The sequence below is a fragment of the Coregonus lavaretus genome, assembly GCF_964263955.1.
Source record: "Coregonus lavaretus genome assembly, chromosome: 21".
In the NCBI taxonomy this organism is placed as follows: Eukaryota; Metazoa; Chordata; class Actinopteri; order Salmoniformes; family Salmonidae; genus Coregonus; species Coregonus lavaretus.
The window spans coordinates 36,227,138-36,299,226 of record NC_140008.1 but is presented as its reverse complement, the minus strand read 5'-3'; the positions used below and the strand labels follow the sequence as shown (position 1 = coordinate 36,299,226).

General features: G+C 43.8%; 2 protein-coding genes across 6 annotated transcripts; one reads left to right on the top strand and one right to left on the bottom strand.

Moving 5' to 3' along the window:
• Positions 1–37,403: 37,403 nt before the first annotated feature.
• On the top strand, positions 37,404–48,181 carry LOC311148451 (leukocyte elastase inhibitor-like). Of its 5 annotated transcripts, XM_084185426.1 has the most exons (8): positions 37,775–37,870; positions 37,993–38,060; positions 38,565–38,747; positions 42,795–42,932; positions 45,638–45,755; positions 46,413–46,555; positions 46,860–47,027; positions 47,600–48,181. In XM_084185426.1, the coding sequence occupies exons 3-8, from the start codon at positions 38,583–38,585 to the stop codon at positions 48,005–48,007; spliced, it is 1,140 nt and encodes a 379-aa protein (XP_084041552.1). In that variant the 5' UTR covers positions 37,775–37,870; positions 37,993–38,060; positions 38,565–38,582; the 3' UTR covers positions 48,008–48,181. The 5 variants fall into 5 exon arrangements, with proteins under 5 accessions (XP_084041548.1, XP_084041550.1, XP_084041551.1 ...); XM_084185422.1 differs by lacking the exon at positions 37,993–38,060 and having other exon boundaries at positions 37,404–37,870; XM_084185424.1 differs by lacking the exons at positions 37,775–37,870; positions 37,993–38,060 and adding an exon at positions 37,409–37,590.
• A 4,004-nt stretch (positions 48,182–52,185) lies between these two features.
• LOC311149094 (elongation factor 1-delta-like) lies at positions 52,186–61,791 on the bottom strand. The gene is made up of 8 exons (XM_084186207.1): positions 61,272–61,791; positions 56,617–56,737; positions 56,321–56,392; positions 54,628–54,712; positions 53,573–53,676; positions 52,988–53,194; positions 52,595–52,789; positions 52,186–52,432 (listed from the first exon to the last, which is right to left on the bottom strand). Exons 2-8 carry the CDS (start codon positions 56,731–56,733, stop codon positions 52,394–52,396), a joined length of 819 nt encoding a protein of 272 aa, XP_084042333.1. The 5' UTR covers positions 56,734–56,737; positions 61,272–61,791; the 3' UTR covers positions 52,186–52,393.
• Between the last annotated feature and the right edge of the window lie 10,298 nt (positions 61,792–72,089).

Genomic DNA, 72,089 nt, shown 5'->3' with positions numbered 1-72,089 from the left:
AAAGTTGATGTCCTAACCGACTTGCCAAAACTACAGTTTGTTAACAAGACATTTGTGGAGTGGTTGAAAAACGAGTTTTAATGACTCCAACCTAAGTGTATGTACACTTCCGACTTCAACTGTATCTTTCTTCAACATCAGATGTGCAACTTTTCTGTTTACACTAGCCTTGGATGTGGTGTGGCCAAAGCCACATTCCTGCTTCCTGTGTAAGTGCAGCTATGAGCATACCATCAATTCCATAGTATACAGACAAACAAAATAAGGATAGCAAACTATACAGGAGCTTCTGTAAACCATATTGCACATAGTGTTTCTCACTTGATTAATGCAATGATTCACAAATGTGTGAATATTTTAAAAGCCTTTAATTTTCATCTTGTCTAACAAAAATGCTATCAACTGATATTGAGGTAATTAAGGTAATTCTTGCAGGGACATGTGGTGTTGGAGAGCCTTTGTCTTTACACTGTACCACTCAGAGGGGGGTAAGTGGTGTAGATGTCTCCCACACTACCTCCGGAGGTAGTGTGGGATACATCTCTTAAAAAGAGAATTGATTCTAGAGCCGTCTCTTTACACTACACTACGCTATCTCTCCTGGACCTAGTTTGTGTCATCAAAATAGTGTAGTGTAAAGAGGCTCTAATACGACTAAATTCTTCACATGTTGACTGACACAGCCACGACCCAGACAACCCGCCTGTCTGTATTAGTTGGGCGTTTTTAACAGTATTTGGTATTTGGGTATTTTATTAGGATCCTCATTAGCTGTTGCAGAAGCAGCAGCTACTCTTCCTGTGGTCCACAAAAGCAGTATTTGCATGACTTATTTACAGCTGCTGTTGGACTGACTTGAACTCCAGGTCTGCGTTCCAAATGGCACAATATTCCCTATGTAGTGTACTACTTTTGACCAGAGCACGGGCATAGTGAATAGGGAACCACTTAGGACGCAGACCAGAACAGACCGCAGAGAACATCAGGGACCTCAGTGTTCCTCACGGGGGGCTTAGGGTCACCCCAGGGGGGGAGGTGACTGGGGGTCACCCACTTTAAAGTGGGTTATTTTGTTGCATCAGATGGGCAGATTGGTGGCAGGTCAAAGGTTGTGGACAGAGGGGTTAGGGATTAAAGGAAGGCAGGCTATCACCAGAAATGGCAAACTCCATTGGTAAAAGACAGTTTGTTGTGAAGTAGTCTGAGTGTGGGATAGCAACAAAGTGCTAAAGATAAGATTGACGTATAGAGAAGAAAAAAGTGAGACAATGCAGTATGCGTTTCATAATCTGTGTGTGTGTGTGTGCGTGCGCGTGTGTATGTGTGTGTACATGTTTGCGTGTGTGCGGCTGTACAGGTGTGTGTGTGTTTGTGCAGTGTGTGTGTTTCATCTATGGTATGCAGTAGTTTGTGTACATGTGTTTTCCTGTCCTGCCCTTTACTTATCCCTGTCCATAACACAGAGAGCAGGGGAGGTTCTCTCTGTCTTCCACTGTATAATCCCCTCTATGTAACTGATAGGAAGACCTGTGTGTGCCTCACACCTCGTAAAGACAGCATTAAGAGAAGAGAACACAGGGTGTGTGTTTCCGTGCATCCATGAGTATATGTGTTCAAACAGTGTGTGGATGTGTATGTGTGCATGCGTACGTGTGAGAGAGAGAGAGCGCGCTAGATAGGGAGAGAACAAGAGAAAGAGGCTATAGACTTTGAAGGGGTAGCTTAAAGAAGCAATCTGGGATCTTAAGCACAACAAATTAATATATTATTGGGGATCCCCATTAGCTGCTGCCTTGACACCACTACATATCTACGATACAAAATGTATAATACCACCATACAACAATATTACATTGTACGTGTGTGTAGAGTGCTCGTGCTAGAGTGTGTGTGCGTATGCGTGTGTCTGTACATGTGTGTGTGTCTCTTCACAGTCCCCGCTGTTCCATTAGGTGTTTTTTAAATCTTTTTTTATCTGATTCTACTGCTTGCATCAGTTACCTGATGTGGAATAGAATTCAATGTAGTCATGGCTCTATGTAGTACTGTGCACCTCCGATAGTCTGTTCTGGACTTGAGGATTGTGAAGAGACCTTTGGTAACATGTCTTGTGGGGTATGCAAGGGTGTCCGAGCTGTGTGCTAGTAGTTTAAACAGACAGCTCGGTGCATTCAGCTTGTCAAAACAATAGTGATGAAGTCAATCTCTCCTCCACTTTGAGCCATGAGAGATTGACATGCATATTATTAATGTTAGCTCTCCGTGTACATTTAAGGGCCAGCCGTGCTGCCCTGTTCTGAACCAATTGTAATTTCCCTAAGTCCCTTTTTGTGGCACCTGACCACACGACCGAACAGTAGTCCAGGTGCGACAAAACTAGGGCCTATAGGACCTGCCTTGTTGATAGTGTTGTTAAGAATGCAGAGAAGCGCTTTATTATGGACAGACTTCTCCCCATCTTAGCTACTGTTGTATCAACATGTTTTGACCATGACAGTTTACAATCCAGGGTTACTCCAAGCAGTTTAGTGAATGATTTGTCCCAAATACAATGCTTTTAGTTTCTGAAATATTTGGGACTAACTTATTCCTTGCCACCCATTCTGAAACTAACTGCAGCTCTTTGTTAAGTGTTGCAGTCATTTCAGTCGCTGTAGTAGATGACATGTATAGTGTTGAGTCGCTTTACTCAAGCCAGTTGCATGTCAGTTAGTAAAGATTGAAAAAAGTAAGGGGCCTAGACAGCTGCCCTGGGGAATTCCTGATTCTACCTGGATTATGTTGGAGAGGCTTCCATTAAAGAACACCCTCTGTGTTCTGTTAGACACGTAACTCTTGATCCACCATATAGCAGGGGGTGTAAAGCCATAACACATACGGTTTTTCCAGCAGCAGTCTATGATCTCACTGAAGTCTAACAAGACAGCTCCTACAATAATTGTATCATCAATTTCTCTCAGCCAATCATCAGTCATTTGTGTAAGTGCTATGCTTGTTGAATGTCCTTCCCTATAAGCGTGCTGAAAGTCTGTTGTCAATTTGTTTACTGTAAAATAGCATTGTATCTGTTCAAACACAATTTCTTCCAAAAGTTTACTAAGGGTTGGTAACAGGCTGATTGGTCGGCTGTTTGAGCCAGTAAAGGGGGCTTTACTATTCTTAGGTAGGGGAATTACTTTTGCTTCCTTCCAGGCATGAGGGCACACACTTTCTATCAGGCTTAGATTGAAGATATGGCAAATAGGAGCGGCAATATCGTCCATTATTATCCTCAGTAATTTTCCATTGAAGTTGTCAGACCCCGGTGGCTTGTCATTGTTGATAGGTAACAATACTTTTTTCACCTCTTCCACAATCACTTTACGGAATTCAAAATTACAATACTTGTCTTTCATAATTTGGTCAGTTATACTTGGATGTGTAGTGTTGGCGTTTGTTGCTGGCATGTCATGCCTAAGCTTGGTAATATCAGTGGGTTTTTTGATGAATGAGCCATCGGATTCAATGAATGATGGAGCTGAGTTTGCCTTTTTGTTTCATAGTATAGTTTCTTCTTCTTTTTATTCAGTTTAGTCACGTGATTTCTCAATTTGCAGTATATTTGCCAATCGGTTGCGCAGCCAGACCTATTTGCCATTCCTTTTGCCTTTTGTATCATATTGCACGAATTGGATTCTTATCATATCACACAAATTGCAAAAAACATATGATATCATACAAATTGCAAAATTCGTAACATATCACACGAAATGGATGATGTGGTACACAATAGGATGACGTAGTACACAATTGGATGACGTAGTACACAAAAAATGGGGACCAGTTTTGGCTAGTCAGCATCACTTTTAAAACTAGTAGCTGAAATTATACAAAAGTTTGAGAGTGCATCTTCAACTTCCTTAGCTGAAATGCCAGTGTGCTACAGGAGTACAGTGATGAGAGCAATCATGTCCATCAAAACATATCACTGTGCAAGGCTAGTCCACTGTGTCAGATATCCCACTACATCTATTTATACTAGCTAAGAGAAGTGTACAGGGCAGGGCTCTACGATGACGTGCTACTACGTAAAAAAATAAAAATAGGCGCACATAAAGAAATGTAGGAGCACAATGAAAAATATTCGACATATTAATAAAAAGAATTGCAAGCAATTACAAAAGACAGAAAAATAGATTGAGATGTAGCCTACATTGGGACTATATGTATCCTAGCTACTTTGGAAGCTCATTTCCTGAATAAACTTTCTAGGGGCACTCGTGCACCTGTAAAATTAAAGGTAGCACAGCAAAATATGCGACAAAAATGGTAGCGCTGTAGAGCCCTGCAGGGGGTTTCGGGAATGGATCATGATACTCATGATAAATGGTGATTAGGAATATAATGCTAACAAGTGTAAATGAATGTACTAGGGACATTTTTTGAATGGTAATGATGCAGTACTGTGCTGCATGCTGCCTTTGATTTCTGTCAAGAAGGTTGTCATTGAGCTGTGTAGCAAGAGATTTTAGCACAGGAGTGGTTGATCTGAACTGGAAATAGCCAAGCTTTTAATACTTAGACTGAGTACCAAATGGCACCCTATGGGCCCTGGTCAAAAGTATTGCACTGTTTAGGGAATAGGGTATAATTTCTTAAGTTTCATTTGGGGACCAGGGACTGGAATGGATGGGGAGGGTTAAGACAAAGTGTAGGGGACAGGTATGTGATACAGCACAGAGACAAGTCAATTCCCTGGAGTGAAGCTGCTCTTCAACAATCCACTACAAGGCTAGCTAGGACATAAAATGGTGCCAGTCATTGAGGTTGTTTAGACTGGTCACAGATCTGTTTGTGCTTTAGTCAATTCCTCTGTAGTGTCGGTTGTCATGCCAAACAGAATGTACAGCATGACTTGGGGACTTGACAGTTCCAAACAACCAGTGACCTTTTAAAGCAGCAACCAGCAGTTGAAACAATAACCCTTCCAGCCCCTGTTTCGGTAAAAAACTGAGGGATGGGACTGGAGAAATTGAACCACTCTCAAATTCATAGACAGCGCTATGGATGCAAGAACTGACCGTCCATTCTATCAAAATTATACTTTTAACCATGTTTTGAGGCTATAAAGTGTTTGTTTACATTTACTTTGTTGACAAACAGAGTAAAACAAACTTATATTTTGAGTTCTGATCGGGTACAACAGATGAATTATCCTCATGAGGAATTTACAAGTTATATTCTTAAAGAATCAATGGGTACATATAATTTATTTATAAGTCCAAAAATTGATGTAGAAACTGCAGATTGCCCAATTAAATAACATTATGCTCAATCGATTGTATGAGTCCTTGAGATGGGCAATCATAACTTTTTTTCTTATTGATAAACAACCAAACCTTAAACAACAAACAACCGCTTAAGACCCTCAAAAGGCTGCTCTGTGTGGCTCTGTCAGAGGGCCCCATGGTGTGTTAATCTATCTAACAGCCTTTCTGTCTGTCTAAATGTGTTTTAAGTGTGTGTGTGTGTGTGTGTGTGTGTGTGCGTGCGTGCGTGCATGCGTGCGTGCATGTGTGCGTGCGTGCGTGTGTGTGTGTGTGTGCCTGGTCAAAAGTAATGCACTATATAGTGAATAGGGTGCCATGTGGGTTGTTCTTTTTCTGGGTTGCTCCCAGGCTTTTAGCTCAGAGACTAACGTGTAGATCTGACTGGCAGCTCCCAGGCTTTTAGCTCAGAGACTAATGTGTAGATCTGACTGGCAGCTCCCAGGCTTTTAGCTCAGAGACTAACATGTAGATCTGACTGGCAGCTCCCAGGCTTTTAGCCCAGAGACTAATGTGTAGATCTGACTGGCAGCTCCCAGGCTTTTAGCTCAGAGACTAATGTGTAGATCTGACTGGCAGCTCCCAGGCTTTTAGCCCAGAGAGGAACATGTAGATCTGACTGGCAGCTCCCAGGCTTTTAGCTCAGAGACTAACGTGTAGATCTGACTGGCAGCTCCCAGGCTTTTAGCTCAGAGACTAACATGTAGATCTGACTAGCAGCTCCCAGGCTTTTAGCCCAGAGACTAACATGTAGATCTGACTAGCAGCTCCCAGGCTTTTAGCTCAGAGACTAATGTGTAGATCTGACTGGCAGCTCCCAGGCTTTTAGCCCAGAGAGGAACATGTAGATCTGACTGGCAGCTCCCAGGCTTTTAGCCCAGAGAGGAACATGTAGATCTGACTGGCAACTCCCAGGCTTTTAGCTCAGAGACTAACATGTAGATCTGACTGGCAGCTCCCAGGATTTTAGCCCAGAGACTAACATGTAGATCTGACTGGCAGCTCCCAGGCTTTTAGCCCAGAGACTAACGTGTAGATCTGACTGGCAGCTCCCAGGATTTTAGCCCAGAGACTAACGTGTAGATCTCCAAATACACCCAGACTAATTGACGACACTATCCAAACATGAACACAGTTTGCCAGAAAGACCCCAGAAGAGGCCAAGTAGATTCTGTTTGTCCCTTGTCCCCTCTCTTTAGAGACCCTCAAAGAGAGGATGTGTGATTGTGTGACGTTATCTCTCTAACTGACACTGTGACAGAGTCCACTTTACAAATTAATAGTAGGTTAATGCCAAATAAATCAAATATAATATGTGAGCCATCAGCAGGTTTATTTTCTCCATTCAAGCCAACAACATTCCTCCACCCTCCCCTCTCACACACACACACACACACACACACACGCCACCCCTCTCACACACACACACACACACATACACACACACACAGATACAGACAGACACATAGCCCCTCTGATCAGAGTATCACAGTATCATCACCATTACTCTTACTGAAGGGATGGACTGGGGGTGTATATGATTACAACACCTAAATGCTCCAGAACCTAACCCCAAGTCTAAAGGCCTGTGTGTATGTGGCAAACACATACACAGCACTCACACACATGAAGGCACATGAAACCATCTGAAAACGTCTAAACCTACCTCTTCAAAGAGTATCTTAAATAATTCCACAGCAAGTTGTAGGTGTTAATGTTGTAGAGACTGCGTTGTAAGTGTTGTTATAGCACTCATTTGCTCAATTATTATTTGCAGTACAAGTAATTATATTAATAAAGTAAAAAAGTGAGGTATATTGAACTATAACAAGTGGAGAAGTAGACAATATAGCATCTGTTATCATTGCATTTGAAAGGTTCCATTCAGTAAGGGTTCAGTACTGGCAGTTGAATAATTATTTGCTTCAAATATTCAATGATTATATATTTTTTAAATGTAATCTTAAAGGTGAATTCCCTAAAATGTGTATATGCTAATAACCCATATTCTCTTTGATATGGACAACAAGGGGTTGTAGTGGATGAATACATTTCTTTTGAGAGAGAAAAATAACCATCCTTTAAAAAGCTATGAAGTTGTTTTTCCTGTCAGCGTGGCCTGCTGACTACCTTCAGAGTACAGTGTTACAAACAGCAGCGCCTTCCTGATTTACTGGTGGTTCTTGATTTTGATTTGAAATGTAAATGATATAACAACACTTCACATGCATGCAAATAATGTTTTTGGGGTCATAACAAGGTTAGTATTCCTCACTGAGGGCTATACTGTGTGCCAATAGTTTGTTTTGGGTGTATTTACCGATGGCCTGTATAGGTCCGGAAAATGTATCTCTTTTTTTACTCTGCCTGTAAATCGTTATCTCTGTGACACTGGTTCTGTTGCTATGTCTCTTCTCATGGAGGCTTCCCCATTCAGAGGAAAAATGTAGCATTTTGTGCGCTGCAGAAGTTGTATTTACTATGCTCTCTTCCGGGACAATGTAGACCAACCGGAGTTCCAATGCAACAATTGTTAACTCGCAGATGACTATAGAGAAGAAGTGGCTACTCTTAGCAAACAGATTAAGAATTTGCATAATCTACTGGCGAAAGTACCCCCGCCTACCTTCTCCTTCTCTACTCCACAGGCTGGATGCCGTTCCAATGTCCTGAGAGCATCACCGCCATTTCCACACTCATTGACTCAATGGCCAATGCTTTCCAAGGACGAGTGGCGTGTATTCATGGATGCCAAGGGAAGCCAGGCTTCCCCAAACAATTTACCAAGAAAAAAAGAAAAAAACATTAATAATTTATCTTTCGTCTCTGTGTTTCATAACTTTCCTTCAATTCGCAAGAGGCAGAATGTATCTCACTGGAGAAAGCATCCGAGCGAGCCAAACATTCCCCTCTGTATGTGTAGCCAATCTATCTGATGCTGTCTGGTCAAAAAGAGCATGATATTGTTGCCGCCCGTAACATTGAATGCAAGGGAAGCCAGCGAGCATTTGGCCTCCCTTGATATATATATTTTTATAATAATATCCAATCAACGTTCAGCTAAAACTGAGTGATCTCAATGGTGAATGGTCCTGGCACACCAAAAAAAAGTGTAAAGGGAAGACAGTTTGGATTTAGCTTCACACCAATCACATCACAACAAAAGCCAAACGTCATTGACAGAAAAAAACTTGAATTGTTGCATCTCGTTGGGTGGCTAGCTAGCTAGCTAGCTAAAATTGGCCATGGATGGAGATAGGGATTTAGACTTGTGGTTTTACTTAATTCTCCATACTGGCCAATGATTATAATGGCAATTCTGATCCAACCATAAATGCATACATTGTGCCCCTGGCCTGCGAGAATGTTAACTAGCTGGCTCATCATTGCCCATGAAAGGAAGTTAGGCTAGCGAGCAAGCATTTTAGCCAGGACAACAAAAACTAAAAACATGTAGTTTACTGTATGACAGAGTGATAGACTGTTTTGGCAACATGAAAGAGATAAGGATTCAAAAAAAAAAATTCTACTTGCACGCATGTACACACACACTCACACACAAATACAGAAATCAGTACCATGGACAGCCACATCATATTTAGCTTACGTTGATTGGACTATATTGTTTTTGTTGTCTTTTTATTGTCACTGTATTAGACTAACCATAGGTGATTTGATGATGTAATTTTGAAGTTGAAATGGTGCTGGAATAGTGAAGGCAGCTCCTGTTTACTTTGCGACTTGCGGTAACTCTCTGTGGTTCTAAATCAATAGTTGTTTAGTAGTCCGAAAATGTCGGAAACATTAACTTGATTGACCATGCTGTAGGTCATGTAACTGTTTGTTACATGAAATATGCTTTGTGGACAGATGTTGCTTTCCAGTTTTGTGATGAAACAAAGGTGTGGTTGAATTTTTTCTGCCATTCTGTCTTCTTATTGTCTCTGCCTTAGGCCTATATATCACGGTGTCAAGACAGATTAACTAACGGTTATTGAGCAAACAATGCAATTATCAGAACACATAGGTTGTAATATGTTTTTTCTTCTGGCTTCCCCAGTGATTTTACCCATGCACCGCTACTGCCAGGGATCACTCCCCGAAGAAGTCTCCCACTTCCAGCGCCATCGTCCCCTATCCAGATTCCTTCCCAGGGGGATTCTGCATCGGATTATGTTTTAGATCACCGGACCTCGAGGGCGTCTGACGTACCGGCTCCTCCATCAGCCACAATGGGTTTTCCAGACCTCCTCTGCCATCTCACCAGCCATTATAATCGGCAGCTCTATGGTGAGAAACATCTCGGTTCCTGGGGCAAAAACCTTGTGCGATCCTGGGGCTCGGTTACAGGACATTACTAGGCTGCTTCCTACCGTTTTACACCATAATACGCAAGCTGTCGCTGTAGTAATCCATTTGGGATCTAATAACATTAGGATGGCTAGCTCGGAACGTCTGAAATTGGATTTTATAGAACTGATTGGAACTCTGAAAGACTCCAAAAACGTATAATTATTTCAGGCCCAGTGCCATCACTGAGTTATGGCAGCGAAAGATTCAGTAGGTTGCTGGCACTACAAAACTGGCTATGAGTCTACTGTAGCTCTGTTGGAGTTACTTTTGTGGATAACTTCTACACCTTTTCGAAACAGAAGATGTTCTACAGAGAGGATGGGGTCCATCCAAATCATCTTGGTGCCTGGACCCTGTCCTCACATTTCAAGGCTGCGCTGAGACATTGATTTAACAACCCCCCAAGTCTCGCTCAGGTAATCCCAACCATAAAATATCAGCATTATCATCATACTGCAGGCCGTAACAAGTAACCATCATTGACTCTTGTTTTAACCCATGTCCTCACTCGAGACATCAGCCCAATGGTACAGTTCTAGACAATCTTGTATCTTTAACAATTCAAGCTAGCCCTATGGTATTTTCAAATAAGGGGTTACCAACTGAGCATAGTTCGAGGCATTGGCCAAACGGTGCAGTTCTAGGCATTCTTGTATCTATTCCAATTCAAGCCAACCCCATGGTATTTTCTAGTAGGGGGTTACCTGTTGAACATGGCATGTTTGTACTGAAATCACACAGCTGCAGCCTTGGACTGATTCATGTAAAAGACAGAAGTTTTATTTTGAAAATTGATTTTATTGTAACTGGCTTCTCAAACCAACGCAGACATTCTGGTTGTAACTGAATCTTGGCTAAAGAAGTCTATGTGTATCTGACATGTTTTTAGATCTGATAGAGTTGGCAGAGGAGGGGGTGTCGCCATAAACATAACGAGCTATTTAAATGTGTCGGTATTCATCACCACCTCTGTCCCTAAGCAATTTGAATGTCTAGTCCTAATTGTGGGACTTTGTAAAAATGCCCATCTGAAGCTAGTGGGAATTTATCGCCCTCCCTCTGCCTCCATACTGTATGTGCTCTTAGCAAATGTTCTGACCTGCTGTCTAACTATGCTCAATCTGAATTACAGATAGTGGGTGGTCTTAATCTAGATTGGTTGATGCCAGCATCTGATGGGCTGAAAGATATTTGTACAGAGCTAAATCTAACTCAGCTGATAACTAAACCAACTCGCCCAAACTTTAAAACACCCTGGAAATCTACTCTATTAGATATTATCCTAACAAATGCCCCTCATAAGTTTACAGCCAAAGGGATATTTGCCAATCAGTTCAGAGACCATTGTCCCGTTGCCTGTATAAGAGATGTTAAATTACCAAAATATTGCTCACACATTATTACAGGGGCATTTTGGAAATTTGTATAGGCATTTTTTTTTTGTCTGAGCTGGGGTTGAGTGACTGGGAGGTTGTGTCAACTATCACTGACCTCGGATCAGGCTCTTACTTTTTTTATTTCCCTGTTTAACTCTGTTGCAGATAAACATGTGCCGTACAAAAGACCAATGTAATCCATGAATTGTCTGAGAAATTAGAGCAAAGAAATGTAGCTTGGGCTAAGGCTAGATGGACTGATTCTACGTCTGATTGGCAGTCCTTCAGACATTTGAGAAATATATGTCTATCCCTGGTTAAAAAAGCAAAATCAACATATTTAATTGAATTGTGTATATACTGAGATCATGTGATCTATCATGTGACACTTAGATTGCACAGAGGTGGACTTTATTCAACTAATTATGTGACTTCTGAAGGTCATTGGTTGCACCAGATTTTATTTAGGGGCTTCATAGCAAAGGGGGTGATTGCATATGCACGCACCACTTTTCCGTTATTTATTTTGTATAATCTTTTGAAACAAGTTATTTTTTTCATTTCACTTCACCAATTTGGAATATTTTGTGTATGTCCATTATATGAAATCCAAATTAAATTAAATTACAGGTTGTATTGCAACAAAATAGGAGAAACGCCAAGGGGGATGAATACTTTTGCAAGGTACATTTTAATGTTTCCAGGGAGGTTCTGAGAACATTTTACTCTGGTTCCCTGAATGTTCTCCTGGGAGGTTTTATTAGCGCTCTGATAAAGGTAATTAAATAACATTCTGAGAACATTCTCTAAATGTTGTGAAAATGTTGCTATGGTTATTATTCTTAACACTCTAAGAATGTTATTTTAGACGTTTTGAATACCTTCCTCTGAATGTTTCAATAAGACTTTTAATAACACTGCTAGCTAATTTTTGGTTAAGTTCTTTGAACTCCAAGCACAGATACAGTAGGACACATGGACATTCATCATGCATTTGAACCTATGATCTTCTGTTCTATATTCCTGGAATAAGTCCACTGCACCACCAGCATGGAGCTAGCATGCCATGTTTTTTTATGCATACAAAGCTGTTCATTTCAGTCTCTTCACACAGACCCAATTTCAAAGGAAACAAGCACTTATTAAGATCAGGTGTGGCCAATTAAGGGACATGAACAGCACACCTGAACATACTTAACAAGATAGAGGATAGAGAGAGTTTTGTTGACACTGAGAACAGAACGTGTATGTTTTTAAATAACATTTGTAGAACGTTTTCTGAGCGTTAACGTTTTCTTGTGATTTTATGGAAAATGAGAGAACAGAATTGAAAGCTAATTGATGTTAATGTGTAGAATTCAAAAAAAATTTGCCAAGAACTGACATAAAAGAGAACCATATATTGTCTGGACGTTTTGAGAACATCGCTTAAGTCACACCATTTCTGAGCACATTCCCAGAATGTAGTAAAAATATTACCTTAAATAGAACCACAACGGAACTTGTGTGGAATGTTCTGTGGAAGTACTGAAATTCCCACAGAAGAATGTTGTTTCTTAACGTTCACAGAATAATTTGAGAGCATGACTTAAAATAGAACCACGAAGAAACATGTAGGAAACGTTATCCTGAAGTACTGAAATTCCCACAGTACTTTTCTGAATTATTTGAGAATCTTCCCAATGTCAAACCAGTTGGAGAACGTTCCTATAACATTACCAAAATTGAAAGTAAATGTATCCATGTTTAAACTTTTAAGAAACGTTCTGTTAAAGTATTGAAAAAAAAGTGTTTTTGTCAAGTTCCTTAAATATGCTGAGAATGTTCCAAATCCAAGCAACTATCCTGCACCATTCCCAGAAAGTTGTAGGAAGGTTGTATGCAAAATAACCATAGGACAACCTTGCTCTCACCAAGCTCTAAGAAACATATGGTTCTCAGAACGTTATTTGCTAGCTGGGGTGTTAACGTTCATAGCATTCTTATTGTGCATGAATAAAAGAGACCAACACAGCTACAACAAAGGCTAACAAGAGGTTAAACCTAAAGGGCTCTAATCTAATTTCGTACCAGAATGCAAATGTATAAAAAAGTCAGATTGGTTGCATCATTGTTTTGCATTATCAAAAGTCTCATTTTTCCAATTATCACAGCTTCACATTTCAAGACAATCTCTTTGTCTCAATTTAGTTCATTTGTAAAAGAAAACTGGATTGAGTGACACTCACCCCTGGTATTTCGGCACATTAGCAATGCCTAAAATCTTCTTCTCCTTCCTTCCCATTGCTCTCATTGATGCGGTTCCTCTTTCTCTTCTGTCCTCTGTTTCTGTCCTTCTCTCCCGTAGTGAGCAGTGGGCACGGTAAGATAAACTTCCCAGCTCAGTTGAGCGCTGGGGTGACAGGTCAGGTAATAGAAGAGTCTGTTCTGTCCTGTGTGTGTGTTTAGTAAGACAGCTCAGTGTACAGTGCTGGAGTTAGAGTGATCTGTAGTGGCCCTGAAGGGATAAGAGTCAATACTATGGAGGGGGTGAGGAGGAGTATAGAGGAATGATGGGCTTGGGGGGTGAGGAGGAGGAGGGGTACAGAGGAGAGGAGAGGAGGGAGGGGGCATAAGGGGCAGGAGAGGTATAGAGAGAATAGGGGTTAAGAGGGGGAGGAGGGGTACAGAAGCAGGAGGTGGGGAAGGAGTGGTATAGTAGGAGTAGGGGGGCAGGAGGCATACAAACTAGAGGAGGGGCGGTTGGGGGAGAAGGAGGAGGAGGGGAGGGAGGATCTATCTGCTCCCCTCCAGGACCACAGATGGGAGTGAGGAAGTGTTCCACGGAATATGGCTTGTTATAATGGAACGCCTGGAATGCTGTAGCGCCATGTGACTTCCAACAGGGGAGAGGGGGACAGGGCGGGGGAGGGAGAGGGGGAGAGAGGTGTAAGGGAGAGTGAGGGGAGACGGGTGTAAGGGAAATAAGGGTAAGAGAGGGCTGACAACTGGGGCTTCGGGTGGTTTAAAGAAAGGAGAGAGGATGGGGGTTTAAAGGCATGAACACAGGGGTAAGGGGAGGACCAACAGAAAGGAATTTAAAATAGAACAGAAGAATATACTGTAGGTCATTGTTTATGGGTGCAGGATGGTTGGCCATAAAGATACCCATAATGTTTACCCAAAAGGTTTAACGGTCAGTTAACCATAAGGCCCTCTCCACCTGGACTCAGTATATTTAGGACTTTTGTGGTCCAGCTCAACAACTTCTAACCCCCAAGGGTCACTGGCACTCACTGCTCTAATCCCCCATGTCTGTTCATCTATATGGGTCGTTCCACAAAAACTGTTTCTACAAGAGTTTCTATTGGACAAATTCAGGTAGGTCCCTCCCTGTTTCATTCTGTTTGCTCTAATTGATTCCGTTTGGTTGTTAAAACGCTAAACGGTTTCCTTTGCAAAACACCTGTTGACGCTGAGAATGGAATGTATATGTTTTTAAATAACATTCGTAGAACATTTTCTGAATGTTACTAAAGTTTTCTTGTGGTTTTTATGGAACGTTTTCTTCATGTTCTGAGAACGGAATTCAGAGCTAATTGATGTTAATGTGTAGAATTTATTTTTTACATTCCCAGAATATTGCCAATAAATTACATAAAAGAGAACCATATAGTCTCTGAACATTCTGAGATAAGTCACACCATTTTTTTCAACATTCACAGAATATAAATATGTAAAATATGACATAAAAAAAACATGGGAAGTTGGGTGGAATGTTCTGTGGAAGTACTGAAATTCCCACAGAAGACCATTGTTTCTTAATGTTCTCTAAACTATTTGAGAACATTCCCAATGTCAAATCAGTTGGAGAACGATGCTAGAACATTACCAAAACGTTTATTAAATGTAACCATGTTTCAACTTTTAGGAATCGTTCTGTTAAAGTAATTAAATACCAAGAAATACCAAGCTCTAAGAAACGTATGGTTCTCAGAACGTTTTTTGCTAGCTGGGTTGCTAAAGTGCCAAAATTCTGCATTTTGACATGTCCCTCCATCAACATTGTGTCACTTTTTTGAAGATTTGAACCCTTATAACACTAACATTTCTCCAAGTTTTCACAATCATTGTAAACCATGGTTATTTTGTTTCTTTGACAAAGTCATTTCTGAAGATTATTATTTATTTCATGTGATTAGTGATTCATTTACGTCTGTCCCTCATTTTAAGGTTAACCCTTTAACGTGAGCTTTTTAGATCTTATTTCAGAAGAAACATTGAACATCTAATAGTCAAATCATAGCGTAAAAGCAGGTGAGCTGGTTCTACTATTTTTGGAAATATTCTGGTGTTTTGTGGTAAGAAACTGAGCCAGTCGAGCATAACACGTCAACCGTGTTCTACACATAAGTAGACAGGCTAGAAATGTTTTAACAATGTAAAATATTTTTGGGTGAAGATTGCATTAAATTGCCACTCCCTGTTGCACACAACAAGCATCCATTCCCCCTGTCACAATGTCACGATCGTCGACTGAAGACACGGACCAAGGCGCAGCGTGATAAGCAAAACAACAAACCAAACGATACGTGAAGTCCTAGGTTAATACAAAACAAACCTTCCGGAACAAGATCCCACAAATAAACTGGTGCCAAGTATGGTCCCCAATCAGAGACAACGAGCTACAGCTGTCTCTGATTGGGAACCACCCTGGCCAACATAGATCAACACGATCTAGAAACATAAAACATAGAAAACAAAACATAGAAAATCCACACCCTGGCTCAACATATAAGAGTCCCCAGAGCCAGGGCGTGACAGTACCCCCCCCCCCCCCCCCCCCAAACAAACACAAACACAAGAGGGTAGGGGCCGGGTGGGCATTCCGCCTCGGAGGCGCATCCGGCTCCGGGCGTGACCACCACTCTCTCTCCACCCCCCCCCCGTTGCGCCCCTGATCTGGTCCCGCTGGCCGGAGCTGGACTGGACACCGGTGGAGCGGATTGCTCTGGCTCCGGAGTGGAGCAGCTGACCGGTGCCGGACCAGGCACCGGTGGAACAAGCACGGGCCGTGCCGGACTGGACACACGCACCACTGGCTTGGTGCGGGGAGCAGGAACGGGCCGGACCGGGCTGACGACACGCACCACTGGCTTGGTGCGGGGAGCAGGAACAGGCCGGACCGGGCTAGCGATGCGCACCCCTGGCTTGGTGCGGGGAGCAGGAACAGGCCAGACCGGGCTGGCGACGCGCACCACTGGCTTGGTGCGGGGAGCAGGAACAGGCCGGACCGGTCTGGCGACGCGCACCACAGACTTGGTGCGAGGGACAGAAACAGGCCGGACCGGGCTGGCGACGCGCACCACTGGTTTGGTGCGAGGGGCAGGAACAGGCCGGACCGGGCTGGCGACGCGCACCACTGGTTTAGTGCGAGGGGCAGGAACAGGCCAGACCGGGCTGGCGACGTGCACCACAGGCTTGGTGCGAGGGGCAGGAACAGGCCGGACCAGGCTGGCGACGCGTACCACTGGCTTGGTGCGAGGAGCAGGAACAGGCCGGACCGGGCTGGCGACGCGCACCACAGGCTTAGTGTGGGGAGCAGGAACGGGCCGGACCGTACTGGGAACACACACCACTGGCCTTGTGCGGGAATCAGGAACGGGCCGGACCGGACTGGTGACACACACCACTTGCTTGGTGCGAGGAGCGGGACTGGGTTTCCTTCTAAACCTCCGCTCCCTCTGCTGCCTAACCAGTTCCTCTCGCCGTGCCTCTACACTCTCCCTCTCCCTCATGACCAATAGCCCCCGTAACCTGGTGGCCTCCTCTCCTAATCCGCAGATTCGCCCTGTAGCTGCCTCCTGCTGCCCCGTCATCCACGCCGTGTGGCCCCCCAAAAATATTATTGGGGTTGCCTCTCGCGTGTCCGTCGTCGGCGCGGTTGGCGCCGTTTCTCCTCTCCTGTCTGGGCATTTACCTTTGCCCATGGCCCTCTGCCCGCGAAGATCTCCTCCCAAGACCACCATTTGCCCACCTGCGACATCGCCATCTTCTCCTCCTGGGCACGCTGCTTGGTCCTCTTATGGTGGGATCTTCTGTCACGATCGTCGACTGAAGACACGGACCAAGGCGCAGCGTGATAAGCGTACATTTTATTTGTAGTACACAACACGAACAAAACAACAAACCAAACGATACGTGAAGTCCTAGGTTAATACAAAACAAACCTTACGGAACAAGATCCCACAAATAAACTGGTGCCAACAGGCTGCCTAAGTATGGTCCCAAATCAGAGACAACGAGCTACAGCTGTCTCTGATTGGGAACCACCCTGGCCAACATAGATCAACACGATCTAAAATCAAAACATAGAAAATCCACACCCTGGCTCAACATATAAGAGTCCCCAGAGCCAGGGCGTGACACACAAGGGGATTTAAATCGTCGACCCTATTATGGTTAACCCTGTTACTTTATTTATATATTTTATATAATAGGCACTTACTATAGTCTTTTTTTATTTAACCTCTTGAGATGGGAAAACATGATTTTTATGAAGTTGAACTTGTGCTTTTACAGGTGCCCTGAAGCCAAAGGCAAAAAAATTAAATATTGTATGAACGACAGTTAGTATTAATGACTTAGTATCTCGTTTAAACGACTTGGTAAAAAAATAAAGATTCAAAAACACTTTGACGTTTGGAGCAACTTCAAAATTTGATGTTTGGAGAAATGTGGATAAACATCAGAATCTGAAGTCAAATTAGGTAAAACCGTGAAATCTTTTTGGTCCACGTACATGCTGTGGCATTCAAAAGCAGCCCTATCAAAAAATGATCAATGAATATTCATATCAATGGATGGAATCAGTGAATGAATGGCTGCAGCAACGGTCTGAAAAGCATAACTGCATAACAAATTAGGCCTAATTAGACAAAATAACAAGTAAGTTGTTCAAACGACTTAGTATCTTGTTCAAATTATTTTCTCTTTTGAATGACTTAATAGTTCAAATGAGATACTAAGTTGTTCAAACGAGATACCAAGTCATTCGGACAAGATAAGTCTCCTTTTTTATTTGTTTTGCCTTGGGCTTCAGGGATTACGTATGCTCTTTATGACAGAATGTTAAAATTAGGTGAAATCAAAGTTACACTTCTGAAAAGGCACCTCACTGGTGGAACGATCCATACATTCTCCCTTTACCTCTACTCTATAACCCCTCCTTCTCTCTCACTCTTCATGTCTCTCACTCTCTATCACTCTCTTTCTCGCTCGCTGTTTTCATAACACTAGCCTTTATCAACCCTCTCTCTCACTCTCGCTCTCTCTGGCTGCATTCACACAGGAAGCCTAATCCGGATCTTTTTTGACAAATCAGATCAGCTCTAAAAAAGATCTGACGTGATAAGATCAGATGTGATTGGTCAAAAGACCAATTAGTGGAAACAACTTTTTGAATTGGTCTGCCTGTGTAGAGAACGTTCCCTCAAGAGTCTCATTAGGTAATTAACTAACGTTTTCATAGGAATGTTCCCGTGATGTGCAAGGAATGTTTCCAAGAGACAATTCCCTTAATGTCAAATAGAACTTATCCAGAACGATCTTACCATGTTCTCAGAACTTAAGATGTTATAGACACATTTCATAGGAACTTTGCATGAACATTCATGTGTCTAGTTTTCTGTGGGTTGGGAAACTATTCCATTAATGTCACATTAAACATACACAGAACATGGTTGCCATGTTCTCAGAATATAAGATATTCATGTTCTAGACATGTTTCATTGGAACGTTGCAAAAAACATTAGTGTCTATGGACGTTTAAAGCATAGGACATCCTGTCATGGTCCCCTGGAAGTTTTTGTCTAGTTCCCGGCTTGTTCCGGAGACATTCCTAGATGATGTTTTTAGGACGTCGCCTGATGGTCCCAAAGAAAAGAAAAGTGTATAATTACACCCTATTACTGTCCCAAGCCCATCAAAGCCCTGATTGGTGACCCAGTAATCCATTCACAGCTCTTTGTCTGTTGGCAAGGTTAGGAACACCCACACACAGTGCTTTCAACTGACATACAGTATTTGACACACATAATTCCATTGTGCATGTTCATTTATACAGTAATTATTATTCAACATGTACTCTCCTGGGATTTGAACTCACAACCTCTTGGTTCATAGCATTCCGAGATTCCTGTTACCGTATGGCTACACTTTGCACTTTGAAGTAAATCTCAGCTCTGTTAAAAGTACACTCAAGAAAAACTATTTTATTTATCATAGTGATTAAGGAGTAACAGAGGGATATGCCCCACCAAAATTAGACAACTACTGTTTATAGAAAACCCTAAAATGTTGTATTTTGCATACAGATATCATATCATATTATTTATTATTTATTATTATATATTACTGTATTGTTGCATTTTTTAAGATATATATTTTTTTATATTGATGTCACAAATGATTAATTTGCATAGTCACATTTGACTGTTTAAAACCTTGCATTGCTACTTATTTCTTTGAGAGTGAGGTGGATATATAGCGTTTTGCAACAAAACATGATTGTTCGTCTCTCTGAAATTAAACCATTTGTGATAGGTTTCAAACAAATACATGTCTGTCATTTAACAACCCCATGACATGTTCTGTAAACAAATGGGATAAAACTCTTCGGGCTCTATTCAATCCAAATTGCAGAAGTTCAGCTTTACAGCGTGATTGAAATTTAAAGGCAAGGTTTCCGCTTTAGCGGTCTGCATTCACTGTAAATGCTGCATATGTCAGCTCAATTGGAAATTACCTTTGCATTTCTATTGAGGAATCTATAACGCTTCAGCTTTACAGAGTTAATAGAGCCTTTAATTTTTATTGAATGATACGTCTTATGTTTTTAAGTGTATTTCTTCTAAATCCTTTTTAATTTAAGTCCTAAAGGGCTGTAATGTCAGATGGGTTACATTTCTCTAGAGAACTTACTGTAAATGATACAGGTCATTATAAAACACTAATTGGAGAGATTCCTATAACCTTGTTGTCCAGTTCTGAGATAGCAATTCTGTTTGTTTTTTAAAGGAGTGGGGCAATCCCACACCTCTTGTATTTTCTGTTTATTGGATAGGATAGCTAAAGAGGAAAGATAGGGGCAAGAGTTGCTGAAATAGCAGTAGGCTGGTTTGGAACCAATGCTGCAGCATTCCAGAGACAGTGGCTTAGACTGCTAGACCACCCTAGGCCACAGCAAATATGTGAAGACAAGAGGCACCAGCAGCAGGAGACATTGTGGCCCTCAAGGGGCTGGTCTGTCTGGGGCTGTTTAGGCTATAGTTAGTTAGAGCAATTTATAGATCTCCATATAAACAGTATGGTATTCTGGAAGCATTCATAGCCTGAGATGGTGTGTAAACTGTCTGCATAGCTGCAATAGATATATCACTTAATTTGAATGATATACTGAGTGTGTGTGTGTGTGTGTGCGCGTGTCTGTGTGTTGACAGATGATAAACAGTATAACCTGACACAGTTTACTAGCGGTTTAATCTTACCTGGTATCTCCATCAGAAGCAGTAGGACAGATTCCTGCGGGATCCCTCAGAAGGTCACAGCTGTTTTTGTGTGTGTGTGTGTGTGTGCGCGCGCCCATGTGCATGTGTGTGTGTTGGATACACTAGGCTGAGTCTGAGTGTGAAAGCTGTCTGACCATCATGGGTAATCTTTTGTGCATGCATGCATGGACAAGGGTTTACAGCTTCCACAAATGCAAAAAAATCAGGCCACCATATTTTCCCAAAGTAATGTACACACAGCACCTTGACCTTAACCCTGTTCAGCTAAAAATTCTGACATGTTCTGGCCCTGGCACACATATGCCAGATTTGTCACACTGCCCTTTGCCTCGATCTCTTCATATCTTTCCTGTCATCTCTACTCTCTAATCTACTGTGTGTGTGTGTGTGTGTGTGTGTGTGTGTGTGTAAACGTCCCCTGTTAGAGGACGTTGGTAGATAAATAACTAAAACAAGGTAGAATCCCTTGTGCTTTCCATGGTAAGCTGGCCTCCTGACAGGCCTGAACTGTACCTCAGAATGTTCATGGATAAGCCATAATAACAATGAGGACTGTTTTAAAAGGTCAAAGATTATTTGAGAATGGACATGGGATGGGAAAGTGTTATAGCCTGTTGAATCTTCACTTATCTCCCCAGCAACATATTAGACTTATCGCAGATGTTTTGGTAATGTCACTCCTTGTCAATCATTGTCACAAGTGCAGACAGCACGAACAGAACTTGGATCAGGCTAGCAACATACAGTACATCTATCAGAAGCTGATTAACTGGCTGTCCCGCACTATGAGTATGCATCGTTTGAGAAAACATACACTGTAATCACATTATTACTAATCAAATGTACCTACACACTGCATGAAAAAAAGGTGTTTCTGGGTATTTTCCAACCTGTACATATTCAGGGAAATTTGAATGGGAGGTGAGCTGTAATTTCTCAAATTTGTGTTCCGATTGCTGCACACTCCTGACCACGCACTGACACAAGTATTTCCGGGATCGGACACTCCCAATTACGCATTAACAAGGATTTCTGGGATCGTGCACACTGATTATTGTGCATTAACGTAATCTGACATTTTTCTGGTGTGTAAACTGCGTGACACTCGCACTTGGAAAGAGGAGACATCATAGTGTTATGTCAGTACACCTTCAACCAACTAACTAGTACAACTCATGTTGAGGCGGGAATAGAGAGATCTACTCATTTTACATTTCACATTTTAGTCATTTAGCAGACGCTCTTCCATATGTGTTATTTCATAGTTTTGATATCTTCACTATTATTCTACAATGTAAAAAAAAAATTAAATGAAGAAAAACCCTTGAATGAGTAGGTGTGTCCAAACTTTTGACTGGTAGTGTAGTTATCAAGTGAAAGTGTTGGGGGGGTCGAGGTGAGGAGGGGGATTATTTAAGATACTCTTTGAAGAGGTAGTGACTCTGCTGTCCTGGCTTCAGGGGGAAGCTGGTTCCACCATTGGGGTGCCAGGAAAGAGAAGAGCTTGGACTGGCTGGGCTGAGCAGGAGCTGCCTTCCCGTAACGGTGGGAGGGCCAAGAGACCAGAGGTGGCAGAATGGAGTGCTCGTGTTGGGGTGCATGGTTTGAGCATAGCCTGAAGGTAGGGAGGGGTAGTTCCTCTTGCTGCTCCATAGGCAATCCCCATGGTCTTCTAGTGGATGCGAGCTTCGACTGGAAGCCAGTTGAGTGTGTGGAAGAGCGGGGTGACATGGGAGAATTCGGGAAGGATGAAAACCAGGCGGGCTGCAGCATTCTGAATAAGTTGCTGGGGTTTGATGGTACAAGCGGGGAGCCCAGCCAACAGTGAGTTGTAGTAGTCCATGCAGGAGATGACAAGTGCCTGGATTAGAACCTGCGCCACTTCCTGTGTGAGGTAGGGTCGTGCATAATGGATGTTGTAGAGCATGAACCTGCAAGAGAGAGTCACTGCTTTGATGTTTGCAGAGAACGACAGGGTGTTGTCCAGGGTCACGCCAAGGTTCTTTGCACTCTGTGAGGGCGACACTGTGGAGTGGTCAACCATGATGGAAAGGTCTTTGAGCGGGCAGGCCTTCCCCGGGAGGAAGAGCAGCTCCATCTTGTCGAGGTTGAGCTTGAGGTGGCGGTCCGACATCAAAACTGAGATATCTTCCAGGCATGCAGAAATGCATGTCGCCACCTGGGTATCAGAAGGGGGGAAGGAGAAAAGTAGTTGAGTGTCATCCACATAGCAATGATAAGAGAGACCATGTGAGGATATGATGGAGCCAAGTGACTTGGTGTATAGAGAGAAGAGGAGAGGGCCTAGAACAGCCGTAACTAAAGCCTGTCCTCAATAGCTGTGATTTCAATGAGATGACTTCAACAAGACTTTCAACAAAGTATACTATGAAGGACTTTAAAAGAAGCGAGGTAAGGGACAAATTTACACAGTATGTCTAACAGTGTAGTGTCTGAACATCAAATGTTTGCTGTACATTAAAATGATTTACAAGCTAGCAAGCTAACATTAGTCAGCTGAATGAAGTACCAAAGATTAAAAGGGAATTTCACCCTGCCTCTGCCACAACATATAGTCATTACTATATTAACAACATTATGTTTTTGGTCATAAACATCAAAATTAGCGAAACCACAAGCTAGAACGAGCACATTTTAATTTCACTGGTAGAATCGGGACGTTTCGACTTCCTGTGTATTCGGCTGCTCATAGTGAACCACAAAGTCCAGCATTCATAGTGAATGCAGATAATGCCACGCTAGGTAAATGGGGCATTCCCACAAACTTGCATAATGGCGTTGTTTACTTCGGACGACCAACACACAGTAATTGTTGCATCACAAAACTTACACAAGGTGGTTTGTTATACGGTGGTGATCGTCCTGGCAGATGTGGCTAACCTAGCAACCTAGCAAGCACGGCGCTGACCATCGCCATCCAGAGGGACTGGATTGTGGTTATCACTGGCTACAACCGGGGTCACCTCGCCGGTGAGACTGGCAGACCTGCCGCAAGCTATTACATCATGAGGGATTGTTGTTTCTGTTTCAGCTGCTGAACTGGCTGGTGGTTAAAGCACTTCAAGTTTATCAGACACTCTATGTATTTAGTTTTCTAGGATGTATCACATGCATTACAATAGAAGTAGAATAGTTTGCTAATTTAGGCATTAGTACAAAACTGGTAGCACAAGTTCTAATATCACCACAACCAAACAAAACCCTGTACGTTTGGTTTGATTCTGATCTGCAGGGATGAAGAGGTTGAGGTTGTGTTTTTCTCTAGCAGGAGGTAAGCTTGGCTTCTCATATGGTGTTGAGTAAAGCTTAAACCATGTATTTAGATCGTAGGTAGGTAGTTTATTTAGGTAGTTATTGTAGGTTTCCGTAGGCAATTATTGTAGGTAAGTATTGTTTACGTATTGTTTAAATATTGTTACGGCGGAGCCCGGCGAAGCACGAGGCTAGCTAGCTAGCGGGTAGCTACTGGTAACGTTTATTGGTTATTATCTGTTTAGTGCAATGGTGGAGAGTGGTTTCCAATGTTAATGTGCTAGCTAATGTGCTAGCTAGCCAACGTTTAATTTTTTTTGCTGCGTTATGAAAGGAACTTGACACGGACATGAATTATCTGTTTTGTGTGTTAACACACTCTTGGTATGCTAGCTAGCTTGCGGGTAGCTACTGGTACGTTTATTGGTAATTATCTGTTTAGTGCAATGGTGGAGAGTTGTTTCCAATGTTAATGTGCTAGCTAACCAACGTTTAATTTTTGCTGCGTTACGAAAGAAACTAGACACCGACATGAATTATCTGTTTAGTGTGTTAACACACTCTTGGTGGTTTGTTGTAACCAAGTATTGGTGCTAAACTGTGTGTTATTGGATGCTAGCATGCTAGTTAGCTACGGCGTCATAGCTAGGCATCGTGGGCTGTTGTGGTTAGTTACTGTGGGTTGGCATTGTTGTTCGGCGGTGCCGGGGGTAGCACGAAGCTAGCTAGCTAGCCGTTCTTCAAACAAGGTCAACACAGTGGCCATTGCTAGCTAGCCAACAGACACGGACACGAATTATCTGCTTAGTGTGTTAACACACTATTGGTGGTTTGTTGTGACCAAGTGTTGGCGCTAAACTGTGTGTTTTTGGATGCAGGTGTTGGTGCTAAACTGTGTGTTTTTGGATGCTAGCATGCTAGTTAGCTATGGTGTCATAGTTAGCTAGCTGAATAAAGTGGGTTGAGTCTATTCCTTTAAACACTGAACCGCTGTGGTTCACAACAATTCTGATTTCTAGAGGTGGAAGTTGGTAGAGTTTTTGTTCGGGTGGTTCAGTGAAACAATTATAGTTGTTAGAAGTAGACGTTTTTGGTGAGGGAGGCCCTGCTCTCTACTCTCCCAGATGTGATGTTTAGTTCATTTCATTCCGATCTCCTCTGCATTATTGTAGCCATTTGCTACAGCCTGTCAACTATGCCTCTGCCTATCCCTGTTCTCTCCTCTCTGCACAGGCTACACAAACGCCCCACACCACGTGGCTGCTGCCTCTCTAACCTGGTGGTCCCTGCACGCACCCCACACCTGGAGTTCCAGGTCTCAGGCAGCCTCTGGAACTGCCGTTCTGCTGCCAACAAAGCTGACTTCATCCCAGCCTATGCTAATCTCCAGTCCCTCGACTTCCTGGCGCTGACGGAAACATGGATTACCACTGAAAACACTGCTACTCCTACTGCTCTCTCCTCGTCTGACCATGTGTTCTCGCATACCCCGAGAGCATCTGGTCAGAGGGGTGGTGGCACAGGAATCCTCATCTCTCCCAAGTGGACATTCTCAACTTTTCCCCTAACCCATCTGTCTATCTCCTCATTTGAATTCCATGCTGTCACAGTCACTAGCCCATTTAAGCTTAATATCCTTGTCATCTATCGCCCTCCAGGTTCCCTTGGAGAGTTCATCAATGAGCTTGACACCTTGATAAGTTCCTTTCCTGAGGATGGCTCACCCCTCACAGTTTTGGGGGATTTCAACCTCCCTATGTCCACATTTGACTCATTTCTCTCTGCCTCCTTCTTTCCACTTCTCTCCTCTTTTGACCTCACCCTCTCACCGTCCCCCCCTACTCACAAGGCAGGCAATACGCTTGACCTCATCTTTACTAGATGCTGCTCTTCTACTAATCTCACTGCAACTCCCCTCCATGTCTCCGACCACTACTTTGTTTCCTTTTCTCTCTCGCTCTCCTCCCACACTACTCACTCTGCCCCTACACAGATGGTAATGCGCCGCCGCAACCTTCGCTCTCTCTCTCCCACTACTCTCTCCTCTTCCATCCTATCATCTCTTCCCTCTGCTCAATCCTTCTCCCTCCAATCTCCTGATTCTGCCTCCTCAACCCTCCTCTCCTCCCTTTCTGCATCCTTTGACTCTCTGTGTCCCCTATCCTCCCGGCCGGCTCGGTCCTCCCCTCCAGCTCCGTGGCTTGATGACTCATTGCGAGCTCACAGAACAGAGCTCCGGGCAGCGGAGCGGAAATGGAAGAAAACTAAACTCCCTGCCGACCTGGCATCTTTTCACTCCCTCCTCTCTACATTTTCTTCATCTGTTTCTGCTGCTAAGGCCACTTTCTACCACTCTAAATTCCAAGCATCTGCCTCTAACCCTAGGAAGCTCTTTGCCACATTTTCCTCCCTCCTGAATCCTCCCCCCCCCCACCCCCCCCTCCTCTCTCTCTGTGGATGACTTCGTCAACCACTTTGAAAAGAAGGTTGACGACATTCGATCCTCGTTTGTTAAGTCTAATGACACTGCTGGTCCTACTCACACTGCCCTACCCTATGCTTTGACTTCTTTCTCCCCTCTCTCTCCAGATAAAATCCTGCGACTTGTGACTGCAGGCCGCCCAACAACCTGCCCGCTTGACCCCATCCCCTCCTCTCTTCTCCAGACCATCTCCGGTGACCTTCTCCCCTACCTCACCTCGCTGATCAACTCATCCTTGACCGCTGGCCATGTCCCTTCCGTCTTCAAGAGAGCGAGAGTTGCTCCCCTTCTCAAAAAACCAACACTCGATCCCACTGATGTCAACAACTACAGACCAGTATCCCTTCTTTCTTTTCTTTCCAAAACTATTGAGCGTGCCGTCTTTAGCCAACTCTCTTGCTATCTCTCTCAGAATGACCTTCTTGATCCAAACCAGTCAGGTTTCAGGACTGGTCATTCAACTGAGACTGCTCTTCTCTGTGTCACGGAGGCTCTCCGCACTGCTAAAGCTAACTCTCTCTCCTCTGCTCTTGTCCTTCTAGACCTGTCTGCTGCCTTTGATACTGTGAACCATCAGATCCTCCTCTCCACCCTCTCCGAGCTGGGCATCTCCGGCGCGGCTCACTCCTGGATTGCGTCCTACCTGACCGGTCGCTCCTACCAAGTGGCGTGGCGAGAAGCTGTCTCCGCACCACGTGCTCTCACCACTGGTGTCCCCCAGGGCTCAGTTCTAGGCCCTCTCCTTTTCTCCCTATACACCAAGTCACTTGGCTCTGTCATATCCTCACATGGCCTCTCCTATCATTGCTACGCTGACGATACACAACTAATCTTCTCCTTTCCCCCTTCTGATAACCAGGTGGCGAATCGCATCTCTGCATGTCTGGCAGACATATCAGTATGGATGACGGATCACCACCTCAAGCTGAACCCTGGCAAAACGGAGCTGCTCTTCCTCCCGGGGAAGGACTGCCCGTTCCATGATCTCGCCATCACGGTTGACAACTCCGCTGTGTCCTCCTCCCAGAGTGCGAAGAGCCTAGGCGTGACCCTGGACAACACCCTGTCGTTCTCCGCCAACATCAAGGCGGTGCCCCGCTCCTGCAGGTTCATGCTCTACAACATTCGGAGAGTACGACCCTGCCTTACACAGGAAGCGGCACAGGTCCTAATCCAGGCACTTGTCATCTCCCGTCTGGACTACTGCAACTCGCTGTTGGCTGGCCTCCCTGCCTGTGCCATTAAACCCCTACAACTCATCCAGAATGCCGCAGCCCGTCTGGTGTTCAACCTTCCCAAGTTCTCTCACGTCACCCCCCTCCTCCGCACACTCCACTGGCTTCCAGTTGAAGCTCGCATCCGCTACAAGACCATGGTGCTTGCCTATGGAGCAGTGAGGGGAACGGCACCTCTGTACCTTCGGGCTCTGATCAGTCCCTACACCCAAACGAGGGCATTGCGTTCATCCACCTCTGGCCTGCTGGCTCCCCTTCCTCTGCGGAAGCATAGTTCCCGCTCAGCCCAGTCAAAACTGTTCGCTGCTCTGGCACCCCAATGGTGGAACAAGCTCCCTCACGACGCCAGGACAGCGGAGTCACTCACCACCTTCCGGAGACATTTGAAACCCCACCTCTTTAAGGAATACCTGGGATAGGATAAAGTAATCCTTCTACCCCCCCCCCAAAAAAAAATTAATTAATAAATAAATAAATTGTAAAGTGATTATCCCACTGGCTATAGGGTGAACGCACCAATTGGTGAGTCGCTCTGGATAAGAGCGTCTGCTAAATGACGTAAATGTGCCCTTGAGCAAGGCACTTAACCCTAATTGCTCCTGTAAGTTGCTCTGGATAAGAGCGTCTGCTAAATGACTAAAATGTAATGTAAAATGTAATCTCAGAACTTCTCTAAGCAAGATTTGTTTGAAAACGTTTGTTTTTCACTAACGTTTGTCATCATGCCCATGTGGTGTTCTGTGTCTGGCGGTGCTAATTACAAACAAGTGTGAAAATGAGTTATGTTTCACCATTCTACCTACCAGAGATTTACCCCAATGCCATCAGTGGCTTGCGGCTATCAAGAATGATGCTTACGGTGACCTAAGATTAGAGGGATTTTCGGGCTGAACTGATGGGGAATTCATTTCGACGACAGCTGAGAAGTGATGCGGTACCATCGTTTTTTTCCTTCACAACAAAACAGAAGATTCTTCATTAGAGATAAGATAACATTAGCTAGCCTAGCTGGACTAGGTAAGTTAGCTAGCTAGCTAACATTACAGTCCTGTATTGAACTATGAAAGCCATCAGCTAAATCAAATAGCTAGCTAGCTATCTTTTGGATACACATTGTAAATCAATTTCGCCTATGCCATGGTAGTCACTGCTAGACTGGTACCTTCAGCAGAGTAAATATGTTTGTTTGTTCATTCCATTTTTGACTAACATTAGCTAACATAAGTTAGCTAACATTAGCAAATAAGAGTAGCTCAATCTGGTAGCCATCTATTCCACCCTGGTCTGGAAAGCACTCTGTTACTAAAATGTAATTGTCGATATAGCTAACTCACTCTCTGTTTGTGTGTTGGTAGCAATGATGAATGTGTATAAATGTGATTGGTTTCAGGAAACTAGGCATATGTCGCACGTCACTACTTCACATGAGAGCCATTCGAACGTAAACTTTTGTATTTTTATCAAAATGTGTTTTTTGGGCAGAAATGCCTTCTGGAACATGTGAACCTTCACGTGCCTTAATAACAAACTTGTATGTCATCTGTAAATACGAATAAAACTGTTCAATTATGAGCCTAGTTGTTTTAGCTCAGCTAGATATCAAAGGTAAGACATGGCTTCATGTCTATGTGGTTTGATTTTCTGTGAGTGTAGGGAAAAAACTTGTGATTAATATTGAAGCTTAGAGGTGTTTTATGGAGACATGAAAAATGATTGTACTCAATATCCCAGGCTCCTCTGTTTCCTCCCAGGTAGGAGGAACACTACACTCCGTTCTCACAGGACTCAGGCTACGCTATTGCCAGGTCAGTCTTGGGGGTGACCCTGTTGGGGTGACATTTGCTTTGTCTTTGGAAGATGATTTTTTTTAAACAATGGTGATAGAACATGTGAATGAGGAACTGTCCAATACACGCAGTGAGATCACCGAACTACAGAACGAGATAAAAGGCACATTTGATTCACAACAGCTAAAATAGATTTAGGAGCAGTGCGCTTCTGCCATCGAATCCTATCAGAAGGAGATCTCAGAGATCAAACTACAGAAGTTCTGACAGAAACTGGTCAGTTATGGGGGCCATAGCACACACCACATTTCTTTGGTCCTCTGTAGCTCAGCTGGTAGAGCACGGCGCTTGAAACGCCAAGGTAGTGGGTTCGATCCCCGGGACCACCCATACACAAAAAAATGTATGCACGCATGACTGTAAGTCGCTTTGGATAAAAGCGTCTGCTAAATGGCATATTATATTATTATTATTATTTTTATATACAGATAAACCAATATTGTTAATGTAAATAGTGAAAAGAACCGGACCAAGAATTGATCCCTGTGGCACAGCCTTTGTTCTGTCCAGAAAACCTGAGAACCTTTTTAGCATGTTTTGGCATTAGTTAGGATAACATTCCCTTAATGTCAAACAGAACATACCCAGAATGTGGTTACCATGTTCTCAGAATATACAATATTAATGTTCCAGACACGTTTCATGGGATGTTGCAAGAAAATTCATATGTCCAGTTTTCTGAGGTTTAGGAGAATATTCCATCAACGTCCCATCAAACATACACAGAACATGGTTGCCATGTTTTTTAGAATAGAAGATATTAATGTTCTAGACACAACATAAATGATCAGTATTCATTAATACCTTCAGAAAGTATTCATACCCCTTGACTTAGGTTTTCCTATAGGATTTTGCCTGTGCTTAGCTCTATTTAATGTATTTTTATCTAAAATAAACTCCTTAGTCCTTGCCGATGACAAGCATACCCATAACATGATGCAGCCACCACCATGCTTTAAAATATGAAGAGTGGTACTCAGTAATGTTTTGTGTTGGATTTGCCCCAAACATAATGCTTTGTATTCAGGACATAAAGTTAATTTCTTTGCCACATTTTTTGCAATTTTACTTTAGTGCCTAATTGCAAACAGGATGCATGTTTTGGAATATTTGTATTCTGCACAGGCTTCCTTCTTTTCACTCTGTCATTTAGCTTAGTATTGTAGAGTAACTACAATGTTGTTGATCCATCCTCAGTTTTCTCCTATCACAGCCATTAAACACTGTAACTGTTTTAAAGTCACAATTGGCCTCATGGGAAACTCCCTGAGCGGTTTCCTTCCTCTTCGGCAACTGAGTTAGGAAGGACGCTTGTAACTTTGTAGTGACAGGGTGTATTGATACATCATCCAAAGTGTAATTAATAACTTCTCCATGCTCAAAAATATATTGAATATTTTACCAATAGGTGCCCTTCTTTGCAAGGCATTGGTAAACCTCCCTGGTCTTTGTGGTTGAATATGTGTTTGAAATTCACTGCTTGTCTGAGGGACCTTACAGATAATTGTATGTGTGGGGTATAGAGATGAGGTAGTCATTCAAAAATCATATTAAACACTATTATTGCACACAGAGTTCAGCTGTTCATTTTTAATTAATTTGTCAAACTTTCTAAAAACATAATTCCACTTTGACATTATGTGGTATTGTATGTAGGCCATTGACACAAAATCTCAATTTAATCCATTTTAAATTCAGGCTGTAACTCAACTAAATGTGGAAAAAGTCAAGGGGTGTGAATACTTTCTGAAGGCACTGTAGCTGAACATCGCAAAGAGAACTATCGTCTTTTTTAAATCTACACCGCATATACCATGTAGAACAAACATGTGTCATTGACAAACTCATTTTATTTAGATCAGATGGGTGTGTTGTAACTGTTGACAAATAATTACAATAACATACAGTATATTGCTAAGAATGTGAGAGTAGAGTGAGTTCCCTAGTGGGTCATGAACCCAGGCTACTAGCACCAATGACGAACACATGCCCCTAAACTGCTGAAATAAGTCACTCAAATCAACAATCAGAATATTCAGATAAACTGAAACCTGACATCGACATGGTGGTGTAGTGGGAAGATCAGCGTACCATGAACCAAGAGGTTGTGAGTTCAAATCCCAGGGGAGGATATATTGAGAAGGTATGTCTGTATACATGCACAATGTATTCAGTGATATCAGTGTGTCAAATATGCAATTTAAATGAAGTGTGTGTGAGTATCCCTAACCTTGCCAACAGACAAAGAGCTATTAGTGGTTCACCGATGATGGTCTTGATTGGGATTTGGCAACAGTATCAAGGCGTTATGTTTAATGAAAATATTTTTTCTTTGGGACCATCAGGCAACGTCCTGATAACAGATACACAGAAATGTTCCTGCAACGTTCCCATGAAACGTGTCTAGAATGTTAATATCTCATATTCTGAGAACATGACAACCATGTTCTGTATATGTTTAGTGTGATGCTGATGGAATTTTCTCCTAACCCACAGAGAACTAGACACATTAATGATTCAAAGGGTTTGGGGTTAAATGCGGAAGACACTTTTCGGTTGAATGCATTCAGTTGTGCAACTGACTAGGTATCCCTCTTTCCTTTTCCCTTCTTGCAATGTTCTCATGAAAAGTGTCTAGAACATTAACATCTTAAATTCTGAGAACATTGTAACCAATGTTCTGGGTAAGTTCTATTTGACATTAAGGGAATGGTCTCTTGGAAACATTCCTTGCACATCACAGCAATATTCCTATGAAAACGGTAGTTAATGACCTAATAAGACTCTTAAGGGAACGTTCTCTAAAGTTGTGGGAACGTTTGTTGTTAGCTGGGTATGTGTTAAAGATTCAGCAATCAGAAGAACAGAAAGCTGCAACAAGAAAGGATCAATCAAATCAGCCCAAGTGGATGTTTTTACATCAACCTTGCGCAAGGCATCTAGCACAAAACAATTAGAGAGTAGTTGAAATTAAAACAAAGATTAAGTAGAAATTGATAGAACTTCCATTGAGCCAACTAGAGGCTTGGAGAGGGGCAGGCAGTCGATTGGCTGACCAGGGTCAATTAAACCACCATTTCTTTCAAATAAAAAGCCTGGGAGATAAAATGCCCAGCTAGCACATTTGGTTCCTTGGAAGTTGTGGGAACGTACGTTTTTGGTTTCCCATTGGTTCTTGGAACGAAGCCATTAGTTTCCTGACCGGTTAAACGTTCTGGTAACGGAAGTTAAAATTTCACCTGTTCTGGGAACGTACATTTTTAGGTTGCAGGGAGTTTCTGAGAACATTTTACTATGGTTCTCTGAAAGTTTTCCTGGGAGGTTTTATTAACGTTCTGAGAACCAAAATTATAGGTTTGTTGGAGGTTTTTGAATAACTTCCTTAAAACTCTCACTGAATGTTTCAAGACTTTCAATAACACTGCTCCCTTAGTTTGGGTTAGGTGTTTACTCCAAGCACAGATAGCACACATGGACATTAATTTGCTTAGGCATTAATCATGCAAACACATTTCTTTCTATTGTGGCACGGCGTCAGTGAGATTTGAACCTATGACCGTCTGTTTTCTATCCATGGAAATAGTCCACAGCACCACAGCTAACACGCCATGTTTTTTTTTTTACTCATACAAAGCTGTTCATTTTAGCCTATTCATCCAGACCCCATTTCAAATTAAACAAGCACTCCTTCAGATCAGGTGTGGTCAATTAGTGGGCCCGGCCAACCCACCTGAAAACACTTAACAAGATAGAGGATAGAGAGAGTTTTGTTGACTCTGAAAACGGAAGGTATATGTTTTTAAATAACATTCTTAGATTGTCCTTTGAACATTACTAATGTTTTCTTGTGGTATTATCTTCACAATTTCTCTTCAGAATTATACAAGGATCAGTGTTAATCTTTTTGGTATCTCTAATACATGCCATAGGACAGGAATCACTGAGATCATTAGCAAAGACACCACTGGACAAGTACTTGTGGGGCTATTTATCAGAGTAAGGTCAATCAGTGAGGAGTTTGATGGATTTTTTACATTAATCCGTGTGGGTTTTGAAATCATTTGAGTCAAGTTAAGATCAAGACAAATATTATTTAAATGGTCTGAGGCCGGGGTTAGCCAATCTAAGTAAAAATCCCCAAAATGACTAATTCAGATGAAAGAAAGGTTTTAAATACTCAGATATCAAGAAGGTCCATCTTTGACATCAGACTTCGTACTTTGATATGTAACTGCCCAAGCCCTCTATGTGATTTGAAAACAGCGATGGTATCCATATTTATGGTATTTAAATAATAGCACGAGCTTACCACAGTGGGCTTCCCAATTGGGCTAGCAGTAATAGAGCTAACAGTGGAATTAAACTCTATGGTCACAATATGGTTATCTGTAGCAGTATGATGATAATGCTGTGAAAAAGTGGGAATGGGAAGAGTTACCTAATTAGGGGCTGGGCTTTTTTGGGGTCAATATTTTATATGAGCCTCCTCGAAGTTGGCAGAGAGAATTGTCAATGTACTCCAAATCCATAGAAGAACAGTAGGATTTAAGCCAGTGGTGTAAATCCTACTGTTCTTCGATGGATTTGGAGTAAATTGACAATTTTCACAACTTTTGGAAGTGGCCCCAGTTTTACAAGAGGGATGGCTTGCATCCAAATATGAAAGGGGCAAAAGTTCTCTCAGCCAACATCGAGGAGGGAAAATACAGTGGTTTGATTCATCCTGAAAGTTGCCATAGTCAAGTTCAGTCCATGAAATATTGGGAGGTGATACAAGTGTACAATAGGGGTTGAACAATAGTCCTATAAATCTACCCTATTCCTCACTAAACATGGTACTGTTGTGACAATGGTCCAGTCGTCATGAACCGTGCTGCAGGTTTAAACGGCTACGTGTGGCCTGAGTTCCGTAATGATTCAAATAGGCTACATGTCCCAAATTATTGCACAACATTAGCCTAATAAGATCCACTGTTGCTAGTGACCCTCAGGAGCAACTACACAGGTGTAACCGGGGAAAGAAAGATACATGGAATGGAATGGAATGATGCAAAATGTATGCTACAAATTGAAGGAAACGAACACTAAAGTGACAGTTATGTATGTGGGTATTACTGACGGTGGCTCCCGATAGTGGCTAATCTTTAACATTATACAAATTGTCTAAATAAATAAATAAAAAGGCCGGGCATTCTAGAGCGCATACATCAACTCAGTAGGTTTGGCGTTAAAGAAGCCTATAGGTTGGGTCTCCAAATTTCATCCCCGCAAATTATGAGGACATAAAATTATCATTCTGAATAAAGGCACAGCTATTTATAACCTAATTCACTATGGAAAAGGGGTCGCAATATATTTCATGTTGATATGATTTTCAGTTTGCTTCCATATGACTGGTTTCACATTCGTCTCCAGCGATCATGAGGAAAAATCATATAAAACAATTGCTGTTTGTATTTACTATCCCCTTCACTAACAGAGTAGTCATTTACCTAGCTCTATTTATAGCTTTTATCAATTTATAAATTACAATGCGTGGAGAATGGTGTTATTTCTATCGGAATGGAACGGAACTGAAAGTAGACTAAAAGTGAAACGCTTACTTACGGGCCCTTCCCAACAATGCAGAGAGAAGGAAAATAGAGAAATAATAGAAAAGTCGAACACGTAATAATAAAAGTAATAATAAATGCACAATGAGTAACGATAACTTGGCTATATACACGGGGTACCAGTACCGAGTCAATGTGCTGGGGTACGAGGTAGTTGAGGTAGATACAGTGCATTCGGGAGTGTATTCAGACCCCTTTACTTTTTCCACATTTTGTTATGTTACAGCCTTATTCTAAAATGGATTAAATTAGATGTTTTCCTCATCAATCTACACACAATACCCTATAATGACAAAGCAAAAACAGGTTTTTAGATTGTTTTGCAAATGTATTAAAAATTAATAAATGAAATATCACATATAAGTATTCAGACCCTTTACTCAGTACTTTGTTGAAGCACCTTTGGCAACGATTACAGCCTCGAGTCTTCTTGGGTATGATGCTGCAAGCTTGGCACACCTGTATTTGGGGAGTTTCTCCCATTCTCTGCAGATCCTCTCAAGCTCTGTCAGGTTGGATGGGGAGCGTTGCTGCACAGCTGTTTTCAGGTCTCTCCAAAGATGTTAGATCGGGTTCAAGTCCGGGCTCTGGCTAGGCCACTCAAGGACATTCAGAGAATTGTCCCGAAGCCACTCCTGCATTGTCTTGGATGTGTGCTTAGGATCGTTGTCCTATTAGAAGGTGAACCTTCGCCCCAGTCTGAGGTCCTGAGCGCTCTGGAGCAGGTTATCGTCAAGGATCTCTCTGTACTTTGCTCCATTCATCTTTCCCTCGATCCTGACTAGTCTCCCAGTCCCTGCCGCTGAAATACATACCCACAGCATGATGCTGCCACCACCCTGCTTCACCGTAGGGATGGTGCCAGGTTTCTTCCAGACGTGACGCTTGGCATTCAGGCCAAAGAGTACAATCTTGTTTCTCAGTATCTGAGAGGCCTTTAGGTGCCTTTTGGCAAACTCCAAGCGGGCTGTCATGTGCCTTTTACTGAGGAGTGGCTTCCATCTGGCCACTCTACCATAAAGGCCTGATTGGTGGAGTGCCACAGAGATGGTTGTCCTTCTGGAAGGTTCTCCCATCTCCACAGAGGAACTCTGGAGCTCTGTCAGAGTGAACATCGGGTACTTGGTCACCTCCTTGACCAAGGCCCTTCTCCCCCGATTTCTCAGTTAGGTCAGGTGGCCAGCTCTAGGAAGAGTCTTGGTGGTTCCAAACTTCTTCCATTTAAGAATGATGGAGACCTGGTCTCCCGAGTGGTGTAGCGGTCTAAGGCACTGCATCGCATTGCTTGAGGCGTCACTACAGACCCGGGTTCGATCCCAGGCTGTGTCACAGCCGGCCGTCACCGGGAGACCCATGAGGCAGCGCACAATTGTCTGGGTGAGGGGAGGGTTTGGCCGGAAGGGATTTCCTTGTCCCATCGCGCTCTTGCGACTCCTTGTGGCGGGCCGGGTGCCTGCAGGCTGACTTCGGTCACCTGCTGGACAGTGTTTCCTCCGACACGTTGGTGCGGCTGGCTTCAAGGTTAAGCAAGCAGTGTGTCAAGAAGCAGTGCGGCTTGGCAGGGTCGTGTTTCTGAGGATGTGTGGCTCTCGTTCTTCGCCTCTCCCGAGTCCATCGGGGAGTTGCAGCGATGGGACAAGACTGTAACTACCAATTGGATATCATGAAAAAGGGGTAAAAGTACAAAAAATTATACAAGCATACAATCCGGTCTCTGAGCTCTACGGACAATTCCTTCGACCTCATGGCTTGGTTTTTGCTCTGACGTGCACTGTCAGCTGTGGGACCTTATATAGACAGGTGTGTACCTTTCCAAATCATGTCCAATCAATTGTTTTTACCCAAGGTGGACTCCAATCAGGTTGTAGAAACATTTCAAGGATGATCAATGGAAACAGGATGCACCTGAGATCAATTTCGAGTCTCATAGCAAAGGGTCTGAATACTGTTTTTTATTTTTAATACATTTCCAAACATTTCTAAAATACCTGTTTTCACTTTGTCATTATGGGGTATTGTGTGTAGATTGATGAGAATATATTTTAAAAAATTAATCAATTTTAGAATAAGGCTGTAACATAACAAAATGTGGAAAAAGCCAAGGGGTCTGAATACTTTCCGAATGCACTGTATAACCAGAAAGAAAGTGACAGATAATAAACAGTAGCAGCAGCATATGTGATGAGTCAAAAAATGTAGTGCAAAAAGGGTCAATGCAGATAGTTAAATAGTCCGGATAGCTATTTGGTTAACTATCTATGGGCTAACTAACTAACTATGGGTATTTAACTAACTATTCATAGTTTCCTCGTACGTAAAAGTGGTGCAATTATTAGGGAATTAACACCCCCCCAGACATTCAAAAAATTATGGGTTCTTTCAAGGTGTGACTGGTAATGGCGTCTGTCTGCTCTGACTCTGCTATGAAGTTGTGTATGTGTTAATCATTAAAGTCAACCTGAAATGTGGGTTCCCTGGGCCAGCCCAGGATAAAACACCTGCTTGGACATCCTATATCTCAGCAGGGCAGGTGTGGCAGAGGGACCAAAGTCCAGCAGGTAGTAGCCTAGTGAAAATTAACTCAGTCTAACTGACAATATCAATAGGCGAACTGACTTTGGCAAAGTGGACAGGTCTGTATATTCAGTCCGCACCCAGTTTTATGGCTCCGGTAGAGCAGTGCATAGCCTATATTAAAGGACGCACCAAATGATATATGCGGCATATTTCCAGGGCTTATTTGCAGTTCTCTGCTGAGGAAGGCATTACGTCTGTTTAGTTTCTCTTTCACTGGAACTGTGCATATCGTATATTTTCACACAGAGGGAAGCAGAACGGGTAAGTGACGAATATTAGTCTTCCTAATCCCAAGCAACATTACAGTAGCGTGATTTGTAGGCCTACACGTGTAGCCTACTTGCGTTTTGCTTTCAGCTGTATATTTTTACCATTTTGACTAGGTGGTATAGCCTACAGCTACGACCGGAAGTTACTTTTTCGTAACAGGTTAGGAGAATTTACGCAGCAGGTAAGGATAATTAACGTAGCAGGTTTGAAGAATTCGGTTAAGGTTAGGAAAAGGGTTAGGGTCAGGGTTAGCTAAAATGCTCTCCTAACCTGCTTCGAAAACCCTCTGCTTCCGGGTTGCTGCCGGATAGTTTAGGCTATTTGTGGATATTTTGCTTGCCGATTAAATGTCTTTCATATAGCAATTGGTAAGTGAGGCTGCGAGCGCACCGAGTTAAAATGAACAATAACATTCTGCCTTAGAAGCTATTTCTCTATTGTCACTGTCATTGAGTAGCCTATACAGTGTAGCCCTAAACTAGAGTGAATATGATTAGGAGTCATGCAGGACCAATGATGACTTTATTTCCAAAATGAAATAGGCTAGTGATGGGGAGATGTGTGGAGAAGATTTTGGTCACTTAAGATGCTGCAAAACTTCATATTTTCACATTAAAATAAGTGTAGATATGATGATCTGATTAGTCTGCATATGTCAAACAATACTGTAATCTCCTTTCTTCAGACAGATCAGTCATCAGCCATGGCTTCTCTCAGCAACTCTATCACAGCCTTTGCCTTGGAGCTGTACCGCACTCTGGGTCAGACCAACACAGGGAATGTCTTCGTCTCCCCCTTCAGTATCAGCTCAGCTCTGGCCATGGTCTACCTGGGAGCTAAAGGAGACACAGCTGCTCAGATGGCAAAGGTAACACACACATACTCCAATACACAGACATAGATACACACACGCACGCACACACACACACCCTTAAAGTAGGCTTCATGTAACATAGATAGAAGACATTACTAACTCTGACTATTGCTGCTGAACTTGTACTTTACAATGTATCACAGCAGTATCTACCTCCGGGAAGACACAGTCCAGCTAGTTACCATGGAAAAGCGCTATAAACCCACAGGTTACTGTTTCCCAAATGGCACCCTATTCCCTATATAGTGCACTACTTTTGACCAGGGCCCATAGAGCTATGGGCAGGGAATAATAGGGTGCCATTTGGGACGCACCTGTGGAGTCAGTAAGTGTCCAAGCAAAGCTGTACATTTACAGAAGCGTATTACATCATGACAATCTCTTTTTGTCTGAGATGTGTACTGCACTTTACCCTTTATCTACAGTTGAAGTCGGAAGTTTACATACACCTTAGCCAAATACATTTAAACTCAGTTTTTCACAATTCCTGACATTTAATCCTAGTAGAAATTCCCTGTTTTAGGTCAGTTAGGATCACCACTTTATTTTAAGAATGTGACATTTCAGAATAATAGTAGAGAGAATTATTTATTTCAGCTTTTATTTCTTTCATCACATTGCCAGTGGGGCAGAATTTTACATACACTCAATTAGTATTTGGTAGCATTGCCTTTAAATTGTTTAACTTGGGTCAAACGTGTCAGGTAGCCTTCTACAAGCTTAACAGTAAGTTGGGTGAATTTTGGCCCATTCCTCCTGACAGAGATGGTTTAACTGAGTCAGGTTTGTAGGCCTCCTTGCTCGCACACACTTTTTCAGTTCTGCCCACCAATTTTCTATAGGATTGAGGTCAGGGCTTTGTGATGGCCACTCCAATACCTTGACTTTGTTGTCCTTAAGCCATTTTGCCACAACTTTGGAAGTATGCTTGGGGTCATTGTCCATTTGGAAGACCCATTTGCAACCAAGCTTTAACTTCCTGACTGATGTCTTGAGATGTTGCTTCAATATATCCACATAACATGATGCCATCTATTTTGTGAAGCGCACCAGTCCCTCCTGCAGCAAAGCACCACCACAGCATGATGCTGCCACCCCCGTGCTTCACGGTTGGGATGGTGTTCCTCGGCTTGCAAGCGACGCCCTTTTTCCTCCAAACATAACAATGGTCATTATGGCCAAACAGTTCCATTTTTGTTTCATCAGACCAGAGGACATTTCTCCAGAAAGTACGCTTTTTGTCCCAATGTGCAGTTGCAAACCGTAGTCTGGCTTTTTTATGGCGGTTTTGGAGCAGTGGCTTCTTCCTTGCTGAGCGGCCTTTCAGGTTATGTCGATATAGGACTTGTTTTACTGTGGATATAGATACTTTTGTACCTGTTTCCTCCAGCATCTTCAGAAGGTCCTTTGCTGTTGTTCTGGGATTGATTTGCACTTTTCGCACCAAAGTACGTTCATCTCTAGGAGACAGAACGCGTCTCCTTCCTGAGCGGTATGACGGCTGCGTGGGCCCATGGTGTTTATACTTGCGTACTATTGTTTGTACAGATGAATGTGGTACCTTCAGGCGTTTGGAAATTGCTCCCAAGGATGAACGAGACTTGTGGAGATCTACCATTTTTTTTCTGAGGTCTTGGCTGATTTCTTTTCCCATGTCAAGCAAAGAGGCACTGAGTTTGAAGGTAGGCCTTGAAATACATCCACAGGCAGGGGCGGTGTGTTCAATAGGGCGATATGGGCGACGCACTGCCAAACGGGAAAAGGAAGGGATTTTTTTTCTAATCAATTATATCACGGCAACAGTAGTTATCAGTGTTGTAATCTAGACGTCTGATCTGCCACAGTGCCACTAAATGTCCAATCAGGCTAAAGTCGTGCTTCAAATGCCCCCCCCCCCCCCTTTTGGGGCGATTTCAGTCAGGTTGAAAATCGCCCAGAAGTCTGTCATAGACTCCCATGTAAAATCAATTTTTTTCAAATATCAGAGCTTTCAATACAACCTCTATGGGTTTCTGAGGGCTTGCACTTACGCGCTTTCGTCATACGTAACATAACCATGAACGTAACTAAGAAAAGAGCGGGTAGCAGCGTGAGCGTCAATCAATTCACTACTACTATCAAAATGGCTAGGCTTCAGTGCAACTCGATTGTGTCTTTGAAAGAAGTTCCTTTTTGTCGGCGAACAAATGAAGATAAATTGGCAACGAAACAATTAGGACCTCCCAGACCAAATTTAATAATTCAACAGGTTTCTACTAAAGGGGGGAAGTCCTACACCCGAGGATTTTCCAAAAATTGGTACGAACGAAAAACCTGGCTAGCAGGCTGCGATGTAGCTAATGCAGTCTTCTGCTACCCCCTGCTTACTCTTTCACCCTGAAGGCGGCACGGCAGACAGCACCGCTTGGACAGCGACTGGTGTGTAACGGACATGCACCATCTTTCAGGAAAGATTAAGAAACATGAGCTGTCAAAGACCCACATGGATAGCTGTTTGAGATTGTCTGCTTTGGGGAGAGTGAACATTCCCACTCAACTGGATGAGGGATACAGGCTAGCTGTCCGCCGCCACAACGATGAGGTTAGTGTTGATAATCACAAGTTTACTGGAGAACTGAAACTGACAAGGCTGACAAGATAGGACCCTTTTGTCCATTGTTATTGGATAGGAACAGAACTTATAACCAGCTCCTGACCTAAATAGATCTTAGCACAACATTTTACTCAACATATCATATTCCATATTCACTATAACAAATATATTTACTACGACATTAGCAAGAACCGCCACATCCTCAGCCGGCTAATCCAGTGTGTGAAGTTTTGCGGAGTGTTTGAGTTAGCTTTGCGAGGCAAAGATGAAACTGAGGGCTCCACCAACCCTGGTAAGCCAACACTTTTGAGATCAGTCAATAAATGCTTCTGGTATTGACTTATATGCTGCCCCTGTCTTCATGTTGTTGCTGGACATATCTTTTTTTAAATGTGTGTAGGTCACCTAAATCATCAGAAAAATTGCCCCCCCTGAGAATTTTTTCAGGAGCCGCCACTGTCCACAGGTACACCTCCAATTGACTCAAATGATGTCAATTAGCCTATCAGAAGCTTCTAAAGCCATGCCATCATTTTCTGGAATTTTCCAAGCTGTTTAAAGGCACAGTCAACTTAGTGTATGTAAACTTCTGACCCACTGGAATTGTGATACAGTGAATTGTAAGTTAAATAATCTGTCTGTAAACAATTGTTGGAAAAATTACTTGTGTCATGCACAAAGTAGATGTCCTAACCAACTTGCCAAAACTATAGTTTGTAAACAAGACATTTGTGGAGTGGTTGAAAAACTAGTTAAGTACCTAAGTGTATGTAAACTTCCGACTTCAACTGTACACATAGTCCAAGCTTGATTTAGTTTAGGGTTGCAAAGGGAGGGTATATTACTGATAATTTTGTAGGTTTACCAGTAAACTAACAGAATTTAGGAAACTTTCATGATTTTGAAAGAATAAAATAAGAGGAGTTTTTTATTTTTTTAAGAATGACAAAGCTGTATAACCTTATTCTAATTTAACCCACAACTTGGTGAATCGCGTTCATTCGTGTTTAATGAGGGTTTCAGCATGAAATATTGTTTATGTTTTTATACTCTTTTATTTATTTTACTGTGTAAATATGTCTTTGTTGTAAATGTTTTGCCACTTAACTGGTGGAAGTTGTGAAAAAAGTTGGAAGAGTTGCAGAGTTAATTGTAAATTATGCCATTGTTAATTAGATGTTTTGTTTTTTCATTAATTTGGCTATTTTCTGTTGAACCATATGGTCTATCCATTAGAAACTCATGGACAATATGGACACAGATATAAAAATGAATAGTTTGAACAAATACATATAAATATAAAAGTTATTCAAGTAAACCGTATTTACCAAAGTTACCTTCAATTGCAATAGATTACCTGTAAATGACAAAAAATTCTGGTAACTTTGGTAAATTACCAGTTGTTTTGCAACCCTAACCACAATCTTTCCTCTCTGAATTCTCCCCAGGTTCTGTCATTCAACTTGACTAAAGACGTCCACACAGATTTCCAGACACTCAATGGAGATATCAACTCTCCGTCTGCATCTTACACCCTGAAACTGGCCAACCGTCTCTATGGAGAGAAGACTTGCAACTTCCTGACTGTGAGTTTCCCTATAAACTATACTTTTCATGCAAGTAACAGCCACTTTACAGTCTACTAATCTATACAATCTTATCACATTTACGGATATGCTGGGCTTTATTTAAAGACACAACAGACTGACTGTGTTATTATTATTGTCTGCTGTAGGAGTTCTTAGACTCCACCCAGAAGTTCTACTGTACTTCCCTATATGCTTATTCAAATAAAATACAATTTGATTTGTCACATGCACCGAATACAACAGGTGTAGACCTTACAGTGAAATGCTTACTTACAAGCCCTTAACCAACAATGCAGTTTTAAGAAAGAATACCCCCAAAAATCACAAAGAAATACAATATAAAATAATACGAAATAGAAGTAACAAATAATTAAAGAGCAGCAGTAAAAATAACAATAGCGAGGCTATATACAGGGGGTACCGGTACCGAGTCAATGTGCGGGGGCACCGGTTAGTCGAGGTAATTGAGGTAATATGTACATGTAGGTAGAGTTATTAAAGTGACTATGCATAGATAATAAACAGAGAGTAGCAGCAGCGTAAAGGGGGGGGGGGGGGGGGGTCATAGTCTGGGTAGCCATTTGATTAGATGTTCAGGAGTCTTATGGTTTGGGGGTAGAAGCTGTTTAGAAGCCTCTTGGACCTAGACTTGGCGCTCCGGTACCGCTTGCCGTGCGGTAGCAGAGAGAACAGTCTATGACTAGGGTGGCTGGAATCTTTGACCATTTTTAGGGCCTTCCTCTGACACTGCCTGGTATAGAGGTCCTGGATGGCAGGAAGCTTGGCCCCAGTGATGTACTGGGCCGTACACACTACCCTCTGTAGTGCCTTGCGGTCGGAGGCCGAGCAGTTGCCATACCATGCAGTAGTCAGGATGCTCTTGATGGTGCAGCTGTAGAACCTTTTGAGGATCTGAGGACCCATGCCAAATCTTTTCAGTCTCCTGAAAAGGTTTTGTCGTGCCCTCTTCACGACTGTCTTTGTGTGCTTGGACCATGTTAGTTTGTTGGTGATGTGGACACCAAGGAACTTGAAGCTCTCAATCTGCTCCACTACAGCCCCATCGATGAGAATGGGGGCGTGCTCGGTCCTCTTCTTTTGCTGTAGTCCACAATCATCTCCTTTGTCTTGATCACGTTGAGGGAGAGGTTGTTGTCCTGGCACCACATGGCCAGGTCTCTGACCTCCTCCCTATAGGCTGTCTCGTCGTTGTCGGTGATCAGGCCTACCACTGTTGTGTCATCGGCAAACTTAATGATGGTGTTGGAGTCATGCCTGGCCATGCAGTCATGAGTGAACAGGGAGTACAGGAGGGGACTGAGCACGCACCCCTGAGGGGTCCCTGTGTTGAGGATCAGCGTGGCGGATGTGTTATTACCTACCCTTACCACCTGGGGACGGCCCGTCAGGAAGTCCAGGATCCAGTTGCAGAGGGAAGTGTTTAGTCCCAGGGTCCTTAGCTTAGTGATGAGCTTTAAGGGCACTATGGTTTTGAACGCTGAGCTGTAGTCAATGATTAGAATTCTCACATAGGTGTTGTCCAGGTGTGAAAGGGCAGTGTGGAGCACAATAGAGATTGCATAATCTGTGGATCTGTTGGGGCAGTATGCAAATTGGAGTGGGTCTAGAGTTTCTGGGATAATGGTGTTGATGTGAGCTTGGCCATGCCTTTCAAAGCACTTCATGGCTACAGATGTTAGTGCTACTAGTCGGTAGTCATTTAATAATAATATAATAATATGCCATTTAGCAGACGCTTTTATCCAAAGCGACTTACAGTCATGTGTGCATAAATTTTTACGTATGGGTGGTCCCGGGGATCGAACCCACTACCCTGGCGTTACAAGCGCCATGCTCTACCAATTGAACTACAGAGGACCACAAGGCAGGTTACCTTAGTGTTCTTGGGCAAAGGGACTATGGTGGTCTGCTTGAAACATGTTGGTATTACATACTCAGACAGGGAGAGGTTGAAAATGTCAGTGAAGACACTTGCCAGTTGGTCAGCGCATGCTCGGAGTACACGTCCTGGTAATCCGTCTGGCCCTGCGGCCTTGTGAATGTTGACCTGTTTAAAGGTCTTACTCACATCGGCTACGGAGAGTGTAATCACACAGTCTTCTGGAACAGCTGATGCTCTCATGCATGTTTCAGTGTTGCTTGCCTCGAAGCGAGCATAGAAGTAATTTAGCTCGTCTGGTAGGCTCGTGTCACTGGGCAGCTCGCGGCTGGGCTTCCCTTTGTAGTCTGTAATAGTTTGCAAGCCCTGCCACCTCCGACCAGCGTCAGAGCCGGTGTAGTACGATAAGATCTTAGTCCTGTATTGACGCTTTGCCTGTTTGATGGTTCGTCGGAGGGCATAGCGGGATTTCTTATAAGCTTCCGGGTTAGAGTCCCGCTCCTTGAAAGCGGCAGCTCTACCCTTTAGCTCAGTGCGGATGTTGCCTGTAATCCATGGCTTCTGGTTGGGGTATGTATGTACAGTCACTGTGGGGACGACGTCATCGATGCACTTATTGATGAAGCCAGTGACTGATGTGGTGTACTCCTCAATGCCATTGGAAGATTTAACTGTTATTGAACTGTTCTCTCTGCTGAATGAGTTCTACTGTCCTCTATATGCTTATTGAACTGTTCACTCTGCTGTAGGAGTTCTACTGAACTTCTCTATATGCTAATTGAACTGTTTCACTCTGCTGTAGGAGTTTTTAGAATCCACCCACAAGTTCTACCATGCAGACATGAAGGCAGTGGACTTCCTCGGCGCAGCAGAGCAGACCAGAGGAGAGATCAACGGCTGGGTGGAACAGCAGACAGAGAGTAAGATCATTTAACATATCAATCAATCATTCAGTTAATCAATCACATATATTGTCCCAGTTGGGAAATTTGTAGTGCAATACAGGGGGGGGGGAAAACACAACATAAATAGAACAGCATACACTAAACACACAAATTTGATTAGATTAAAGAACAGCAACCATTATTATTTGACCCTGCTGGTCATTAATGAACGTTTGAACATCTTGAAGAACAATCTAGCCTTAATGGCCATGTACTCTTCTAATCTCTACCGGCACAGCCAGAAGAGGACTGGCCACCCCGTCAGAGCCTGGTTCCTCTCTAGGTTTCTTCCTATGTTCCTGCCTTTCTAGGGAGTTTTTCCTAGCTGCCGTGCTTCTACATCTGCATTGCTTGCTGTTTGGGGTTTTAGGCTGGGTTTCTGTATAAGCACTTTGTGACATCTGCTGATGTAAAAAGGGCTTTATAAATACATTTGATTGATTGAACCAACAGATCTGTAACTAGGATCAGCTAACATTGAACTCAACATGAGATTAATAAATGTGTCTATGCTTAAATTACATCATTAGAACCATATGGGACTTCTTGTTTTAGAGTTGCTTTTGGTTTAGTTTGTTTAATTGTGTGTGTGTGTGTGTGTGTGTATGCGTGTTTGTATGTTTGTGTTTACAGATAAAATCAAAGATCTGCTGAAGCCGGGGACAGTCAGTGTTATGACAAGGTTGGCCCTAGTCAACGCCATCTACTTCAAAGGAAACTGGCTGAATCGATTTGACCAAAAAGACACCAAAGAGATGCCCTTCAAAATAAACCAGGTGGATATTGGCAATAATATCTAGATAGATATCTATGCTCAGTAATTAAATAATGGAGTATTGTCTGTATAATAGAATTACATACTACACTGCTAGAAGATATGGAAAGTTATGTAAAACCAAAAAGGATTCAAAAGCTCGCTTCATATGGGCCTTCTTTTTAGCAGTGGTACAAGCAAAGGTTTGACACATTTGTGCATCATCCAAGAGACAAAACAAAGTTACACTGTATAGGCCTATTGTGAATTATACGGTGGTCAGATGAACTCATTCTCCTTGTCTATGATGATCTGGGAATTTTCAGAATGAAAGCAAGCCAGTTCAGATGATGCACCAGATGAAGAAGTTCCCCTTTAACTACGTCCCAGACTATAACCTCCAGATCGTGGAGCTTCCCTATGTGGATGAGGAGCTCAGTATGTTTGTCCTGCTACCTGAGGAGGCCACTGATGGATCTGATCCCCTAGTGAAGGTATACACAACCTCCTGTAACCTTTTCACACTACTGAAGCAATCCTCACTGATGAGCCATACTAAAATTCCCCCCAAAGTGGGTTAACCCTATTGGCTCGATGCGTAGGGGGTTTTGCTTTTCATGCCAGCAACTCGGGTATGCTTCCCTGTCCCTCTGTTCGCTACACTACAAAACCTCCTATAGTTAAAGGGATACTTCACCCAAATTACATTGGTTTCCTTACCCTGTAAACAGACTATGGACAAGGTATGACAGCAATCCATGCTTTGGTTTTGTTTCCCCTGGCACGGTTTCCAAATGCTAACATTTGAGCATTTGTGGCACAAATCCAATGCAAGTCATGGTACCTATTTTAGCATTTTCTGCACATCATTTGCCACTAGGTGGTGTACTTGGCTCAGGTCCGGGTAGGCTGCTGAAAATCACACTACTCCAGTATCATCTATCATCTGTATAATAATAGAGTGTCAATGCTGCTACTCCTCTCTACACTGACAGGGTTTTAACTGTCTGTGTTTCAACTTCTTCTCTGTATACCGACTGGGTTTTAACTTTGTGCACCATTTTAGCTAGAGAGAGAGCTGACCATGGAGAAACTGGATGAGTGGACCAGCAGAGACAACATGGACACGGGCACAGAGGTCATAGTTCACCTGCCCAAGTTCAAACTGGAGGAGAACTACGAGCTGAATGAGGCCCTGATCCAGCTGGGCATGAAGGACGTGTTTGAGGGGGGCAGGGCCGACCTGTCTGGGATGAACGGGGAGGGGGGGCTCTTCCTGTCTACGGTGGCCCATAAGGCCTTTGTGGAGGTGAACGAGGAGGGGACAGAGGCTGCCGCCGCCACTGCTGGGTTAATAGCGTTCTGTATGATCCGAGAGGAACACTTCACAGCTGACCATCCCTTCCTCTTCTTCATCAGGCACAACAAGACCAAAAGCATCCTGTTTCTCGGCAGATTCTCCTCTCCTCAGTAGAAGAATGGTTATAAAGCGTAGAGTGGATTTCATTACATTTATTTGACAGGGACAAATTCACATCATTCAACATTTCTGTAAATGTGACAGATTTAGCAAGCTAGCTAGTAGCTAGTTCCATCAGCCCTTGATTGAATCCACTACAAAACCAAATAAAGGAAAATGTCTACCATTGTCTGTTTGAAAAGTATCATTGTGTGCAATTTTGGTTCCCTTATACACTGTTATTTTGACAACGGTGCAATCTGGGATTCAAATAACAAAGTGGTTCACCCCTTCACTCTTTGGGGGGGTGCTAATGCTGAGTGCTAAGCAGATATGCACTGGGTACAATTTTTACAGTCTTTGGTATGACTCGGCCGGGGATCGAGCCACTCTAAACACAAGGCCACTGAAATGGTTGAAGAAATGCAACCACTCAAATTCATAGGCGGAGCTATAGATGCAAGGACTGACCATCCATGAGATGACAGATTTTTTTAAACCATGTTTAGAAGCTGTGTTTGTTTACAATACCATAAGAGAGTGAACTAAGCTCATGAGAAAAATGTATGAGTTATATTCAAGAATAAATGGCTATATATATATCATTAATTTAAAAGTCCAAAAGTGGATGTACCAGATTTCCCCTTTAATATAACCTTATCTGTGAAAATATCAAAATAATTATTTAAAAAGCTTACAACCTAATATTAAGAATGTTGTGGGGTGATGAGACATATTTTACAATTAAGGTATCAAGTATCAATCATTATGGAGTTACTTCATGATTCACACACCTCCCTCCAACTACAGTACACAGGACAGTATTCCCAGAAGCAAACACTATAGGCCATGCGTATTTAACTCTTACCCTACGAGGTCGGGAGCCTGCTGATTTTCTGTTCTACCTGATAATTAATTGCAACCACCTCGTGTCCCAGGTCTAAATCAGTCCCTGATTTGAAGGGAACAATGAAAAAAATACAGTGGAACTGGCTTCAGAGTTTAGTTTGAGGGCTATTAAGCCTTGTTCACACTGCAGGCCTTAATGGTCAAATCAGTTTTGTTTTTTAAATTCCGTTTTGGACTACTGAATGTCCAAACAGCAAGTTACAAGTGACCAAATCGGATGTGTATTCAGACAGCAGTCATTTGCTGACATGGCTATGCTAGTTGTCATAGTAATGACAGGTGTGCACAGTGGTGTAGGCTGATTGGTGGTGCTCGTGCTTCCGATCACTCAGAAGTTATGTAGCAAGCTAAGGTGACAACAATGTCTGCCATGGATGTTTCTCAGTTGCTTTGAATGTTCAAAATCATAGTGTAAGAACACTTTAAGCCTCAAAGGATAAGATGATCCAACTTCCAAAACAAATCAATTTTGGCTAGCCACAGCAGTCAACTAGCTGTTTAGCTTTCTAGCAAATTCACCAATTTGTTTGTAAACAATTAACATGCTAGTTAGCTACCATGTTCTTGTCAAACTGTCAGAGTAGCTAGCAAGCAACAAGATATGCCAAATAATAGTCTAAAAGCTACTTGAGGGCAAATAAATCAGATTTCACCATTCAGACAAAAGTCACATGGCTGGGAATCAGATTGGTATGACTTCAAACCACCTACAAAGTTGGTTTGAAATGTGGCATGAAATATCCGATTCCATGTGTGATTTGGCTGTTCAGACTGCAAGAAAAAGAACAGATTTGTAGGATTTGAGACACTTCAAACTGCCAATGTGAACACAGCTTTAGGGCATTATCTGACAAAATCCATGAGTATGTCTCAAATGCCATCAACAACGTGAAAAATATCCCTCTATCCTTCTTGAACAGGCACCATTCTTCTGTTAAACCCCTCCATACAGTTACGACTGAATTCCCTGAGGATTTCTACCCTGTGTTCTGGCTTGGTTTGGAATCCTCTGTGGGGATATGCCAAAAGGATAAAAAAGAGCATGCAGCAAAGCACCACGGTTACACAGATTATGATAAGTATTAAGATGTTGTCGAACAATGAATGATCATTATGTTAGCAAGAGATGGATGAGTTGACAGATCGTTGCGAAGGAAATCCCAGTCATTTGCCATTCTCCCCATTTATATAGCTATAACTATTCTCCTACTGTATGCAGTCACCCAAAAAAAGTATTATACATCCATTAGTGATCACCTCGCCTTGTTTGAATACAGAAATGCACACAATGTAAGAACAGTTGGTTTGATATCAAGGGCTCCAGAGCCTTCACTTTATAAAGAAGGTTGAGAATGACTGATATACAGTGCCTTCGGAAAGTATTCAGACCCCTTGACTTTTTCCACAGTTACATTACAGCCCATTCTAAAATGGATTAAATAAAAAATGTCCCTCAGCAATCTACACACAATACCCCATAATGACAAAAGCGAAAACAGGTTTTTAGAAATTTTTGAAAATGTATTACAAATAGAAAACAATTTACCTTACTTAGATAAGTATTCAGACCCTTTGCTATGAGACTCTGAATTTACCTCCGGTGCATCCTGTTTCCATTGATCATCCTTGAGATGTTTCTGCAACTTGAGAGATGTTTCTACAACTTGATTGGAGTCCACCTGTGGTAAACTCAATTGATTGGACATGATTTGGAAAGGCACACACTTGTCTATATAAGTTCCCACAGTTGACAGTGCATGTCAGAGCAAAAACCAAGCCATGAGGTCGAAGGAATTGTCCGTAGAGCTCCAAGACAGGATTGTGTCGAAGCACAGATCTGGGGAAGGGTATCAAAACATTTCTGCAGCATTGAAGGTCCCCAAGAACGCAGTGGCCTCAATCATTCTTAAAAGGAAGAAGTTTGGAACCACCAAGACTCTTCCTATAGCTGGCCGCCTGGCCAAACAGAGCAATCGGGGGAGAAGCGGCTTGGTCAGGGAGGTGACCAAGAACCCGATGGTCACTCTGACAGAGCTCCAGAGTTCCTCTGTGGAGATGGGAGAACCTTCCAGAAGGACAACCATCACTGCAGCACTCCACCAATCAGGCCTTTATGCTAGAGTGGCCAGACGGAAGCCACTCCTCGGTAAAAGACACATGACAGCTCGCTTGGAGTTTGCCAAAAGGCACCTAAAGACTCTCAGACCATGAGAAACAAGATTCTCTTGTCTGATGAAACCAAAATTGAACTCTTTGGCCTGAATGCCAAGTGTCACATCTGGAGGAAACCTGACACCATCCCTACGGTGAAGCATGGTGGTGGCAGCATCATGCTGTGGGGATGTTTTTCAGCGGCAGGGACTGGGAGACTAGTCAGGATCAAGGCAAATATGAACGGAGCAAAGTACAGAGAGATCCTTGATGAAAACCTGCTCCAGAGTGCTCAGGACCTCAGACTGGGGCAAAGGTTCACCTTCCTACAGGACAACGACCCTAAGCACACAGCCAAGACAATGCAGGAGTGGCTTCGGGATGTCTCTGAATGTCCTTGAATGGCCCAGCAAGAGTCCGGACTTGAACCCGATCGAACATCTCTGGAGAGACCTGAAAATAGCTGTGCAGCAACGCTCCCCATCCAACCTGACAGAGCTTGAGAGGATCTGGGAGAAACTCCCCAAATACAGGTGTGCCAAGCTTGTAGCGTCATACCCAAGAAGACTCGAGGCTGTAATCGCTGCCAAAGGCGCTTCAACAAAGTACTGAGTAAAGCATCTGAATACTTATATAAATGTGATATTTCTGTTTTTCATTTCTAGTTCAAGTTTGCAGAAATTTCTAAAAACCTGCTTTTGCTTTGTCCTTATGGGGTATTGTGTGTAGATTGATGAGGGGGGAAAAAACAATTTCATTAATTTTAGAATAAGGCTGTAACATAACAAAATGTGAAAAAAGTCAAGGGGTCTGAATACTTTCCGAATGGACTGTATCTTGTAGGATCATGTTGCTACCTCATACATTACATTTACATTTTAGTCATTTAGCAGACGCTCTTATCCAGAGCGACTTACAGTTAGCACATACATTATTTTATCGAACCCACAACCCTGGCGTTGCAAACGCCATGCTCTACCAACTGAGCTACATCCCCTGCCGGCCATTCCCTCCCCTACCCTGGACGACGCTGGGTCACACCTAGGGATACATTTGACCCTTTATTTCCTACCATTGTTCCCCACACGGCCCCAAAAATGTGTTAATACCAAGAGAGACAGACAAGAAAATAGTTAAAGTGCACCAAAAGCTCTTTATTATTAACCGTGTGACAAACAGCAGCAAGGGACGGACTGGGAAAATTGCTACGTCCCAAATGACACGCTACTCTCTACATAGTGCACTAACTTTGACCAGCTCATAGGGTTCTGGTCTAAAGCAGAGCACTACAGAGGGAATGGAGTGCCATGTGGGACGGGCCCAATGAAGAGGAAGGTGGAATCAGATCTTGTTGAAAGCTGCTACGTCAACACTCTGGACCTGCAGAACAAGAGACTAGAGATAACATTCATCAAGGTAAAGTACACAACCATCTCTAATTTGGGTAAGCTAACCTGTACAAAGTGTGTGTGTGTCAGTTTAAATGTGATCCTTCATTGTGGACCCCCCAAGGATTACGTGTGTGCGCGCGCCTGTACTCACATAGTCCTCGAACTTTGTGATCTCCTCCTCTAGCAGGTCTGTCCCGACCTTGTCGTCCTCGACAACACACTGGATCTGTAGCTTCCGGATACCATAACCCACGGGAACCAGCTTCGACTGACCCCAAAGTAGACCGTCAGCGACAACAGACCTCACACATTCCTCCAGCTTAACCATGTCTGTCTCATCATCCCACTGTAAGAGAGTGGAGGGAGGGAGGGAGGTGGAGGAAGGGAGAGAGGGTAGGTGGGAGAGGGGAAGAACATAACAGGGAAGAAGATTTTAATGTCATGAACACACAAAGGAAGACACAAAAATACCATTAATATTTTTTAAATACTGTATAGTGATTTGAGAGAGCGTTAGGAAGAGTGCGGGGTCTATGTGACATACAGGCTTGACGTCCAATAGGATGGAGGACTTTGCGATGAGGGTGGGTTTCTTTGCCTTCTTCTCTGCGTACTCTTTCAGCCTCTGCTCTTTGATTCGCTCAGCCTCCGCATCCTCCTCTTCATCGCTGCCGAACAGATCCATATCATCATCATCATCATCTATATCCTCCACTGGGGGGCTGGTCTTCTGCTGCTGGACAGAGGTTCCCTGAAGAGGAGGGGAGAGGTAGATAAATAAATACATATTACATATATATATATATATACACACACACACACATATACACACAGGGGTAGACATATGAACATAAAAATATATGCCGCTTTGTGTCACGTCAGAAGACACGACGACTCAGTATGCACTAATAATAGTCCATGGCTACTTGTCCCGTAAGAATGACGCCATCTGTCGAAAGACAATGGCCACTTAGCAGATGCTTTTATTCAAAGCGACAGACTACAGTGAGTGCATGCATTTTTAGTATGTGTTTGCGATCCTTGCGGTAATTGAACCCACAACCTTGGCATTGCGCGCACCAAGCTCTTCCCAACTAAGCCACACAGGACCAGAGCGAGAGGGACTTACGTTTGTACAGGGGGCTGCAGAGACTGGAGCTGCCGACGGTGATTTCTCCAGAACCGCTACCCGACACTCCAATTTAGACAGAGCTGACCGCAGGTCCTCCACCACTTACAGAGACACAGAAGAAAGAAAGTCAGTAAGATTACAGATTAGTTATAACATTTGCAATACAGATTAGACATTCTGTACACAAAAAGGGAAACAAACACACCTTTCAGTAACATTACAGATTGGTAATTTCATCTCTATACATGTGGACACACTTCTATAAGATTACATACACTGAACAAAAATATAAAACGCAACATGTGACAACGATTTTACTGAGTTACTGTTCATAAGGAAATCAGTAAATTTAAACGAATTAATTTGGCCCTAATCTATGGATGTGCATAGGCCCACCCACTGGGGAGCCAGGACCAGCGAATCAGAATGAAGTTTTCCCCACAAAAAGGCTTTATTACAGACAGAAATACTCCTCAGTTTCATCAGCTGTCCGGGTAGCTGGTCTCAGACAATCCCGCAGGTGAAGAAGCCGGATGTGGAGGTCCTGAGCTGGCGTGGTTACACGTAGTCTGCGGTTGTGAGGCTGGTTGGACGTACTGCCAAATTCTCTAAAACGACGTTGGAGGCGGCTTATAGTAGAGAAATTAACATTCCATTATCTGGCAACAGCTCTGGTGGACATTCCTGCAGTCAACATGCCAATTGCGCGCTCCCTCAAAACTTGAGACATCTGTGGCATTGTGTTGTGAGACAAAACTGCGCATTTTAGTGGCCTTTTATTGCCCCCAGCACAAGGTGCACCTGTGTAATGTTCATGCTGTTTAATCAGCTTCTTGATATGCCACACCTGTCAGGTGGATGGATTATCTTGGCAAAGGAGTAATGCTCACTAACAGGGACGTAAACAAATTTGTGCACAACATTTCAGAGAAATATGTTTTCTGTGCATATGGACAATTTGGGGATCTTTTATTTCAGCTCATGACACATGGGACCACCACTTTACATGTTGCGTTTACATTTTTGTTCAGTATACATACACACACACACACCTTGGTGCAGACTGTGGTTCTCTAGCTCCAGGCTCTTAATCCGTGTGATGAGTTCGCCTTGATCTCCTACCCCATTAGCTGCACTCTGAACACACACACACGAAAGTGTCAGCAGATCACTAAGCATATCACCAGTAACCTCTAGTGGCTAAACTCAGGTACCACCACAACCAGTTAAATTGAGGAGACAGTGCAGACATGAATAGGATGAACACAGTTCTACATCATACATCACCACCATCACCTACAGGCACAGAGGCAGCTAGAGGCACAGAATGGCCAACAACAGCTACAATTGCAGCTCATGCAAAGCTGTCTCACTGAGGAAGAAAGGGTACTTTAGAGTGTGGTCTTGGTGATGATCAGACGAAAGTTTCAAGAAACCCAGGTAACCCCTCTGGAGCATTATACATGGAGGTGTCCAAATATTAGAATCCTGAAGCTGACCAATCACAACTCTTTGAAAACCAAACAAACACAAGTGTCAATATCAGCAGCACATAGAGAGGGAGTAAGCTCAGAGGAGGGTGGATAAGGACAGGGCAGACCATGGAGACAGATAGACAGAGACAGAGAAGCAGACCCATCATTCAGGGAGAATGAAGGAGGAACAAGGGTTTGTTTGTTTGTGTGAGTGTGTGCACAAGTCTGTGACCTTGCTCTTGGGGGGGGGGGGGGTCTCTAGCTACTGTGACACACAGTGGAACACTTACGGGATGGGGGTTCTGGGGTTGATCAAAGCCTCTGCTAGGTAACAGCGAATTCTTCAGCTGGGGTGTGGGGAGAGAAGGAAGGAGGGAGGAAGGGAAAGAGGGAACGAGTTGAATGAGGTTGGGAGGTGCAGAAGGGACTGTGGCAGAAAGAGAGCGAAAGCTACAAGGTGGATCAGGCAGAGGTACAGTATACCCAGGGTTGGTCTAAAGAGGAATCGGAGAAATGAAGGGCTAGCCAGTCATGCAAGAAATCATGCTTTTGCACAAATAGAAATCTTGCCTCAGCAGGTTACACCTGTGGAAACCTACACACACACACACACCTGAGGCTTAAACCAACACATCCGAACCACAACATACTACTAAAACATGCAGGAATGGCTGGGCCTGAAATTAAATACACACAGATACCCGTGACAACTCGCGAAATCACACATCAGGATTTCCTGTTAACTAAGCCAGAGCATGAAAAGCACACACGCATACACCTGTTTGTTCTCCAAGTGAAAGTGATAGACCTGGGTTGTATTCACTAGAAACCATACCGACCGTAATTACCTGAACTTGTCCCAAAAAAAAACGCTCGTTTTTGTTGTAAAGCGTTTTCCATTGCGTGCACTAATGAATATGACCCAGGGTTTTCAAGGCTCTTAGCAGCAGCTCAGGGTCAAAGTAAACACACCTCATGTTTCCCTGTGACGTGTAGCCTTAACCGTGTGGTCAGATATGGCTGGTTCAGCCGGCTTACGTGTGTTTGACCATGTAACAGACAAACAGGGACTGCAGTAGAAAACTAGCCGGCTGGCTAAAACTGGCACATTTACAGTAATGTTAATTAATGTGCACTGTCCCTGTAAAACTACATTTAATAAAGTATCTATATTAAATATAACCATCTTACTTTCAGTGCAGCTTTAAAACAGATCATGTGAGATAGATGGGTTGTAAAAAGGCTTGGATGGGTTTATATTATAACTCACTCCTGCTAGGGACTTCTGGATGTTCTCTCTTGCCCGGGCTATGTCCTGCAGGATGGTGTTGGCTCCCAGCTCCTACAGGGTACAGTACAGGAGACCAGGTCTGACAGGATGTAGGCATACACACACCAGAGACATTTCAAGTTTTATTGTCACGTGCATAAGTACAGTGAAATGCCTTTCTTGCTAGCTCTTTCCCAAAAATGCAGTAGTCGATATCAGGTGGTGACGTGTGAGGAAGATACAGACACAGAGGGTGGAGAGCATTGACACACACACAAACTAAAGGAATGTGCTACCTGTGCTGGGTGAGAGGTGCTGTTAATGTGTTCGTAGAAGTGTCTCTCCGCCTCATCATAGCGAGGCTTATCAAACCAGATCTTCTCCTGGACAAAGTAGTCTACTGCTGAACTCATGGTGCTACACGGACAGAGAGAGGAGAGGATAACAATGGTTAGTAAGGTAACATTCAGTCCATCAGAAAGCTTGTGTCCCTCTGTTTTAACCATCTGTGTCCCACAAGTTACAGACAAGACCACTTTTCTCTTTCCCAGTCACACCCACCCCTCACGTCTGCTAACATCATCCTTAGAAGTAAGCTAAATCTTTGAAAACCACTAACATTGAGTAAAACACATCAAGCAAGAAAAAAAGAAAAACTGAAAAGGATAACATCTAAAACCGAATAAAAACACAAAGAGACAAATGAGCAAACAAAACACAAAGTGAACTAAATTATGTGAAACAAACAAATGAACCAAATCAAGACATAGAACATCACTGAAAAGGATAAAAAATAAGGGGAAAAGGAGAAAGAGTAAATGAAGCTGGCTGTGTTTGTAGAGGTCCAGTCTCCTGGGATGGGTCATACTTGTCCCTCAGAGGGCCGGTGCAGGCGACCGATGACGATGACGGTTGTGGTAACGATGTGGCCGACACCCCAGCACCTTCTTTCCCACGAGCCCCCTCCTCTCGGTCTGCTACTGTTGACTCTGCAGGTACAATCTGGCGGTAACTGTAGAAACGGCTCTCTGCAGCCTCATAGCGTCCCTGGTCCAGCCACACCCTCTCACTGTCAGGATGCAGGAAGTAACAGACTCCTCCCACCGACATGGCTACGCCTTCCTCCTCTGCGACGTCAGCAGGCTCCTCCTCCTCCTGAATTGTGCGCAGAGAATGGAAGATTTCGAGCTTCCCCTGCGAGACCACGGATGCTTCTTCTACCACTTCTGTCTCCTCCTCCTCCTCCTCCTCAACAAGACTATGTGGGTGGTCTCCACTACCTCTGGAGGTTGAGGGAGCATTGGGGTTGGTACGTGAGGCGGAAGCTCCACTACCCAGGTTGTTGCCGGTGGGAGAGCGGTTGCTTCCGTAGAGGCTCTGGTAGAAGGCTGCCTCGGCCCGGTCGTAGAGAGGTTTCTCCAGCCACACGTCCCTCAGCAGCTCCATGGGGAGACGGGGGAGCCCATTCACCGGCTGGCCAGGGGCCAGGGCTGGGGTCAGTGGGGATGTGGAGGCTGCCTGGGGGGTCTGGGTCAGGGACAGGTACCCCTCATCTGGCGTGCTGGGGCTGTTGGCAGGGAGGGCTAGGAAGTCTGGGGCTGCTGGCTGCAGGGGCTCTGCAACAATGCGATGCTCTTCGGCGACTATGGGTGGAGGGGTTCTGGGGTGGTTCGGGGCTGAGGGTGATAGTGAGGGTTGAGGGGAGGTGGGGTGGTTGTCAGCAGTCAGGGTTGGGGGTGAGCCGCTGGGCCGTGTCATCGCCCCGTTGGCAGAGTGTGCCAACCAGCAGTGATACAGACTCTCAGCCTGCTCATACACACTGCGGTCAAACCACACTGAACCACACTCAGACCGCAGGCCGAGCAGGACCGCGCTGGGGGAGTCAGGAGCAGGGTTGGTAGAGGTGTGGCTACTGCCCCCCTGGCAAAGCTGGGGCTCCTCCCCTTGCTCTTGGCCAGGTGGTGGTGGCGGCTGAGTCACCATGGCAACAGGAGCCGGGCGGTTGTCGGGTTGAGCGGAGCGTTTACGACGGCGACGCCTCTTCCCACTGCGTTTACCGTTGACGTCTCCGTTCACGCTGCTACTCTCTGGGGAGGACGAAGCGGCACCACCCCCGTTCCTCTGACCTCCCTCCACTGCCACCTCAGTGGTACAGTCCACCTGGCAGCGTCTGGAAGGGAGATCAGGATCGGACTGATCCATTGCTGGACACAAGGGGTTCCTCTGAGGCATCATCTTTGATCCGAAGCAGAGAAAGAGAGTGACAGGGACAGGCTAGAGGGTTAGTTACACAGAGATGAGTTTAGAGAGACAGATTGATCCATATAGACTATATGTCTTTTAAATATCTTCTAATTTTAGTATCTTTGTAAGTTTAACTTACAAAGCAAATCTCAGTTTAACAGAGCTAAGAGACAATTCAATGGACCAATCCCAGAATGCATTTAGGCATGCAGGAAAGGAAAATAACTGAAAAATAACCAGATCAAGCAGACCAAGAGATTATGAATAATGAACTGAACGATGGATGATGTCCACTTCACTGGTTGTGTTTGAAGAGCACAAACAAGAGAAAACATATTCAACGTGTAAACTAGGTAGGTATAGGCTAGTGCCTCTGTTTCACAAGTTTTACTCCTATTTCATGCCTTCTGAACACAACTCCTGATGGCCAATGTTACATTCTGGAGTTCTTGGGATTCTCATACTTCTGAGGCTACCCATAGTAGATAAACACCCCCTAAACCATCATGTCTCTAGACTACTTATATTCAGCTCTACTCAGATGTAGAGGACACAACATTGTATCTGTCCCATTATGGAGTCTGAGAAAATGGGCAGCGCCATTGAGGCCATCTCCATTTTTAAGTAGTCAATTTTCTTATTTTAATACTTCTATGAGTTGGTAAATAATCTGAAAGTGTGCATACTGCCACCTGGAGTGTGTTGTTTGAACAGGTATAAAGCCAAGATTGGCGATTTACTGCCACCTGCAGTTATGGAATGCTTGCTCATTTTATTTGTTTATTTAACCCATATTTTACCAGGCAAGTTGAGTGAGAACACATTCTCATTTACAGCAACGACCTGGGGAATAGTTACTGTGGAGGAGGGGGGATTAATGAGCCAATTGGACGCTCATGAGTAATTAATTGGCTGATCCCTTCTGGTGACCTGGATGGAATTATGTGATGCTTCTTTAACCGATTGAAAGTCTCACCCAGTTGACTACTTCAAAATGGTGAAACTGTAAAAATTACAAATCACAAGCAAATGCCAATAATGTCAGCATATATCAACATGCACATTCTGCATGCAAACTGAAAAGGTTTCTGCATAACCTTAATGGGCAAAACATTTAATATGATCACTCAGCAAGGTTACTGGGGGGCCTTGGTGAATGAATGACGTGTTGTGTAGTGGTGAATGGTGACGATAACAGTAACAGCACCGGCATGCTCAGTCATAACTAATGCAGGTAAGACAAACTCGCACTGTGGAGCAGACCAAGTGGCACCCTATTCCCTTTATAGTGCACTAGAGCTCTGGTCAAAAGTAGTGTACTATAAAGGGAATAGGGTGCAATGTGGGATGAATCCTGTGTACACAGCATAGAATGAGAATCATAGCTTCTATACAGTATGTCTACACAACATAACCTGCCACAGTTATTAGCAATATGGGATGCAGCTGTAGTTTTCATGAAGGAGGACGATTCATGCCTCATTCATGATTCATACAGTAGAAACAGGAAATACATTTCCTTATACCGATCCCCCCCCCCCAATTGTTTTTTTTGGCCTACTAATGTCAAACTTGGCAGTAGGGTACTATTGCTGAGCCATGTGCTTTAAATTAGATTTAAAAATATTTTTGTTACAATTATTCAAATCCTGATATTTCGCCATTCATGAAATTATTTCATGCATGATAGGTGAGTATAGTTGCCCTATATGAAACACCCTATGTAACTCACCTTCCTTGGTGAGCGTGAGACCAAACAACTGTAGTGATTAGATTAGAATGTTCTGCATGTTCATCCATTTAGCAGCCGCCAGCCATGAACAAACAAACAAACATTATAGCCTAATATGGCATACAGACCTACCGGAAAAGCAACACTTTTGGGAATAGGGTACAGTATAGGCGTGTAAGTAGACTTACAGTAGCCTAAATGGTGACAGCTTCATAATTAGTCTAAAGTGCCTTCACTACATTGGGACCCTCCTCGTGGAGCATGCAAGAGCAACGTGTGAATGAGAGGAAATCTAAGGTACTCATTAAAATGCCCGTCTTTGGATTGGGGCCATGTGGGAGGGGGAAAGCTATTAAGACTGCGTCATTGCAACGAAAACGTTTAGATTTGTATGTCATTCGATGAATAAGCAATAGCTTAAACCACATTTTACTAATGTTAGGCTACACTTCGCAATCATACTCACTTTTCCAATTCTTGAGAGCATAGAAAAGGGGACAGAGGCATAATATTAGAGGTTGTCGTATTTGAAACAGTGACAAGAAACACATTAATACATTATAGTTTGTTATTAGCTGACCAACAGCAACATTGTATCAACCGCGATGCTATTCCTTTGTTTGATCGCCGTTTCAATGTAACTATTTCAGGTCACCGGCTCGCACTGCCACTGCAGTACCGAGATCTTCAATCGCTCTCAAGATATCGAGGCAGGTTGTTACAAATTAAAGCTTTAGCACACATCTTGATTCACTAGCAATGAATTCGCTGAAAATATTTGATTATTTTCATCTTTTGTCTCAGTATCTCAGTTAATGTAGACATTCATTTTGGGCGCCCATCATGGCTCCCCGACATTCCTCTTTTCTTAACCGTTCACATTATTTCTCCCTCCCACCAAACAATTTGACTAGCGACTCCCATGTTCATTTCTCGAGAATCCCCGGCTCGAAAAGCGAGCTGACAGTTACTTACTGTTCTGTATTTCGGTGGTTATTGGGGCCGGTGGTCCTCGTGCGATTGTTCAGCTGGGCGCCTAGAACAGAAAGAGGGACGAGTGGGAGAATAAAATGCGAGTGATTCGAAGGGGAGGGGGAAAGTGCCTTGTTCTTGTAAACACCCGGTTGCTTGACAGACACTGAAAATAGTATTTTTGAATCCTAATATTATGAATGTCCAGAACAGTGTATTCATGATTTAGTTTTTAATGATTTATTTGTCCATCAGTTTTTTGGGGGTTGGTATATTCCCACTGCACTTGCTCATGACAGAAGCAAGAATTGAGGCATAAAACGTAAACTATTTCGCCAGAAAACGGAAGACGTTGACCATCGTCTGTCACCGCCTTTCAAAGTGTGTTGCATTATGGTTATAAAAATTGTCAGACTTGCGACATGTCAACTGCATGAACTTTACATAAATCATGTGATCAAAGGTCAGTTTTTGATGAAGTCGCACAGTTTCTTCTCACCAACCGCACCATGCAGCCATCATCAGCATTGTGAAAGGCACTATTTGCCAACCAATCATTAGGGTTGTTTGAACCACGCTAACCTAACGTAGCAGGCGTAAAAGAAAACGGCTGAGCGGCGTTTCCATATCCAGTTTTCAGCGGAAACGGAAGCTAGGTTGAATTAGCTGTATCACAGAGTTTATGTAGCACTATATTGGATCACTCCAATAGGGTATCCTTCCGCGCGGCAGGATACATTCCGAGTAAGAATTTCAGATTAGTCCCGTGTACCGGGTAGTGCTGCGGCTGAACCCTTTACATAGCTGCCGCGGCACTACATCCACATCTTCCTTTTCTCTGCTCATTCTAGGGAGGATTCGCTTGGTAAGAGCGCTATGTTAGTGTATAAGCGCAGAAGTGTACCCGCAGCTATTCAATAACTCGGATCAGCTAGCCTCTCCATCAGGGTGCTCTGCTGTCCCCCCCACTTGGTTTGGCTCGTGCCATCTTGTTTGGGTTTCGTCCTTGTTTTTATTACTTGTGACAGTGTACCAACCTGGGCGATTCTCGGTTTGGTCTACGAGTTTTGCGGCGCTGAGGGTTTGTCTTAGTTGTCTGTCCACCCGGAACCCTCCCGGTTATAGCTTTCAGGTTCGTGGAGCACGCCTATCCCGTAAGATCGGGAGACTGTATGTTTCGCTCCAGCGGGCTTTAAGTTGTCCACTGAGAGTGAGCTAGGTGTAGCGAGGCGCACCACGTTTCATCTCTCACAGGGCGCAGCCATCTTGCCTAGATTCTTGTGTGTTCAAAGGTGAACAAGCTATGGAAAGTAGCTAACTTAACGAGAGGTGACCATTGCAGGACTAAGTACGGTTATAAACACAATTTCCCTTAAGTCCTGCCAACCAGCACCCCCACGTATATAGCAAGAGATAAGCTATAAACGTGGCGTGAGTTACAGCCGACCCACACACATAAAGCAAGAAATAAGTCATAAATGTGTGAGGTAGAATGCCCCCTGCCCCTTCAAGGTCAGGCAGTTTATACTGTTGGCTGAATTATTTTTCCACAAGGTAAAGCTACAGCCATTCATGTCCCCTCTCTTTCAAATAGTGTATGAGACTAAGGCTGATACTGGGTCTGTAGTAATCTTTACTATTATACAGTATTGTGCAGTGTTTACTATAAACAGTACATTACACTGTTGGCTGAATTTTTTCCACAAGGAAAAGGTACAGCCATTCACATCTCTCCTTCAGATTGTGTATGAGACTAAGGCTGATACTTTAGGTGCCATTCTATACTGTCGTAAAGTATTGTGCAGTGTATACTATAGACAGTAATATTACACTGTTGGCTTCATTCTCCAGTATGTTAGCCCAACCATGGTGAGATTACACTAGTATGTTTTTCACACAGTTGCTGGGTTGCGATAGTTTTTGTTACAGTTTTACAGTACATACAGTAACTATCATAGTTTCCCTTGGAAACTCACATCTCACTGGCTAGGCCACTCCAGGACCTTAATGTGCTTCTTCTTGAGCCACTCCTTTGTTGCCTTGGCCGTGTGTTTTGGGTCATTGTCATGCTGGAATACCCATCCACGACCCATTTTCAATGCCCTGGCTGAGGTAAGGAGGTTCTCACCCAATATTTGACAGTACATGGCCCCGTCCATCGTCCCTTTGATGCGGTGAAGTTGTCCTGTCCCCTTAGCAGAAAAACACCCCCAAAGCATAATGTTTCCACCTCCATGTTTGACGGTGGGGATGGTGTTCTTGGGGTCATAGGCAGCATTCCTCCTCCTCCAAACACGGTGAGTTGAGTTGATGCCAAAGAGCTTGATTTTGGTCTCATCTGACCACAACACTTTCACCCAGTTCTCCTCTGAATCATTCAGATGTTCATTGGCTAACTTCAGACGGGCCTGTATATGTGCTTTCTTGAGCAGGGGGACCTTGCGGGCACTGCAGGATTTCAGTCCTTCACAGCGTAGTGTGTTACCAATTGTTTTCTTGGTGACTATGGTCCCAGCTGCCTTGAGATCATTGACAAAATCCTCCTGTGTAGTTCTGGGCTGATTCCTCACCGTTCTCATGATCATTGCAACTCCACGAGGTGAGATCTTGCATGGAGCCCCAGGCCGAAGGAGATTGACAGTTATTTTGTGTTTCTTCCATTTGCGAATAATCGCACCAACTGTTGTCACCTTCTCATCAAGCTGCTTGGCGATGGTCTTGTAGCCCATTCCAGCCTTGTGTAGGTCTACAATCTTGTCCCTGACATCCTTGGAGAGCTCTTTGGTCTTGGCCATGGTGGAGAGTTTGGAATCTAATTGATTGATTGCTTCTGTGGACAAGTGTCTTTTATACAGGTAACAAACTGAGATTAGGAGCACTCCGTTTAAGAGTGTGCTCCTAATCTCAGCTCGTTAACTGTATAAAAGACACCTGGGAGCCAGAAATCTTTCTGATTGAGAGGGGGTCAAATACTTATTTCCCTCATTAAAATGCAAATCAATTTATAACATTTTTGACATTCGTTTTTCTGGATTTTTTGTTCTGTTCTTCTGTCTCTCACTGTTCAAATAAACCTACCATTAAAATTATAGACTGATAATTTCTTTGTCAGTGGGCAAACATACAAAATCAGCAGGGGATCAAATACCTTTTTCCCTCACTGTATGCAGCACTCTACCAATCAGGCCTTTATGGTAGAGTGGCCAGACAGAAGCCACTCCTCAGTAAAATACATATGACAGCCCGCTTGGAGTTTGCCAAAAGGCACCTAAAGACTCTCAGACCATGAGGAACAAGATTCCCTGGTCCGATGAAACCAAGATTGAACTCTTTGGCCTGAATGCCAAGTGTCACGTCTGGAGGAATCCTGGCACCATCCCTACTGTGAAGCATGGTGGTGGCAGCGTCATGCTGTGGGGATATTTTTCAGCAAACATTTCTAAAAACCTGTTTTTGCTTTGTCATTATGGGTTATTGTGTGTATATTGATGAGGGGGAAAAACAATGTAATCCATTTTAGAATAAGACTATAATGTAACAAAATGTGGAAAAAGTGAAGGGGTCTGAATACTTTCCGAATGCACTGTATGTACGCTCGCAAGATCAGGTGGCTTTGCAAGTCTACCTCAAATCATGGTCGTGTTCCCCTACTCAGACTTTGCATGCATCAACCAATGGTTGTGTTGTGGAAATTCTTACACAGTGACACTCAAATTCAATCTTAAATGAATCATTGTTTATTGTCAGCATGCTGGAGAGGTTCCAACAAACTTAATACACCATAGTGAACGTCTGTCAGAAGCTCTAACGGGGCAGTCACGTTAGTTCGCTTATATACTGACAAGTCATATTTGCATGATTTAGCTTATTCATAATTATTTAATCATTAACGTTTGCTTCATTCATGTGACCGACCAATGCTGGGTCATGCATGTGACAGACCAATACCTCACGAGGCTTCTTTTCTCTAAGCTGAGTCTTGCTAGCTGGCACACGGTGTCACCCCCGCCTGCTGTGTACCGGAGTCCTCCTAGCAGGAGTGCCACTTTGGTTTTAGAAGTGGGGGGGACATAACCTGGCGGGGGGTCTGGGTGTCCTCCCCCAGATTTCTTTGGGCATCTAAAGCTCATTTCCTGCATTTTTACACAATCCAATATGCCGTCTCTATTTAGAACAAAAAGTAAGCAACAATGCCCACAGTCATCAAACCCACAGTCATCAAGTTTAAGTGATTAATAAGACTGAACTAGATCAAAGGTAATTCAATAATATTGTGTTGCACCTTTAACCAATAGCCTAACAAATGAACAACTCTTGAAAATATACAAAGACTTTTGATTGTCTTTATTAAGACATCCTCTTCATCAAATTTCAGCCAGACCGACCAGCCAGCCCGAACCGCCTGCATGCCCAACCCCCACCAGTCTAGTCAATAACTCAACTCTCTCCCAACACAATTTCCTTCCTAGTTCCCACCTTAAATTTTTTTCATTGCCAAGGGAAAGGTTAAAAATAATAATAATAACACATACACATACACCTCAAAATATACATTAACACACAAACAGCAAATCCGCCATATAATTAATCTCATAGGTCTAGTAGTACTTGTACACAATATAGATGGGTCACCCCATCCTGTCCCTAGGGGTCCACCACCCTGCAGCACCCCAACCCAACACACCCCACTCAGCTTTAGGATCTTAGTGAAACATTCATTATTGGTTTCGGGTGTGTTAGGACAAGGCCAGAGTGACAACCCACTGGACGGCAGACCTACAGGGCCAGGACATAGCAGCCCAGCAGCTAAGGATTGCCTAAATAGGCATCTCCCCTGACGTGGGCATGTTTTCAAAACAGACTCCTTTTGTCGTACAGTATTCCATATAGGTCCCGTGTAGCCCAGTTGGTAGAGCATGGCGCTTGCAACGGCAGGGTTGTGGTTTCGATTCCCACGGGGGGCCAGTATGAAAAAAAAAATTATGCACTCACTAACTGTAAGTCGCTCTGGATAAGAGTGTCTGCTAAATGACAAACATTAAAAAAATTTAAAATATAAGGCATCCAGACCTTATGAAATTGCCAAGTATACCCTTAATCTTGTAATAAATCAAATCTAGTGATACATAGCTTGACATTGTGGGAGGATAACCAACCTTCCAATTAATGGCAATGCATTTCTTAGCCACTATAAATGCTAGGTTACACAGTTTCTTCAGATAACGGTCTCCAGTATCAACATTTCCAAGCAAACAAAAACATGGAGAAGGGAGAGTCTGTAGACATGCTGAGATAAAAGTACACTCTTTGCCATAATTAAGCCAGCCTTTACAATAACATATGCAAATATGTGTTTTACACCTCCAGTAGAGGGGTGCATGTGATTCAGTTTCGCTGGAATATAGTACATTCTATGAATGGTCTTCAACTGTGATTTATGTCTGAGTTAATATGAACATGACTGGGGATTCAAACATATCTGTATCCATTCATCATCATCAATAGCTTCTTCCAGAACTTCCTCATATTTTTGTTTTACATGTTTTGTGTCATCAGGAAAAGCCTCTATCAACCCTTGATACAGTTTGGAAATCAACTTTGGAGATTTGTCACTGCCTTAAAATAGCACCTGGCTTGTCCAGTGTTTGCTGCACAGAGAGAATAAAGTGTTGTATCTGTAAAAATTAACCTCAGCTCCATCACAGACTGGCCTTCCCTGGCTGCCTGACCCTGCTGAGACCCCTGTCACCATCTGATCCTCCTAAGATGAGGCATGACAAATAATGACCTTGGTGTACATTTATACATTATATTATCCAAGAATAAAATCAATGGTTCAATAATTGAAATGACCATTATTCCCAGATCCCAAACTGTAGCTTTACCCTTAAGATGCTGTCCTGTAACTACTGTAGGTCTACCCATTAATATGATCCTGCTAAGACATAATGAACATAGTGTTGTGTACTGACTGTGCACTAGAGGGCTGCATTCCCGTGGGATGCCTGCCGGACCTGGGATCCTCTTTCTGCTTTGTATGCATGTTAGCCTACCTATTGTATTAAAATCACATATTATTCACACACTCAGAATTCGCTGCTTCAACTTCAGTAGCCTACCTCTCTTAGTTGGGCGTGAGAGTTCAAGTGTGCCTAGTATGAGTGGTCTCATTGAAATAGAGTAGACAGAGATTCACGTGGCAGTTAACTTAAATATACAATTAACTTAAATATAATTAGACTGTAGTTTACTACAGTGTCTTTAAATAAATATTGATAATGGAAAGAAGTGGAGTCGAAGTGCAATCAAACCAACATGAGTCGAAGTGCAATCAAAAATGTAATCATCATTGAAAAGGAAAAGGCACAACACGAACATAGGTTAGGCTACTATGGTGAGTTGTAAGGGTTGGTGTGAGGTGTGACCAAGTCCACAGGGTCGAACTGCCAGGAGAGCGCATCAGGCTTGGTGTACTTCGACCCCGGACGGTATGAGATGGTGAACCGGAACTTGGTGAAGAATAACGCGCTCCTGGCCTGGTGCGAGTTGAGCCTCTTGGCCCCCTGAATGTAGGCTAAGTTCTTATGGTCCGTCCATACGACGAATGAATGGGTGGCCCCCTCTAGCCAATGCCTCCACTTCACCCCAGGGCGAGCTTGACCGCTAGCAACTCACAGTTCCCCACATCGTAATTCCGCTCCGCCGCGGACAGCCGACCCGAGAAAAATGCGCAGGGGTGAGTCTTACCGTCCGTGAGGAACCGCTGGGACAGGATTGCTCCCACCGCAACGTCTGAAGCATCCACCTCCACAATGAACGGCAGGGACGGATCAGGATGCCCTAGGACCGGGGCCGATGTAACGCGCCGCTTAAACGCATCAAATGCGTACCCCGCTTCCGGGGTCCAGGCGAAGGAGCGCACGCTCGCCTGGGTGAGGGCTGTCAGGGGAGCGGCTAGGGAGCTAAAATATCAAATAAATCGGCTATAAAAATGTGCGAACCCTAAAAACCGCTGTAGTTGCTTGAGAGGTGAGGACTAGTAGGTGGTCTGGGACAGTGGTTTGGGCTGTTGAGTGGTCGTGGAGACCGGAACAGGATGGGGGCGGAGCCTCCCTCCAGGATGAGCCACCCCGTAGACCAGTCTATCCGGGGTTTGTGGGCGACCAGCCAGGGGTGCCCGAGGACAAGGGGACACTCCGGAGAGTCCACAATGAAAAACTGGATATGCTCCCATAGCATATCCCCCTCCCCCCCCACCCCCCCCCCCCCCACCCGGACACGCACAGGGACAGTACGCTGGGTGATGAAGCCCGACCCCAACGACCGGCCGTCCAGGCACATGACCGGAACCAGCTCGGAGAGGGAGAGTAACGGAGCGCTTCAACCTTGGGCCAGCCCCACGTCCATCAGGTTTCCCGCGGCCCCAGAATCCACCAGTGCATGCGCCCGATGCGCAGCGCGGGCCCACTGAACCCTGACAGGGAGAAAAGTCTGGGAGTCTCTGGAGTTGGTGTTTCGGTTCCGGCCCTCCCGATACTAGCGAGCCCTCCCATTTCCCGGCTTCTCCGGGCATGAGTCGCAGTGGTGACCTGCCTGACCGCAGTACAGGCAACGTCCCAGGCGCAGACGCCTCTGCCTCTCCAACCTGGACAAGCGTGGAGGCGCGTCTTGCGTCATCCCTCTCTCATGCTCCCTATCACGACGCCAATTGTCTACCCGCACAGAGAGTTGGACAAGGCAGTCCACTCGCTCAGGCAGCTCCATTAAGGAGAGTTCGTCCTTCATCCCCTCCGATAGCCCCTGTGCGTAAAGGACGACCAGGGCGGCCTCCTCCCATCCTGCCTCTCGAGCCCGGGTCCGGAACTCCACGGAGTAGTCCGCCACCGAACGGTCACCCTGCCGACAGGCTGTGAGCCGCCTCCCAGCCTCGTGCCCCAACACCACCCGAGAGGTGTCGAACACCTTGCGTAGCTCCCGGGTGAATTGGTAGGAGTCGGAGCACGCCGGAGTTTGGCTCTCCCACTCCGCAGTAGCCCAGGAAAGGGCCCGACCCGTCAACAGAGTGATGATGTAGGCAACCCGGCCCTGCTCCGTCGTGAAGGAGGAGGGTTGTAGGCTGAATACCAGGGAACACTGGGTGAGGAATTCCCTGCAGCCCTCTGGATGTCCGTCATACCTCTCCGGAGGTGGTGGGTTCCTGCGATGTCGCGGACAAGACTGGAGATGCCGCTGCCACGGCTTCCGGTCCGCCGGCTGCCGGGGCTGGTCGGGTGTCCACCCGGCTCTGCACACCGATCGTCAGCTGGCGTAGATTCTCGATGATCTGCTGCAGGCTGCGGTCGTGTTGGCTCAGCATAGCTCCCTGTGTTGCCAATGCGCTCCGATACTGTGCTGCCTATGCTGGGTCCATTTTGGCTCAGTTTTCTGTAAGGGTTGGTGTGAGGTGTGACCCAGGTGCGGTGCAGGATATACAGTAGGAAGTAGGCAGAGATGGTGATACAAGGATCTTTACTGGTGGTCCCAAAGCCAAAATACAAAATAACAGACTTATCACGATAAAAGAAAGGCGGAGCAAGACAGCCAAAAGACGAAATACTACCTACGACTGAAACAAAAAATGAAACAGGGAGAACACTTCTCAAGTACCTGTACATAGGTCTCCGATCAGACACTGAGTAGTACTGCTGGACATAGAGAAACTAACAGAGAAAACTGAGCAAGGGAACACAGGGAAGTGAGGGCATAAATACACAGGTGAACAGGTAGACACAGGTGACACCAATAGGATACTGATTAGTCCAGACTGTGAGTGAGGAGGTGCCTAAGGTTGTCGGAGGATGACACCTAGTGAGTCGCTCTGGAACTGCGACCCCCTCCTGTAACAGTGAGCGACCGTTGCGGCTTTTCATTTTCAATAAGTATTGATTACCCATTTATTTGTCTCTGCTTGCAAATCATCCTCCTAAAAGGTAGGCTATATCATATACAGTGGGGAGGACAAGTATTTGATACACTGCCGATTTTGCAGGTTTTCCTACTTACAAAGCATGTAGAGGTCTGTAATTTTTATCATAGGTACACTTCAACTGTGAGAGACGGAATCTAAAACAAAAATCCAGAAAATCACATTGTATGATTTTTAAGTAATTAATTTGCATTTTATTGCATGACATAATTATTTGATCACCTACCAACCAGTAAGAATTCCGGCTCTCACAGACCTGTTAGTTTTTCTTTAAGAAGCCCTCCTGTTCTCCACTCATTACCTGTATTAACTGCACCTGTTTGAACTCGTTACCTGTATAAAATACACCTGTCCACACACTCAATCAAACAGACTCCAACCTCTCCACAATGGCCAAGACCAGAGAGCTGTGTAAGGACATCAGGGATAAAATTGTAGACCTGCACAAGGCTGGGATGGGCTACAGGACAATAGGCAAGCAGCTTGGTGAGAAGGCAACAACTGTTGGCGCAATTATTAGAACATTGAAGAAGTTCAAGATGACGGTCAATCAACCTCGGTCTGGGGCTCCATGCAAGATCTCACCTCGTGGGGCATCAATGATCATGAGGAAGGTGAGGGATCAGCCCAGAACTACACAGCAGCACCTGATCAATGACCTGAAGAGAGCTGGGACCACAGAAAGAAAACCATTAGTAACACACTACGCCGTCATGGATTAAAATCCTGCAGCGCACGCAAGGTACTCCTGCTCAAGCCAGCGCATGTCCAGGCCCGTCTGAAGTTTGCCAATGACCATCTGAATGATCCAGAGGAGGAATGGGAGAAGGTCATGTGGTCTGATGAGACAAAAATAGAGCTTTTTGGTCTAAACTCCACTCGCCGTGTTTGGAGGAAGAAGAAGGATGAGTACAACCCCAAGAACACCATCCCAACCGTGAAGCATGGAGGTAGAAACATCATTCTTTGGGGATGGTTTTCTGCAAAGGGGACAGGACGACTGCACCGTATTGAGGGGAGGATGGATGGGGCCATGTATCGCGAGATCTTGGCCAACAACCTCCTTCCCTCAGTAAGAGCATTGAAGATGGGGCGTGGCTGGGTCTTCCAGCATGACAACGACCCGAAACACACAGCCAGGGCAACTAAGGAGTGGCTCCGTAAGAAGCATCTCAAGGTCCTGGAGTGGCCTAGCCAGTCTCCAGACCTGAACCCAATAGAAAATCTTTGGAGGGAGCTGAAAGTCCGTATTGCCCAGCGACAGCCCCGAAACCTAATGGATCTGGAGAAGGTCTGTATGGAGGAGTGGGCCAAAATCCCTGCTGCAGTGTGTGCAAACCTGGTCAAGACCTACAGGAAACGTATGATCTCTGTAATTGCAAACAAAGGTTTCTGTACCAAATACAGTGGGGGGAAAAAGTATTTAGTCAGCCACCAATTGTGCAAGTTCTCCCACTTAAAAAGATGAGAGAGGCCTGTAATTTTCATCATAGGTACACGTCAACTATGACAGACAAATTGAGAAAAAAAATCCAGAAAATCACATTGTAGGATTTTTTATGAATTTATTTGCAAATTATGGTGGAAAATAAGTATTTGGTCACCTACAAACAAGCAAGATTTATGGCTCTCACAGACCTGTACCTTCTTCTTTAAGAGGCTCCTCTGTCCTCCACTCGTTACCTGTATTAATGGCACCTGTTTGAACTTGTTATCAGTATAAAAGACACCTGTCCACAACCTCAAACAGTCACACTCCAAACTCCACTATGGCCAAGACCAAAGAGCTGTCAAAGGACACCAGAAACAAAATTGTAGACCTGCACCAGGCTGGGAAGACTGAATCTGCAATAGGT

Bases quoted from the DNA above. Each gene is read 5' to 3' on its own strand.
- LOC311148451 (XM_084185422.1), top strand. From the start codon at position 38,583: ATGGCTTCTCTCAGCAACTCTATCACAGCCTTTGCCTTGGAGCTGTAC. The intron at 46,556-46,859 runs GTGGATATTGGC...GGGAATTTTCAG, and splicing joins TGCCCTTCAAAATAAACCAG to AATGAAAGCAAGCCAGTTCA. The intron at 47,028-47,599 runs GTATACACAACC...GCACCATTTTAG, and splicing joins GATCTGATCCCCTAGTGAAG to CTAGAGAGAGAGCTGACCAT.
- LOC311149094 (XM_084186207.1), bottom strand. From the start codon at position 56,733: ATGAGTTCAGCAGTAGACTACTTTGTCCAGGAGAAGATCTGGTTTGAT. The intron at 56,393-56,616 runs GTAGCACATTCC...TGTACCCTGTAG, and splicing joins GCACCTCTCACCCAGCACAG to GAGCTGGGAGCCAACACCAT. The intron at 53,195-53,572 runs GTAAGTCCCTCT...CCTCCTCTTCAG, and splicing joins CTGCAGCCCCCTGTACAAAC to GGAACCTCTGTCCAGCAGCA.